The 70897-nt window shown below is 44.3% G+C and overlaps 4 protein-coding genes across 4 annotated transcripts; all 4 read right to left on the bottom strand.

Moving 5' to 3' along the window:
- Window positions 1-22512: 22512 nt before the first annotated feature.
- Window positions 22513-28684, bottom strand: LOC116318351. Its single transcript, XM_039600016.1, has 10 exons — window positions 28663-28684; window positions 28286-28577; window positions 28043-28179; window positions 27499-27793; window positions 26242-26393; window positions 25860-25968; window positions 25352-25497; window positions 24825-25080; window positions 22799-22977; window positions 22513-22718 (listed from the first exon to the last, which is right to left on the bottom strand). Exons 1-10 carry the CDS (start codon window positions 28682-28684, stop codon window positions 22657-22659), a joined length of 1650 nt encoding a protein of 549 aa, XP_039455950.1. The 3' UTR covers window positions 22513-22656.
- A 2222-nt stretch (window positions 28685-30906) lies between these two features.
- LOC116328724 (putative ferric-chelate reductase 1) lies at window positions 30907-37033 on the bottom strand. Its single transcript, XM_039609956.1, has 8 exons — window positions 36870-37033; window positions 36624-36720; window positions 36497-36581; window positions 36121-36309; window positions 35896-35991; window positions 34284-34437; window positions 31929-32090; window positions 30907-31797 (listed from the first exon to the last, which is right to left on the bottom strand). The coding sequence occupies exons 1-8, from the start codon at window positions 36898-36900 to the stop codon at window positions 31754-31756; spliced, it is 858 nt and encodes a 285-aa protein (XP_039465890.1). The 5' UTR covers window positions 36901-37033; the 3' UTR covers window positions 30907-31753.
- Window positions 37034-37428: 395 nt separating this feature from the next.
- LOC120433583 (serine-rich adhesin for platelets-like) lies at window positions 37429-57121 on the bottom strand. The gene is made up of 21 exons (XM_039600010.1): window positions 57116-57121; window positions 56842-56995; window positions 53388-53566; window positions 53034-53223; window positions 52813-52904; window positions 52227-52380; window positions 48764-48942; window positions 48415-48600; window positions 48189-48284; window positions 47601-47754; window positions 44143-44321; window positions 43856-43978; window positions 42988-43141; window positions 42376-42531; window positions 39530-39708; window positions 39191-39365; window positions 38955-39049; window positions 38369-38522; window positions 38020-38219; window positions 37670-37855; window positions 37429-37539 (listed from the first exon to the last, which is right to left on the bottom strand). The coding sequence occupies exons 1-21, from the start codon at window positions 57119-57121 to the stop codon at window positions 37429-37431; spliced, it is 3102 nt and encodes a 1033-aa protein (XP_039455944.1).
- Window positions 57122-57244: 123 nt separating this feature from the next.
- Window positions 57245-64469, bottom strand: LOC120433579 (uncharacterized protein YMR317W-like). Its single transcript, XM_039599997.1, has 12 exons — window positions 64416-64469; window positions 63760-63945; window positions 63534-63629; window positions 62955-63108; window positions 62627-62805; window positions 62277-62462; window positions 62048-62146; window positions 61462-61615; window positions 58003-58181; window positions 57653-57838; window positions 57428-57522; window positions 57245-57287 (listed from the first exon to the last, which is right to left on the bottom strand). The coding sequence occupies exons 2-12, from the start codon at window positions 63820-63822 to the stop codon at window positions 57245-57247; spliced, it is 1434 nt and encodes a 477-aa protein (XP_039455931.1). The 5' UTR covers window positions 63823-63945; window positions 64416-64469.
- Window positions 64470-70897: the final 6428 nt, after the last annotated feature.

Here is a 70897-nt window from a genome sequence, read left to right as displayed (position 1 = left end):
AATGTCTCCATCTTGGGAGGGGGTGAAGCTGCAGATCACCCCCAGCCCCGGATGGATACATAATAAAATATTGTAATATACTACTGCTGTTATAAAAAAACAAACAATAATAACATTAATAATGACATAATATTAATAATAAGAGGCACCTCAGTCAGTTATGATGTGAGGTGGATAATTGTTAAAAGTAGTCTGATTCAAGCTTAAGGTTTGCTCAAACTCAAGCTGAATTAAATATGTGGACACTACCAAGCTGATGAGCAAGTTACACATTTTTTATTTTATTTGTCTTTTAGAGCAGAAGCTGCATATTAAAGCTCACACATGCAGCTGTCTGTGAACTCAGTTTTTTCCTCACACTTCTGCTTTGTTTCTGGCAGCAGCTTTTTCTTTTTCTTTTTGTGTCCTGACTCATGTGTGTAAAGCCTTCATGCCATCGGCAATTTGTTTTTTGTTTTTGTTTGTTTGTTTTGTAAGTTTGAAAAACAAATTTGTGATCATACTTGTGGATCACAATGACACATAATGATTAGGCATATGATTTACTAATGCCTAGTTTTAGAGCTGTGAGCTATGAGCTGTAAGCAATGCAAAGTTTTTAATCCTAACTTAAAAGTTTGAAATATGTAAGATGTGTGACACGTATGAATTCTTTGAAAAAATAGGAATAGCCTAAAATGCCTTAAGTAAAAATGTAGTGTTGCATCTACAAAGAAAAAGCAGAAGAAGCATTCAGTCAGTTGAAACTAGCTTTTCTACTTATATGTGGATGGAGGAGCAGGTTACATTAAAGCAGTTTTAATACGGGCATTTGGAGACAAAACAAACGCCCATTTGCATCTTACTCTGTTACAAATTAGACTCTGTTGTGTCAGGCCTGGCTACGTGTGTGCAAGCCTGTGCAGCTGCAGTAGAGGCAATAAAAAGTCAGCCGACATTGAGGCACACTCTGATTATCAGATTACCCCACAGTGACTTCAATTTTAAATCTAAGCCAATTTGTCTTACCTCACACATGTGAGACAACTCTCAAATGTTGGAAACTTGTTGTCGCAATCACACATTAGAATCGAGAAGTGTGGTCAGTTGAACCCGAGCACACTCTTGGCCTCACCCGAAGAAGGTCATCCACACTGCTGTATGGAAAGTTCGACAAAGAGTTCGATTAGTCTGCAGAAACAGGAAATATGTGTGCCTGTGCTGTGTCTGTGACAGGAAATCGTGTGTGTAACAGGAACTACATGCCCATAAAAGGAGCTGACTGTGTCAAGGAAGCAGACAGAGAGACACACAGACAGTCAGTATGTTTTTTCAGCAGTGCACCACTTTGCAAAAATTTGGCAGAACAGAGGAATGATTAAATCTACTGGAAACCCAGTACAACATGGAAATCTTCTGAAAACACTGTTGGAAGTGATAACATTGCCAAAACAGTTACCATTATGTAAATGTGCTGCACATCAGAAAGACAAATCAGAAATAACTAAAGGCAATAACTTTGCAGATCAAGCAGCTAAGTTAGCCGCACAGCAAACTGTAGATACATTAATGTCTGCATCCTCTATGCAAATACCACTTGATGTACTTAAAGATGAACAAAAAGCCGCACCAACTACAGAACAGAAGAAATGGTTAAAGGGTGGAGCACAACTAGAAAATTAGCTTATGACTAACCGATACTCCCCAAGTCCCTACACAGAACAGCAGCATTGGTGACCCATGGGGTGACCCATGTTTCAACGGGAGGGATGGTCCAAGTCGTAAACACACACTTCTGTACTCTGAATTTTGAAACTTCAGCAAAAGAATTTGTGAGGACATGCATGATCTGTCAAAAACACAATTCACAAGGCAATTTGAGGACAAAAAGAGGACATTTCCCCACACCACCTCATCCATTTCACACCATTCACATGGATTTTATTGAATTAAGTGAAAGTCAAGGCTCAAAATACGCTCTAGTGATTATAGACGTATTCTCAAAATGGCCAGAGATTTATCCAGTGAAAAAAGCAGATGCAATCTCAGTTGCAAAATGTTTATGCAATCATTTCATTCCAACATATGGTATTTCTGCTCTGATAAGATCAGATAATGGGACACATTTTGTCAATGATGTGATTAGTAAAGTCTCTGAAGCACTAGGATTCAGCATAAGCTTATCACCCATAAAGTGCAGGGTTAGTAGAGAGAACTAACGGCACCATTAACCTCTTAAGCCCCACGCCCCCGGTACCGGGGGCAAAAGGGAGGAGATCACGTTTAATCGGTTATAACGCCGGTTGAGAAATATAACTCCAGACATGTGTGGTATCCACAGAAACCTCAGAATCTCAGCTACAATGTCATATAAACCATTTCTACAACCACCAAACACACCGCAAACAAGCCGCGATTAAACGAGCAGTTACGTAAATGCGCAGAAGTCCGCTAACACGCAAACGAGAACCAGACATTCTTCAGACTTCATGTAACCGGTTATAAATAGGCTGGCTAGCTTCCAGGGCTATCACTGCGTAAACACACAAAGTTTGACCACGATCGGACTAAAATTCACCGAATTAGCTGCAAAAGAAGAAAAAAATTAGGCGAGAATAAAATCTACTTCCTTTTTCTGTGTTCCAGTCTCAGTAACTTTGACACAGTAATATCCGCTTTAATATTTACACCTCTGATTAAATGTCCCAAGTGTTAGCTTCATTTTGATACCAAGATTGTAAGGACGGAGTTTGTAATTGCAGAGAAATAATCAATTTAATTGAGGCATTGCATTTTCGAGCAGGAAGCTCAGAAAACCCCTTGGGGCTCAAGAGGTTAAACAGAGACTCAGAAAATGCATGGAAGAAACAGGAAGACCATGGCCTGAATGCATAGGCCTAGTAAAAATGTGGATGAGATTAACACAAGGCTCCCAAAAACTTATACCTTTTGAGGTTGTTCATGGGAGACCTTTTCCAGTGCCAGTGACAAGTGAACCTTTAGAAAAATCCATCAGAGAAACAACTCTGGCAGAATGGATGGCAAAACTACGAGAAAATAAGGATATTGTTTTGAACAATAAACTGCCGTATGAATCTTCTCCAGTCTGTTGTAGGTTGAAACCAGGTGACTGGGTCCTGTTACGTGTGCTCCAGAGGAAAAATTGGAGCTTGCCCCGCTGGGAGGGCCAATACCAAGTGTTACTGACAACACCCACAGCCTGTAAAATTGCAGAGAGACCCTCCTGGATATATCAGAGCCACTGCAAAAAGGTTGAGGTCCCGGGAAGCCCCGACACCAAGGAGTAAGCGCATTAGGAAAGCCTCACCTACGCTTGGTTGCTTCGGGGGTGAGGGGGGGCAGTGCGATTGGGCCCCCGTCGGGTAAGCCCGCACTCTAATCTCCATCCGATCAACTTTAGGGCAGCCAGGTGCAGGTGTGATGGACCTATGTGCAACAATGGGAAGGGGAACCCTACTGGTTACCTTGACTACAAAAGCACACCCTTACAGGACCCTAGCTGATGCCAACAGCAGCTGAGCTACGTGGCAGACAGAGAAGATGGACGTACGACAACCTCCACCTAATGGACATGACACAAGATCACATCCATCCTTGGATGAAAAATGCCTGATACAGATATGTGTTTAACAGAACCACAGAGAAAGACTGTTACGTCTGCTCACACATGTCAAGCATATTAACACAACCATATATGGGAAACACCCTGGAACAAGTGCACTAATTCTGATCTCCGATCACACCTTGAGAATGACTTTTGTAAAGTGCACAACAACAACAACAACAACAACATCCTCATCCAGGAAGAAACGCTCAACTTCAACAGTCAGACCATGACTCAATCTGGGGAACCGACGTACCTGAAGAATTCAAACTCTGGACAACTGGACAAAAGGTACTCAACTCACTTTTCCTGTGGGCAGGAGTTGGGAAAACGTGTTCTCAGAAGTGAGATACTGGACTATAGATTCGGCTTGTTTCTCAAAGCATCCTGGAAGGTCAGCGAGGGACAAAACCAAGAAATAGACGCTCTCAGAATTGCTGTAATGCAACATCGTGTACCACTGCACATGATCCTGGCTGAGAAAGGAGGATTGTGTGTCTTATTCAACACCACATGCTGCACTTACATACCAGATAATGTACATTCTTTAAACATGACTTCAGATGCTATAGAGACTGTTGATTGTCGTTGGACTTTTCCTGGTTTTATTTTGTTTTCTTTATTTGAGTTATTCCTTGTTTAAAAGCTGTAATTTCACAGATGATAAGTTTGTCATTTACAGCATACGCAGATGCATCACAAACTGATGAAGATCATGAATACTTCTTTTCTTATTTATTTCATGAAGATGAAGTGCAACTAATGATGTAGTAACTGAAAATGTGAAAGATAAGTAGTTACTCACTGATGAATTGTACATTTCATTTCGTGATTGACAGGGGATTTCTTTAAATCACCCTGCCGTTCTTCAGCTGAGACATCTGAGTCAGAAAACACAACACTGCAGAAGTTTTTCACTCGCGAGGGGCAGTCATGGAACGCACGAATCTGCGTCTCATGACTGTCTGCGTCCTTTATTTATACAAGATGTTTCTGTGTGTGTGTGTGTGTGTGTGTGTGTGTGTGTGTGTGTGTGTGTACAAAGGTAACAACGTCACTCAGAGCAGCGGGTTTTTTCCCCTTTTCTACATCTGTATGTTCTTGTAAAAGAGCTGAGGTTTCACTTCTCTACATCTAAATGTTCTTTAAAACAGGAAGCGGTTAGTACCTGCACAAGTTCATCACACAAGTTACTAGGTGAAAAGTCACATAGACATGTGCTTAATAATGAATTAAGGAATACATTTCATGGAGCTGATCACATATATGTTCAATAATCTTTTAACATTCCGCCCTGTTTATCAGAGAAATGAAATGTACAGTATAATAGGTAACTACTTGTCTTTCAAATTCTCAGTTACCACATCATTAGTTACACTTCATCTTTATCTAACAAATAGGAAAAGAAGTCTTCATGATCTTCATCAGTTTGTGATGCATCTGCATATGCTGTGAGTGACAAACTTATCATCTGTGAAATTACAGCTTTTAAACAAGGAATAACTCAAATAAAGAAAACAAAATAAAATCAGGAAAAGTCCAACGACAATCAACAGTCTCTTTAAAATCTGAAGTCATGTCTGAAGAATGTACATTATCTGGTATGTAAGTGCAGCATGTGGTGTTGAATAAGACACACAATCCTCCTTTCTCAGCCAGGATCATGTGCAGTGCTACACGATGTTGCATTACAGCAATTCTGAGAGCGTCTATTTCTTGGTTTTGTCCCTCGTTGACCTTCCAGGATGCTTTGAGAAACAAGCCGAATCTATAGTCCAGTATCTCACTTCTGAGAACACGTTTTTCCAACTCCTTCCCACAGGAAGAGTGAGTTGAGTACCTTTTGTCCTGTTGTCCAGAGTATGAATTCTTCCTTCTTCCTGGGTGGATAGTGTGATGAGCAGAGCCGTTGCCAGTAGTGAGATGCCAGTTACCACCTGAGAACACTACATTTTTACTTAAGGCATTTAGGTCATTTCTATTTTTTCAAAGAACTCACACATCTTACATATTTCAAACTTTTAAGTTAGGAAAAAAACTTTGCATTGCTTACAGCTCATAGCTCACAGCTCTAAAACTAGACATTAGTAAATCATATGCCTAATCATTATGTGTCATTGTGATCCACAAGTATGATCACAAATTTGTTTTTCAAGGCAACAAAACAAACAAACTTAAACAAAAACAAATTGCCTATGGCATCAAGGCTTTACACACATGAGTCAGGACACAAAAAGAAAAACTGCTGCCAGAAACAAAGCAGAAGTGTGAGGAAAAAAACTGAGCTCACAGACAGCTGCATGTGGAAAATTGGTCCAGGTCTGCTTTGCGCCTAAAAATAACACAACTGAGACATTTTCATTATTATTTGGTGCTTAAACGACCCGTTTCTCTCTCTCTGGTCAGAAATACCCATTATGTCATGTGTACAAGTGTATAAATGTAAGCGTGTTCCTTGCGTTCATGTTAATTGAGTGTAAGCTGCTTTCTTCATTGCAAGTGTTTGTTACAATAAGGTTTAATTCATGCATCTTATCACTGAGTTCTAAATTCAGACTATCTCACTTCTGACTCTTTCCAAAAATAATTTCACATATAACAATCTGTGTGTGTGTTGTCTATTCACTAATATAGTTGTCAGTTATTTCTGTCATTATTTTTACCTTCTTTTTGTTTGTCATGTGGTGGACATCTCTAAACAATCATGAGTTCACCCTTCAATTTCAATCCAATTATCTCCTGTATTCTCACACTCGAACTTGTCCTGCTTCACCTCCCACCGGTCCTTGTCCCTTTTGCACAGTGTCCTTGTGTGGCCTTCAAAGCTCCAACAAACACAGTCTGTTTCTTCTCTGTTTTGATCTTTCAATATTCTTCTTTTAAGTTAGGTTCCAGCCCGGCAAAATATCACGTTCAGTGCCTTCGAACAGTCATGTCACACTGTTCTTTACCAGCCTGCAGTTTCCCCGTGCATGTTTTATCACGTGGTTTCTTTCATTCTGCTTCTGGAGTCGTCAGTCAGTCTTATTTTTTATTTGCACTGTCTTTTGCCTGCTGTTAATTCTTTAAGTCCACGATGTTCTGTCGGTCTTCATCATGAGATTAACTGTCCTTTGAGCTTCTTCTCAGGGTCGAGGACAAAGTGGGAGGTCAAGCTATAAAATTTTAGCCAAAAAGTGGCTTATTTTCCCAATTAATCTATGCTTTTGCCGCTGTACTCAAGGTTCCAGGTTGAGAGAAATCCACCTGTATTGACACACTAAAGCATACAATTAATATAATTTTCATTACTTTTCTTAAAACATTCATTCGCTTCATCTTCTTAGAGTTTAACTCGTCTGTTTCTCTCTGTGAGCTGTCTTGACACAGTCAGCTCCTTTTATGGGCATGTAGTTCCTGTTACTCACACGATTTCCTGTCACAGACACACCACAGGCACACATTTCCTGTTTCTGCAGACTAATCGAACTCTTTGTTTTTTTCTTTGTATTTATAGTCTCCACACCCTCTTTATTTCTACTAAATCTTGATCTAAAACAATACACCTTTATGTCACGCACACACTTTTGAATAGAGCTCTTTCAAACATCAGGAATCATCACACACACTGCACTTTTTCACTCACCCTACTACGAACCTCCCTAGTCTTATCATTACTTATTTATTATTTAGTACAAATCACACAGAGTCACTCAAATCAAATACTTACAGCATTCACACAGTTAAAATCACTCAAAATATGCTTTCATACGAGTATTTTAGACATGCTTTTCATAATCAGAAAGAGCAAGTCAAAGAAAAACAACTGAAACCTCTAATCATTCTCACAGCTTCTCACAGCACACACATAAACTCGAGAAAAAAACTAAAACACACCAGCATTTATTGCTCAAGAGAGGTTACTACTGAAAGATATATAGTGGTCAATTACTATACATCCACAGTAATGAATTCAAACTCTATTTATACAATTGTAGTGAGCAAAACCAGCATCTCACTCACAGGCATTTAGCAACATTTGCAAACAATAGTTATAAAGCTCAATAACACTCTAAACCAAAAGCAACAATCTCCATGTGCGTCACCGCTCCTGATTTGCATTCACACACACGCCATCTAAAAATAGAAGTCAACAGGCAGTGCACTGCTGACATAGAGACTCCTTTCACACAAAGATCTCTTATTTTATATTACACAGACGTCTTTTATTTACAATCACTCTCAGGCCTGACAGCTTCTCAAACCTGTAGCTTTAGCTGTTGTATACAGGGTTTGGCTTAGTAGTTGTTAATATAGGAGTGCTCTATATCTCAACAATGTCTCGTCTAGGATGACAGGTTTTCAGTCAGGTCAAGTGTCTCTATGCACCTGATTAGTTTAGTTATTTTCCTTATTTTCTTTATCTCATATATCATTATACTGAATTTGAGCAAACCTTAAGCTTGAATCAGACTACTTTTAACAATTATCCACCTCACATCATAACTGACTGAGGTGCCTCTTCTTATTAATAGTATGTCATTATTAATGTTATTATTGTTTTGTTTTTCCTTTTTTTTTAATAACAGCAATAGTATGTTACAATATTTATTAGTATATTACAATATACTACTTAATATACAATAGTTTATTATTTTATATTTTATTATGTATCCATCCGGGGCTGGGGGTGATCTGCAGTTTCACCCCCTCCCAAGCTGGACTCATTTACCTTTTCCTTGGCTGAACAATGACACAGCCTTAATATACCTTATGCATCTCTCTATTTTATTTAATATGTTTTCGTGTGAATTATCTGCTTTCATTCATTCTATTCATTCTGGGCATGGTTATCTACCCAATTTTGTTTCATTTGGTAATACCAATTTACAGGTTGTTATCCTTCCTATTATTAGTTTGAATACATAAGCTCTAATTTAATTTAACCTTTTGTTTATTCCACTATGCATTCCTCTGTCTTTCTTTTGGATTAGTCCTGCTCTGGTTTGTTGTTTTTCTGAACATTTCTCATCAGGTGTTAATTTTGCTTGTTTATTCTCCATTCTCAAAGATTTTGCTGGGCCGTCACTGGCACACTAGACTTCAGGGTGGTGGCTGACACGCCCTTCTACTCTGCGCACGGAGCGGTGTCAGTTTTATGAGGCAGAACTCAACCTTTCCCTTTTGTCGCCAGTACGTGAGCCTCAGCAAAGAAAACAATAAAAACAAAAAACAATGGAAGTAGTTCAGCAGCGTAGTGTGCTGTAAAATCAACTTACTCCCAAAGACATACACAAAACACATATACATACACACAGATAGACATTTGTGCGCTAATTTGTCACGAAGTGTTTCACGGTCACTTCTAAAACCACTCTAAACACAGTTCCTTGTGGCGAACGTAAACCTAATTTCACGCGTTTATTTCTTCAAACCCTTCCGGCGGGTTAAAACCAACAGTGTTTTCTCACCCTCAGTCGTCTTTTGCTGGTCGTTCAGGTCTTCTGGATCCCAGCGTCGTGGACCAGGACCGGCCTGGATGCAAATTTACGCCCAGGGCTTTCGCCTCTACCTGGAGAGGGCTGTTGACAGACTTCGGTTCTGGCTTTCCCACGACGTCAGGATGCAGCAATCAGACCTTATTGGAGTCACAGAAACGTGTCTGTTGTTTCCATCGCTAGGCTCGAAGGACCATTTTAAATGTCAGGGGATTTCTTTAAATCACCCTGCCGTTCTTCAGCTGAGACATCTGAGTCAGAAAACACAACACTGCAGAAGTTTTTCACTCGCGAGGGGCAGTCATGGAACGCACGAATCTGCGTCTCATGACTGTCTGCGTCCTTTATTCATACAAGATGTTTCTGTGTGTGTGTGTGTGTGTGTGTGTGTGTGTGTGTGTGTACAAAGGTAACAACGTCACTCAGAGCAGCGGTTTTTTCCCTTTCTACATCTGTATGTTCTTGTAAAAGAGCTGAGGTTTCACTTCTCTACATCTAAATGTTCTTTAAAACAGGAAGCGGTTAGTAGCTGCACAAGTTCATCACACAAGTTACTAGGTGAAAAGTCACGTAGACATGTGCTTAATAATGAATTAAGGAATACATTTCATGGAGCTGATCACATATATGTTCAATAATCTTTTAACAGTGATCAACAGGAGGGAATATCAAAGGAAAATCATGTATTTTGTGATCAGCTAACATGAAATGTATTCTTTTATTGATCACTAAGCAAACCACATGTCTACGTGACTTTTCACCTAATAACTTTTGACATGAACTCTTTTGTGATAAACAACTTACAGCTTCCTCTTTTTGTTCTGGAGCATACAGACTTAGAAAAGGGGAACCTCAGCTCAGAGTTCTGAGAATAACTCTGTTATCTTTGTACACACACACACACACACACACACACACACACACACACACACACACACACACACAGACAAAGACACAGAACTGTATAAATAAAGAATGCAGACAGTGATGAGACGCAGACCTTGCGTTCCATGGCTGCCCTCGCGAGTGAAAAAACTTCTGCAGTGTTTGTGTTTTCTAACTCAGATGTCTCAGCTGAAGAATGGCAAGGTGATTTAAAGAAATCCCCTGTCACATTTGTACACACCAAACAATACACACAACAATTTGTGCTTCTCCCTGTGCATAGCACATTCATTAAACCCAACAGCCCCTGAGCATGAAAAGCATGCCACTGCTAAACAGTTACATGCTCAAGTACGTCTATGCGACACACAGACAGTGTCATTCTCTGATGTTAAGCTGGCTGTGACTGCCAGACCCAGACTGAACAATGGGCCCGACTGCTGCAGCACCTGTTTGTGAATGGTTAACACTTAAGGAATTTCCATTGTTTGAGGGGCTGTGTGGTGATGCGTCAGTTGATGTTGACTAAGTTTAGCATCAATCAAAGATAATATATCATTTTTTGAAGCATAATGGCTCTGTTCAAAAGTAGAGGGGTTTGCAGCATTTAAGTATGCGTCATATGCCTGTGATATTTGTGAGTCTGTTATGCAACCTTCTTCAAAACCTATGTCTGAATCACTGTTGTTGTTTCTGAGACATTCTGGCGTGGTGGGTATGTCATTTATATTGAAATCTGATAGACTGTACTCGAAAACATCGCTGAAATCACTAGGCAGACACTCACTCGCTGGTATGTGTGGTCCGGTGGTGAAGAATTCTTCCGAGTCTCCCATGTTGCCCAAAGGTTGTGGTTTTTCTTGTTGTTGTTCTGGGAGTTCAATATCGCGTAAATATTCCAAAAACATCAAGGGGTCTTCATGGGGCGCATAGTGATAAGGGGTTGTATGATCGCTGTGGAGATAGACGGTGTTAGAAACATTATAAATGTATATATATATATATATATATATATATATACGGTGTATCATTTCAAAAGCAGGATGTGTTTGGCTCTTTGATTTATTTATGCCTATACTCACACTTTGTTCTGCGTTATTCCGGATGGCCCCGGTTCTTGACACGCTGCGTACTCTGTCTCAGGCCTGGTGTATTAGAACATTTGTAAATATTTAAAACCTTTTTTCCTTTAAATTGAGTGTCATGTATAGAGACTTGTATACATACCTAACGAAGGCTTGGTCTTATTGCCCCCGCTTCTGTAGGTTTTTCTGGACAACTTATTGAACCTGTACCCGGGGGGTAAGCACAGTTAATACAAGGTTTAAACAAAACACACACACATATTTAAAACATGTGTAACACTGTATTTGCCTTGTGTTTTTTAGAGGTGTTGTTTGCCCAATATAGCTTTGTGATCCTGTAGAAAGAAAGAGAAATACACATTTTAATGTTACTATGTGTGAAACAGGTAAGATTGCTTCTAAAACAATGAGGCACAAACTGTTTTGTGTGAGATGATGACTGTTTTTAAAAAAGAAGAAGAAACACAAACCTTGTGTAAGTGGAACGTGGGGTGTCCCGTTGTGCTGAGTTCCTAAAAATCAGGCTTTTGTTTAGAAAACAGTTTGAATATTTTATGATATACTGGTGTATAAATTTAAGAATCCATTAATAGTCTTGTTTTACTTACCATATATGTTGTCCATGTTAACAAGAACGCTGTTAGGTTTGCTGCCCGTGCTGATGAACGAAGTGTTATGCTCTCAAGGGTCGATGTAAAGGGTTAGGGTGTCTGATTAGGGTGTTTTTATATAGGAGGGGCTTGTTTCAGTTGACCTCTGACATGATAAGATAAGATAAAAAGGGTAGGATGTAAAGAAGAAAGGTGGAAACTATAGAGGTACAGGTAGGAAGTGTAATTGTCTGCCTGTAGAGATAAAGGTGTGGGGGTGTAAGCTAAAGGAAAAACCTTTGGAGGTTCAGTTGGACACGGTTTCAATTGGCCTCTGACATGATAAGATAAGATAAAAGGGGGGGGCAAAAAAGCTGTAGGTATATTACTACTCCCAAGAACACAACCACCGAGACTGTCGGAGCCGGGGCTCAAACCGGCAACCTTCCGATTACAAGACGAACTGCCAACTCTTGAGCCTTGATCGCCCCACTTTTTAAAATCAAAGCATCGTATGATCTGGGTCTTAAACAAACGGCGACAGGAGATGATTATGGGCCTCCTCCACCACTTTTTGAGCCCCGTATTCCGGCCTATCTGTGCCGACACTCCTACACCACTTCCTGGAAGAAGCGCCCGAGGAAACGATGAAAGTGGGGTGGTACACTCATCAAAGTCAGAGCTCTTCTCCGTGTTTCCTGTGGAACTACTGGACCAGCAGAGTTCATCTTTAGATGGATCCTGCCTGTTGTCCCTAGAGCTCCCACAACACTTGATCCCCTGCACTGAGCATTTTATTTCCCTAAGCGGCCTCAGCCTCGTACCCGTGGATGCGGTGTGGACCACAGAAATCTTTGCACGCTTAACCGAGCCGGAGCATCAGATGTTAGGATCTACACCCTTCAAATGGTTCTACTAAATTTACGATCTTTAACAAACAAGACGTTTTGTATTAAACGACTTCCTAAAGTCACAACAGCTGGACTTTCTGTTTCTGACAGAAACATGGCTTCAACCCGGTGAGTCTGCAGCTTTTTCGGAACTGGTTCCTCCTGATTGCTCATCCTTCAGCCTCCCTCGGTCCTCTGGTTGGGGGGAGGCTTAGCCACCCTGTTCAACACATGATTTCATTGCCATCAAAAACTACAGCACGATTCATTTTCTAGTTTTGAACTCCAGCTGTTTGAGTTACACCTGAGCTCTGCTGCGCCTTTGCTGTGTGCCCTTATATACTGTCCTCCCAAGTTTAATAAGGATTTTATCAAAGAGTTTTCAGATTTTATGGCTGGAATTGTTCTTAAATTCGACAGTTTTTTAAACCTTGGTGATTTTAACATCCATGTCTGCTGTGATTCTAAACTTCTGGTCAAGGACTTTTTAAATATTATTGACTCTTTTAACTTGACCCAGTGGGTTACCGGTCCCACACATGAAAAATGTCACACACTAGACTTGGTGCTTTCCCACGGGCTGGATGTGTGCATCACGGAAATGAGTTGCGCATCTCCGATCATTTTCCTGTGTTGTTCACTCTAACGCTGCCCTGCTCGGTAGATAAGCTGTGCTCCCCAGCGTACAAAAAGCGAGCGCTTAATGCTCTAACAGTGCCCGCTTTTTCTGCTGCCTTTATGGACTCTGGAACAATGAACTCCAACTGTAAAAGTGTCAAGGACCGTTCGGACATTCTTCATTCTACCTGCACTGATATTTTGGACTTGATTGCTTCGTTTAGGACTGTGCACGCCAAAAGGAGATGGAAAAAGGACAGATTGCACGTTACCAAGAAGCTGTAAAAACTGCAAAGACACAGTTTGTCTCAAACTTAGTGTCAGTAAGCAGTCACAGGCCGCAGGTACATTTTAATGTCCTTAACCATTTTCTTAGTTCACGTGATTATGCCGGAGTCATTTGTTCACCAAGTATTTGTGATGATTTTTTAGCATTTTTTAACAACAAGGTTCTATCCATTAGGGCCCGTGTCTCGTCGACTGTTGCCTCAGATCCTAGTCTTTCTCCTATGTGCTCAGCTGTCTTAGAACAGTTTGATCCTGTCTCCCTGAATGACTTGACTGCGGTAGTTTGTAACTTAAGATCATCACACTGCCCCTCTGATTGTCTCCCCCCAAGTTTGCTTAAAAACACTTTTAATACTGTTGGGCCTTTTATCCTGAGATTAATTAATACGTCCCTAGCTACAGGCTGTGTCTATCATGCTTTAAACAAGCTATAGTTCAGCCTCTTCTTAAAAAACATAACTTGGACCCAACTGTTCTGTCCAATTACAGGCCAATCTCAAAGCTTCCTTTTCTGTCTAAAGTTTTGGAGAAAGTGGTCTATTTACAGTTGCAGGCCCACCTTGATTTTAACATGATTTCTGAAAAATGTCAATCTGGTTTTTAATCATTACATAGGACTGAGACAGCACTTTTAAGGATTTTTAATGATATTCTTTTAACTCTAGCAGCCCCGCTGCCCTTTTATTGTTGGACCTGTCAGCAGCTTTTGACACGGTTGACCATGACATCCTGTTATCACAGCTAGAATTTCATGCTGCCCTAAAGGGATCTGCCCTATAGTGGTTTCGGTCCTACTTGTGAGGAAGGTCTTTTTACGTTAATATGGGCCCCCATAGCTCCAAAATAGCCCCTCTTAAATACGGTGTACCTACCTTGCGTCCTGCCCTGTTCGCACTGTATTTGTTGCCATTGGGTTCCATCTTCTTGCGGTACAACATTTCATTCCACTGTTTCGCTGATGATTTGCAGATTTATCTGCCTTTAAAAGCAGGGTCAGACTGTCCCCAGCTCTTATTACGCTGCCTTGACGACATCAAACAGTGGATGTCATTAAACTTTCTAAAGCTAACTGAAAATAAAACTGAAGTTGTCATTTTCGGCAACTTTGTCAATAATCACATCGATAGCACTCTGGGCCCCTTTTCCTCCTATTGTAAAACACATGTAAAAAACCTCAGTGTCTACCTTGATGGTTCTTTTAAATTGAATAAGCAGGTGAGTGCAGTAATCCAGTCCTGCTTCTTTCAGTTAAGACAGCTAGCCAAGGTAAAGCCATACCTCCCGGCTAACGTCTCTGAACGTGTTATTCACCTCTTCCTTACTTGCAGGTTGGACTACTGCAATTCATTGTATGTTGGTCTCGACCAGGCCTCCATTCATCGTCTTCAGATGGTCCAAAATGCAGCTGCTTGCCTGCTAACTGGTACCAAACGGAGAGAGCACATACAGTGGCTTGCAAAAGTATTCGGCCCCCTTGAACTTACACATTACACATTACAGCCACAAACATGAATCAATTTTATTGGAATTCTGTGTTAAAGACTAATACAAAGTTGTGTACACTTGAGAAGTGGAATCAAAATCATACATGATTCCAAACATTTTTTACAAATAAATAACTAAAAAGTGGGGTGTGCGTAATTATTCAGCCCCCTTTGGTCTGAGTGCAGTCAGTTGCCCATAGACATTGCCTGATGAGTGCTAATGACTAAATCGAGTGCACCTGTGTGTAATCTAATGTCAGTACAAATACAGCTGCTCTGTGACGGCCTCAGAGGTTGTCTAAGAGAATATTGGGAGCAACAACACCATGAAGTCCAAAGAACACACCAGGCAGGTCAGGGATAAAGTTATTGAGAAATTTAAAGCAGGCTTAGACTACAAAAAGATTTCCCAAGTCTTGAACATCCCACGGAGCACTATTCAAGCGATCATTCAGAAATGGAAGGAGTATGGGACAACTGTAAACCTACCAAGACAAGGCCGTCCACCTAAACTCAAAGGCCAAACAAGGAGAGCGCTGATCAGAAATGCAGCCAAGAGGCCCATGGTGACTCTGGACGAGCTGCAGAGATCTACAGCTCAGGTTGGGGAATCTGTCCATAGGACAACTATTAGTCGTGCAATGCACAAAGTTGGCCTTTATGGAAGAGTGGCAAGAAGAAAGCCATTGTTAACAGAAAACCATAAGAGGTCCCGTTTGCAGTTTGCCACAAGACATGTGGGGGACACAGCAAACATGTGGAAGAAGGTGCTCTGGTCAGATGAGACCAAAATGGAACTTTTTGGCCAAAATGCAAAACGCTATGTGTGGCGGAAAACTAACACTGCACATCACTCTGAACACACCATCCCCACTGTCAAATATGGTGGTGGCAGCATCATGCTCTGGGGGTGCTTCTCTTCAGCAGGGACAGGGAAGCTGGTCAGAGTTGATGGGAAGATGGATGGAGCCAAATACAGGGCAATCTTGGAAGAAAACCTCTTGGAGTATGCAAAAGACTTGAGACTGGGGCGGAGGTTCACCTTCCAGCAGGACAACGACCCTAAACATAAAGCCAGGGCAACAATGGAATGGTTTAAAACAAAACATATCCATGTGTTAGAATGGCCCAGTCAAAGTCCAGATCTAAATCCAATCGAGAATCTGTGGCAAGATCTGAAAACTGCTGTTCACAAACGCTGTCCATCTAATCTGACTGAGCTGGAGCTGTTTTGCAAAGAAGAATGGGCAAGAATTTCAGTCTCTAGATGTGCAAAGCTGGTAGAGACATACCCTAAAAGACTGGCAGCTGTAATTGCAGCAGAAGGTGGTTCTACAAAGTATTGACTCAGGGGGCTGAATAATTATGCACACCTCACTTTTCAGTTATTTATTTGTAAAAAATGTTTGGAATCATGTATGATTTCCGTTCCACTTTTCACGTGCACACCACTTTGTATTGGTCTTTCACGTGGAATTCCAATAAAATTGGTTCATGTTTGTGGCTGTAATGTGACAAAATGTGGGAAAGTTCAAGGGTACTTTACAAGCCACTGTAACCCCAGTTTTAGCTTCTCTACACTGGCTTCCTGTCTCCTACAGGATCCAATTTAAACTTTTACTTTTTGTTTTTAAGTCGCTTAACGCCCGAGCCCCTTCTTACCTGTCTGAGCTGCTTTCTGTTTATGCTCCAGGAAAAACCATGAGCTCTAGCACAAAATTAATGCTATCCATTCCACAGACTAGTCTCAAATCTCGTGGCGATAGAGCCTTCTCTGTGGCAGGTCCCAGACTTTGGAATAGTCTCCCCCTAAATTTATATTAGTTCTGCACAAACACTTGATCAATTTAAATCACTACTAAAGACACATTTTTATGCCCTGGCTTTTAACACACTATGACCCAAGCATTTTGGTCTTATTTTAATAGTCTTAGTTATTGTTTTAATTTTTTTATTGTCCTATCATTGTTTTATATTGTTATTATTGTTTTACATTGTCTCTTTTTAATGGCATTTTTATATTGTTAAGCACTTTGTGCAGCATCGTCTGTCTGGAAATGTGCTATATAAATAAATTTGACCTTGACCTTGACCTTAAAGAAGTTGACCTTAATGGCAAATAAATACATAAATAAATAGATTAAATTATTAGTCCAAATCTCAGAGTGTCAGATTTAATAGTTGCTTGCACTAGCACAAAAGTTTCTGTTCGCATTAACACTCCAAGGGTTAAATTACTTCTCCAAGTCCACAAAACACATGTAGACTGGTTGGGCAAACTCCCACACCCACCCATGGACTCTCTACTACTCTGAACTACCGTTCGATACAAACATGCAGACGTCAGGACTCATTCTCTGACCTGAAGGCACAGAGAACAAAGCCTCTTGTTTACTGGGAAAAACTCCAGTGTACAGATAGCAAGCCGGAGGGATACCAAGATACCCATCCCAGCCTACCGCCTCTCACCAAGGGCAACTCCAGACTGGGGCAGACTCCAGCCCCTCTGCAGTAGACTGGTTCCAGAGCTCAAGCCATGTGTTGAGGTGAGCTGGATTATATCTAGCCATTACCTCTCAACCTCACACACTAGCCAGGCTCCTACCTCACCAGAGAGGTGATGTTCCATGTCCCAGTCGCCAGCTTTGGTAGCTAGAGATAGGTCTGCCAGGGTCTCCACCCTTGCCTGTTGTGTACACATGAGGGTCTTTTGAATTGCTCTTTGTGTAGACCCTCACCCAGGACAAATTTGCCATGGTAAACCCTACCAGGCAGCAACAACCCCCTGACAACATAGCTGCTGGAATCCCTGGGACACGCAGATCGCTGCACCATGATAAGGTAGCGATTCACTGTAAAAAAAAATGTATATTGTATTTTATATGGAAATTTAGTTGACTTCACATTAATATATTTTAAATAAAGGATAAGTTATATATAATTAAAATTTAAAATTTATTTAGAAACATTGTTGTTGTTAATAATTTAGCATTAAAAACACATAACACAAAGTTATATATTGCCACTAAAAGAGTTATAAAAAATTGGACTGTATATCTGTGGTTTCTGCAAAAAATTATTAGTTAGGTTCTAAGGAAAAAATCTGTGAATCTGAAATCTGTGAAAGAGTTTTATTTTCTCAGAAATTACATAGACATTAGTGATGTGAACATTAAGTAGTATCCATTTTAATTTTTTTCTTGAACTACATTGAATATGTGGAAAAGGCTTGATTTAAAGCATGGTCTTTACTGCTCACAGGAGCTGCTCTCACCACCTCTGTCTTCAAGAGGTATTCTAAAGAAATGATCCAAGTAGTTAAAAGGAAATCTTGCACTGATTTTTTTTTCGTTGCAGCTGTTGGATATGACTGATTTTGAATGTAAAAAAATGGCAAATCATTTTTGTTAGATGAATTCAGTAATTTGACTTACCAATGAAGCTCCAAATATGACTTAAACTCATGGCTCTCAAAAGAATCCACGTCTAAATTAGTATGAAATTAAATGAAGAACACTATTTACTGGTACTCTCCAACTGGCAAGCAGACTTACTTATGCCTTCTGTAATTTTCTTTCAAGCTTTGCCAATCACATACTATACTCCTTTACTTGTTCTGATACAGGAGAGTATGTAAATTTTTTGTGCCTTGTCTTTCATGTTTGTATGAAAGACAAGGCACGCGTACTAAAATCACCCTTATCCCAGCAAAACGTTCCTTTGCAAGTTTGCACAGTTTAATGTTTAACCATTTTCATTTTATTTCTGGTATTTTATATTTCCTTTATTAAGCATTTGAATTCTTCCCAAACAGCAGTTTCATGACACATAAGCTTACAAAATTATTACCATACTATGAATCTGTTCATCTCAAAGTGGTATAAAAATACATTCCTCTTACCTTTACCACTACGACCTGAATCATGCTGTGATGGCATATACACTGAACAAAAATATAAACGCAGCACTTTTGTTTTTGCTCCCATTTTTCATGAGCTGAACTTAAAGATCTGAAACATTTTCTACAGGCACAAAGGACCCGTTACTACCAAATACTATTCACAAATCTGTCTAAATCTGTGTTAGTGAGAACTTCTCCTTTGCCGAGATAATCCATCCCACCTCACAGGTGTGGCATGTCAAGGTGCTGATTAGACAGCATGACTATTGAACATGTGTGCCTTAGACTGCCCAGAATAAAAGGCCACTCTGAAATATGCAGTTTGATCACACAGCACAATGCTACAGATGTCGCAGCTTTTGAGGGAGCGTGCAATTGGCATGCTGACTGCAGGAATGTCTACCAGAACTGTTGCCTGTAAAATGAATGTTCATTTCTCTGCCATAAGCCATCTTCAAATGCGTTTCAGAGAATTTGGCAGTACATCCAATCGGCCTTACAATCACAGACCACATGTAACCACACCAGCCCAGGACCTCCACATCAGCATGTTCACCTCCAGGAAGGTCGACCAGGTGGAGACCAGCCACCCAGACAGCTGCAGCAACAATCGGTTTGCATAATCAAAGAATTTCTCCAAAAACTGTCAGAAACCGTCTCAGGGAAGCTCATCTGCATGCTCGTCATCCTCATCGGGGTCTGGACCTGACTGCAGTTCATCACTGAAACCAACTTGAGTGGGCAAATGCTCACATTCGATGGCGTCTGGCATGTTGGAGAGGTGTTCTGTTGATAGATGTTTTTACTGTTTAGGGCAGATGGCAGACAGCTTGTGTGGCGTTGTGTAGGTGAGCGGTTTGCTGACATCAACGTTGTGGATTGAGTGGCCCGTGGTGGCGGTGGCGTCATGGACAATGAACACAAGTGCATTTTGTTGTTGCCATTTTGAATGCACAGAGATACCATGTTGAGATCCTGAGGACCATTGTTGTGCCATTTATCCATGACCATAACCTCACGTTACAGCATGATAATGCACGGCCCCATATTGCAAGGATCTGTACACAATTCCTTGGAAGCTGAAAACATCCCAGTTCTTGCATTCCAGCATACTCACCAGACATGTCACCCATTGAGCATGTTTGGGATGCTCGGCTCAGCGTATATGACAGTGTCTTCCAGTTCCTGCCAATATTCAGTAACTTTGCACAAGTATTGAAGAGGAGTGGACCAACATTCCACAGCCCACAATCAACAACCTGATCAGCTCTATGCCCACTTCACACCATTTGCCTCTAATGGAGATGTGTTGCACTGTGTGAGGCAAATGGTGGCCACACCAGATACTGACTGTAGCATTGTGCTGTGTGATCAAACTGCATATTTCAGAGTGGCCTTTTACTGTGGGCAGTCTAAGGCTACGTTCACACTGCAGGCGAAAGCGGATCAAATCCGACTTTTTTGACCCTATGCGACCCATATCCGATCATGGTACGACAGTGTGAACAACACAAATCCGATATTTTCAAATCCGATCTGGGTCAGTTTCGTATGTGGTACTGAATCCGATACATATCTGATGTTTTAGAAAGCGACTGCTGTTTGAACGGTCATGTCACATGAAATCCATCTTTTACTTCACTGACACAAGACAGACGCCAATTATCAGCGCCCGAGAAGTGCCTGAGAAGACATCGCGAATGCTTCCTGGCCATCCAGTGTAGATGTTAGTGAAACTGTTGGGAAGACAACGTTGGAGAAACGTGAACATTTTATTTGTACTGTACAATCTGCAGATTCTGTCAGAAATCTGCAACTATCCTTTGAAGCACCGCTCCTCTCTAAAACAGCAATAAGGATCATTATTAGGCCATATGTAAATAACAAAATAACTTTATAACTTAAAGCAAAATTGGGAAACATAAAGTCCGAAACAGTCAAACAATACTGTTTGCTCTGGGTCTAAACAGAGCGCGTTGTGTGTGACGTCTTCTTTTGAGCATGCGGGCCGCTTTGAGCGTTCACACTAGAGAACGTTTGCTGTCACATTTTATTTGTAGTGTGAACAAGCAGACAAAAAAATCGGATTTGATCAAAAAATCGGAATTGAGCATTAAGACCTGCAGTGTGAACGCAGCCTAAGGCACACCTGTGCAATATTCATGCTGTGTAATCAGGACCTTGACATGTCACACCTGTGAGGTGGGATGGATTATCTCGGCAAAGGAGAAGTTCTCACTAACACAGATTTAGACAGATTTGTGAACAGTATTTGATAGTAATGGGTCCTTTGTGTCTGTAGAAAATGTTTCAGATCTTTAAGTTCAGCTCATGAAAAATGGGAGCAAAAACAAAAGTGTTGCGTTTATATTTTTGATCAGTGTGATATATTGATAGCATGTTGTGTGCTATATCCACAATTGAAAACTAAGATTTTGATGTATATACATCATTGTATTTGTAATGTTGAGAACTTACAAATGTGTGTTCACACTAATACACAAACAATTTGAAAACATGTTTTTTGTTTGTTTTTTCTATCCCTTTTTAAATAAACTTTATCCCCAGATCATTTTTAGCTTGTGAATCGGATAATTCCCCCCTTAAAAGAAGTAGCACAAATATTTTGTGTTAACAAGTATATGTCTTGATCCAAGTACAATCACCCGGGTTATTAAATCCCAAAAGGTTGATTCTGTTCATCTGGACGTTGCGTTTTGTGGGAGAAATGTTTCGTCACTCATCCAAGTGACTTCTTCAGTCTCAGCTGACTGCAGGTTTCCCCAAACCTTATAAACAGTACATTTGCATAATGACTGAAACCAGCCCACTGAAGGAACAATGGGCTGGGAGGTCACTTCCTTGATCATTAATATGCCAATTCTCCTGACTAATCATCAACAACCACTGATGGCTGATCATTGACCATTGATCAATGGTCATGAGTACCATTCACAGAGAGTTGGGGAATGGCTTCAATCGCAGCATTGTATGATGGTGAAAGATGTACCCTTAGGTCCCCTCCTCGATTCAGAGATGGTCTTTCCCTTTTTTACATAAACGGCCTCCTTGCATCGCTTCTCAAACCAGCCTCCTCCCTGTTTGGGATACATCCTCATCATTGGAAGAGTGTTCACTGGCCTGTAGGTGCGGAGTCCTAGCCTGTCGAGTTAGCTCTTCTGTCATATGCCATCCACACAACACAGAAGAACTGAGACTGAGACTGAAGAAGTTACCTGGATGAGTGATGAAATGTTTCCTACTGGAAACACTACGTCCAAATGAACAGAATGAACTTTTGGTTTAGCAAGTATAATTAGAATTAAATAAAACAGTAAGGATGGTGGAACAGAGACTATCTGCATATTTTGGAAATGTTTCTATCAGACAATTTCATAACATACAACTGTATTTGTTGCTTTAATGAATTTTTATTACTTTGATGACATTTGTAGTTTTACATTTCTCAGGTGTCATCTGCATTTCATCACCACGGCTTTCACAAAAGTGTAGAGTTACTTATGTGGCTGAATTCACAACCCCTGCAAATCCGGAGGAGTACATTACAGGGTAATAAGCTCACACATTTTCCATAGGTACAATTGCTACGAGCATGAGTTATGAAATTGCCAGCAGCATTTTAAATAGAAATCAGTGCTATAGTAGCTACACGCAGTGCATCATAAAGTCAAAAAAAGGGGCAAACATGGTATTGTGTGCAGAAACGTCTTATAGTTTTTCTGTAGTATAATTTCGAGAACTAAAGGAGTGCAAAAAGGTTTCAGATATATGTATTTGTATCCATTCCATCAGATAGTACATTGTTCTCCTTTACTAAGGACTTATAGGATCCTTGGTGCTGGAGAAATAAACTCTCTGCACAGCATCATCAGCACCTGAAAGAACAAGAGTTACAGTTAAATTTAAGGCAATGCACGATAACTGCACACAAGCTTTAACGTGGTGTAAGTAAAACCTGATTGGCAGATGAAGTTGAGGTTCTCCTCACAGGGCTGGTCCTGCCAGAGGAAGTGATCCTTGCTGGCCACGCCTCCACAGGTGCTGGAGTAGCTGTCAGGAACAAAATCTTGTGGCCAATTTAAGAAATTCATGGAATATCCAGACATCCAGAACCACTCGTCTCCTCTGAGGGATCTGATGAATCAGAAATGAGCAGCTTTATCGTTTTTTTTTAATCCAAACAAATACAAGGACGCACAGCCCGATCTTCATCTTCATGATCTCATCTTTTGAAATTGTCTGAATTTGCAAAATTCAAATTGTCACCGTGTATGAAAAGAGAACAGGTTACAGCATCTCCAGCTATTCTGCATGAGCTTAAACATGAATCATGACCCTGACTCTGAAACAAATCATTGGAAAATACATTAGCATATTAATAATGGATTGCATTTATATAGCGCTTTTCGAGACCCTCAAAGCGCTTTACAATTCCACTATTCATTCACTCTCACATTTACACACTGGTGGATGCAAGCTACAGTTGTAGCCACAGCTGCCCTGGGGCAGACTGACAGAAGCAAGGCTGCCATATCGCGCCATCGGCCCCTCTGGCCATCACCAGTAGGCGGTAGGTGAAGTGTCATGCCCAAGGACACAACGACCGAGACTGTCCGAGCCGGGGCTCGAACCGGCAACCTTCCGATTACAAGAAAAAACTGCCAACTCTTGAGCCACGATCGCCCCCATTATTGCCAGTGTTACACAAAATAGGTGAAGCGCATTTCACAGAAAACGTAAAATACATACACAAACATTTAATAGGAGTACCGAACACTATTTAAATTTAAAGCTTTAAAAACTGGTTTATATTGAAGGCTTTGCTGAAAGAAACAGAATAACAAACAGAGTTTGTTATAAATAGATTGCATTTATATAGGACTTCTCAACAAAAAACAAAACAAAACAATACACACAAATCAGTCTCACACCTCCTAATCATATATTTATGATTATTGAATATATAGTAGAAAAGATGGCGGCGCACAGTAGAGCGCAAAGTATTATTTACTGTATTGTTTTATTACTTGTCATTCCTGTTTGTTAAAAACAAAAAACAAAAAAACAAACAAAAAAACCCCAAAGTATTTATTTATTACTTAAAAAAAACCCAGTTTCTTCATTATTTTGTTTCTTTTCACTCCGGGACCATGTGTACATAATTTCATTCCGAGTCATGTTAACATGTGATGCGAATGACAATAAAGCTCCTTGAATCCTTGAAATATTTACAGCCAGCTTAGATCTGAGCAATAGAGGAGTTTGGATCGATGCATTCTGTGTTTCTGAGAGTGAGCTTGCAGTTGTTTGTGTTTTCAATTCCTGTTTGGATATCACTGTCATTTTATATTGAGATCTGGTTCTTATGGTAGTATCTTGGTTCTGGTTCTGGTTAAATTTTAAAGTTTTGGTGGCTGTTGGATTACTTCACTGAAGGTTTGTTGTGGTATCTAACACTTAGATGCTAGCACACAAGAAAATATATATATATATATATATATATATATATATATATATATATATATATATATCTAAAACTATATTTAAAAAGTATCCTACCCACTAACAGGTGCCATGATGAAGAGAGAATCAGTGTAATTCGCTTCACCTGTCAGTGTTCCTAATGTTATGCCTGATTGGAGTATGGTTTTGCCTACTATTTCTTCATCTTCTTAATTTCATGTTCTTCTGGTTGCTTCTCATTTTTGTTGATTTTCTGTTCATTTTGAGTAATTCTGTTTTATGTTTTGGTGGTCTTCAATAATTTCTGTTTGTTTGTTTTTTTAGAGGTGGCTCTTTTGTGGTCATTTTGCTCTGAGCTGAGAATCCTACATAAGGTGTGGATTACTTATTACTTAACATTAAGACAGTTGTCAGCAAAGGTGCACTATATAACTGGAAAACAGAATCAGCTAATTTATATTATTTCTTGATAATTAATTTGGTTGTTAAAAGCACTATTTTTCTCATTTTATTGGTACCTGCGCAGTCCCAGCCAGACGTGGTCTGTGAGGGAGAAAGGAATGAGGCCCAGCAGCTGCTCCAACTCGCTTTGCTCCTGTTGGCTGTGAAGGCTGAGCAGGTCCCAGTAATAACGTCTACAGTACATCAGAGCATCAGACCAGCAGAGCCTCTCTCCCACCACCGTCACGTTCCTGCCACCAAGCTGCAGGCTCACAGTGGGAGGAGGGCTAGGAGGAGGTGGAGGAGTCAGTGAAGGAATGATGGCTTCTGGTGCTGGAGAGAAATAGTTTTGTTCTATGTTTGACTCTTTTTAATTTTTTTTAACAGGTTAAACTGTATCGTTGCATTATGCACCCAATTAAAAAGGGAAGACTGAAAACCGGAAACAAGTTCAATTTGTCCAGTGTGTAGTGGAAAATGAAAAAACACTAAACTAAACACTAAAAGGTTTAAGCTGTTTCTAAGTTTGGAAGTAATTTTCCAACAGTCTTATATGCAAACATGGCCACAACAGATGTGCTAGAAAGAAATCTTATGGCCTTACCAGGCAGAGAAGCAAACACCTCCACTTCACACAGCGTCAGAAGTTTTGAAGATCCTGGTATGATCACATTGATGTAGCGACCTTCCATTCCATTACACTGGAATGTGTATGTTGGTGTACCCGCTAATGATTCCATAACGCCACACCTGATGGTGTTACACAAACATCAAAGTGAAATCATCATCATCATCTTTTCCCTCTAGACCCTTTTCACTAGGATTTTGGGTGCTGCTGATCCAGCAGTTACATTTACAGCCTTTTCACTCAGTTCCATATCTTTCTTTGGTTTTGTATATTGAATAGTTGGTGCTTTTGGGGGTTTTCTATTTTACAGTCATATGCATGACATCTATATTTCAGGTGGAAATAACAGAAGTCGCACATTGGGAGTGTTTTAGTTTATATCCTGTAGTTGTTTATTTAAGATCTCCAAGCTCTGGTTAACGTCACCCTCTACATGTGTGTTTGGAGCCTTTGGATCCTTTCTACTATCGGTCTCGTGGCTCACCTGGAATTTGTGTTGCCATTCTGCTCCAGTGAGTCTCCAATCAGGATCTGTGCCCCAAGAAGTCTTTCAGAACAACAGTCTTGTCTGTTGATGATGGTGACAGCAGTGACTTTATAGACAGCCAATAAGTCTACTCTCCACCACGGATTCTGCTGTGTCGATGTGTGGGTACAACATGAATAACCCCAGAATTCAGTTCTGCACCCATCGACACCTTTAAAGGGTATCCCAACTGCATTCCATGTTGATGACTGCACTGTTTGTTTGTTTAAGGCCACATTTGGAAGCGGTTCGACTAAATTGTTGAAAGGAAAAAACAGACATGAATCAGTATCAGGCAGATGTCTTTCAGTAGATCAGATCCAGTCACTTAAAGCTCTACCTGCTGGGGCAGCATACACCTCCACTTCACACAGGGTGAGAGTCTTCTTCTGTCCAGGAAGAAACACATTCACAAAGCGACCCTCCATGCTGCCTCCGTCACACCGGTATGTGTAGGTTTTACCCACGTTGATATGTGAGATGGAAGCACACCTGATACCAATGGATGGGGGCAATATTAAGTTGACATAGTTACTTTCTCAAGAAGAGAGTGTAACTGAGAACATAGGAAAAGAGTACATTTTCAAGCCTTTTAAAGTTTTCATAGGTTTTCCCAAAAAATCACAGAAGCTTTTGTTGGTTCTGACTTATTGACAAACTGATATTAATGACCGATGTAAGCTATTCACATCTCTATGGTATTTATAAGAAACAATACATGAAAATTTAAAGAGTAAAGAACAGATGGGAGAAATACCCTTTAACCTTATTGCAAATGTTGCACATTGCATAATTACTGATTAATTAATCCAAACGATTTGCTGTTCTCTAATGTGTCTCCTATTTTTTTATATAGGTCTCTTGTTTTGTACATATCCCTCTTGGATGTATATATTTCTCCTGATTGCTATTTAATTCTGCTCTCTACTATTTATATTTTATTCTGCTGTACATGTACAATGACAATAAAGGGCTATTGTATTCCATCTATTATAGTCTATTGTAGGGCAAGGTTTCAACACAATCGCAACAGTGCAAACATAACAACAGAGCACAAATAACTACACATAAGGCATGTTAGGGAATGTGTGTTGTGTTTTTTAAAGGAAATTAAAATATCATCTGATTTTTTTTAGAATATCAGATTTTTAAATCAGCAAGTATACACATTTCATTTCATTCAGCACCCTATAGTATTTGGGCAATCACCCTAACAATCAAATAACCTCTTTGCAATGGTGAGAGGGGAAAACTTTCTTTTAGTGTGGCGTAAACTTCAGCAGAATCAGGCCCAGGGATGGGCCAGGCCAGTTTAGGGGTGAGGAAAGAGGAAAGAAGGAAGGGAAGACATAAGACAAAATACCAACAATTGGAGAGAAAAGACAACAATTTAAAGACATTGCAGCTCACTGTATTTCGATGTTTATATTGATCTTAAAAATCCAAAATTTATTGCACTGCAGTTATAAGGTTGGGAAATCGCTCATTATACGTTAGTTCACCATGTGGTGGACAAAATGAATCTTGTAAACTTTTGACTTATCACTGTTCCAGTTATACTTAAAACCTAATTTTATATCCAAACACTTATAGCTACCTGGGATTATTGTTTCCATTGTTCTCCAGTGAGTTTCCTATTCTGATCTCAGCTCCATCCAGTCTTTCAGCACAGCAGTCTCCTCTGTTGGTGACTTTTACAGCAGTGATTGTAAAGCTTCGCTGCAGGTCCACCCTCCACCAGGGGTTGGTCTCGTCTTCAGCCGTGTGGCTACAGAACCCATTGCTGTAGAACGAGTTCCGTCTGCCATCGATGGCTTTGGATGCAGTGGCAAAAGAGAGTGTAGATGACTGGGTAGCTTCTCCTTTGAGTGCCACATTGGGTAATGGGTATCCTTGAAGAAAAACCACAAAGAGACATTAGATCATTGTCAATAGTTAATTATATTTGTTGCAGAAGGTGCAGAGTGCAGTAATTTTGAAGACCACACTTGGCTGTCATTCTGGCTCAAAGACCTTTAACCATACAAAACAACATGAATGATTAATTTGTGTTGGGAGGTAGGCCATTTGGAAAACTAACAACAACTTGAACAATCAAGGCCTCAGACTTGTGTATCGGGATCAGGCTGAAATGTGATTACCATAGTACACTTCAACCTCGCAGATGCTAAGGACATTTTCACTTCCTGGTAGAAACACAGTGACGTAGCGTCCCTCCATGGAGCTACATGGAAAGTAGTATGTCTGTCCACTGGGAATATGAGAGATGACTGCACATCTGTGTATGAGAAAGCCAAAAAGAAGAAAAAAATAAGAAGGGACAATATGCTACTCAAATAATGATTGTTTATGTATTTTTATCTGTCTGCATCAACCTGTTTCACCTCATGCTTTCAATGTCATTGATCGCTGCTGACTTTCCAATCCAGATTTCAGCACCATCCAGTCCGTTTTCCACTTCTGCTCTATTGGTTATTATTACAGCACCAATTGTATACACATTTACCAGGTCTACTCTCCACCAGGGATCAGATTCTGACTTGGTGAGTGTGCAGGACCCTAACTGATATCTTGATTCTCTTCTCCCATCAACTGCCTTGCCAGCAATACCCACGCTGTCACCAACCGAGGACTGGATAGCATTTTGGTTCAGTGCCAGGTTATGGAAAAGATAACCTTAATATAAAAAACCCAGTTAGTATTATGAATTATTCTTTATTTTTTAAAAGATTGTTTTGAGAGAAGTAAGGAAAAAGCTTACCTGTCAGTGCTCTAGATATCATCATGAAGGAAATCCCTGTTAATTTAAAGAGTTTGACTTTGATCTTTTTTGTGCAAATAATAAATAAAATTTATATCATATTCATGTTTAACTGTTTGAAATTGTGTAAACATGGGAATTTTAAAGGGAATAGCATACTCAACAACATCTCTGCTGAGTGATTGTTGCTATAACAAGCAATAAAACTTTAATTAATGGAGCGAATATAAAAATAAGGAATCATAAAACCAGAAACATGTTGTGTCTAAATGTGTCTGAGAGACACCTGAAGCTACACTGATTGATAATTCCAATTAATCCTCGCTTGAATAGCTATTATTCCATATCTGACAACAAGTTCTGAAGTATCTCACTGTTGTTTTTAAGACTTGTATATATTTTTATATTAGAGCTGCTCCAATCACCTCTGTCCAAAATGTTGCCTTAAGACTTTGCGTAGACCAAGATTTAAGTAAAAGAACACTATGCTACTACTCAAAGTATTATCATTATTTTTGTATATGATAATAATGATTTTGAGGGTTTTTCCCAAGGTTTAAAATTAATTATATAAGTGTAACTGAAGATACTGTAAATTGACTTACCAATAAAGATGCAAATATAATTTCTCCCACTCATGGCTTTGGAAAATAATCACAGCTATTGTCACTTTACTGCCACTGTGGTTTTCTTCAGAGCATAACAAAACTTTCTACCTCATTTATTCTGGTGCAAACAAACATGTAAATTTTTACTCAGTGTTGTTTGCATGAAGGATAACACACCCACATATTACATTTGCTTCTTCTAAACAAATCTTGCTTCAGAAGTTTTCATAAGTTTTCTTATGTCTTGTCCACGTCATTGTTATAGACTTTTCTCTGTCTCTTTCCCCTTTTCTCGTTACACATTTATGTTCCACGCACCAAGTTTTCTTTGTATCCAAAACTCTTGGTCAAATAGCTCATTATGGACTCTAAATATACTCAGTAATAAGAAGTGTGTTGAGAAATATTACCCAAAACAATTTACAAGGTTATTAATAGCAAGAAATATAAAATTCCAGACTGACATGTGTAACACCTGAACAGACCCCACAGGTCTCGCACGGGGTTTTTGTTTTTTGGTTTGTTTGTTTTTTGCTATTCTTTTCATTTTCTAGTCAATTTGCTCCTAATGATGTCACATCATTGTTTTCTGTGTGTGCTTTCATTAGTGCTTTACAAATGTTGTGTGGTTTCAGCAAACAGCAGGCAAAAGCATCCAGTCCCACCCAGTTTTAATAAATAGAATTTTTTATTTAGTAAATGTTTGACATGGGTCTTAAATTGAAAAATCACATAGGATTCAAGGTGGAAATAAGCGCTCTTTAGGTCACATTGAAGAAGAATGACTCCATTGCTGTAATAATCATCTGGATGAAGTTTCCAGGCTGAAAGTAATAAAATTTTTGAGATGCTAGATCAGTTGACATGTCATACATGAAAAAGAGAACTTATTATGCTACAGTAAAATCTTTGCTCTTGAATCACAGACAGAGAAGTGGTATTATTTGTTACTTTCATGGCATACTAGCAGGTCTTGAACACTGCATAGGGTGAATTGTGAGCTATAGCTGCTGGTTTTATGTGTTTCGTTGTTAGCTTGTTTGCTGTTGGACTACACAGCTGCCCTTTGTCACAGATTTTGTTTATTATATTTATGGACAGAATTTTTAGTTGCATTCAAGGTGGTGGTCTCAGGATCTCGATTCTGCACTTTGCAGATGATGTTTTTCTCCTGGCTTCATCAGACCGTGATCTCTAACTCGCACTGGGGGTTTTCCTGGGTGAGTGTTGGGATAAGAATTAACATCTTCAAGTTCAAAGTCATGGTTTTCACCTGCTCCAGGTTGGGAGCAAGTTTCTAGAATATGTTGAGGATCTCAGGCTCTTGACAGTGATGTGGATGCTGTGCTGCTCTGTTTTAGTAAAGAGAGATCTGAGCTTGATAGTGAAGGTGTCACTTCACATTTTGATAAGCATTCGTATCCTTATGGTCACAAGCTCTGGGCAGTGATTAATCTGGCTGACTCTTTAATATACAGCAAGAAACAACTGCACTGTAACATCCTATAATGGAAAGTGCATGTAGTGAAAATATTGTAGTTTTAAGTAATTTCATTTGAGAACACCCATAACTGAAATTGACTAAACGTTAAAGGTTCCAATTCAAATCTAGTAAGATTCATCAGAAAACACAAAATAATTTATTGATAAATATTTAATTATAAACATGTAATACAAAATCATTACACAAGCATCTTCAGTAGTACCAAATATAGCATTATTTGTGAACAGCTGCTAAAAAGCAAGCAACACATGTGAACATCAGCCACTGAAGGCATCATCGTAAAGGCACTGCTGAACAACCAACATTCATATCAACAACATATAATAGAAATATACTATCAGAACATAATTTTCTTTAAATGCACCTCTGCCATTTGCTGGCATCATTGTCATCATCAGCAAATGAATTTTGCTTTTGGTGTTCTAAGGGTAGACAAAGGCAAACAATGGTTAACAAAAGTCTCTTGGTTCTTCAGCTCTTTGGCAAAATGTCTTGATAAATTTACCAGCAGTTTGTTTGTACACAGTTTATCAGTTTAATAATCAAAGTAACCATAAACTCACCAAATCTTTTTGCTTAACAATAAAAATGTGGGTTTAAAGGGTACCAGACTCTTGACCCAAAATTTGCATAAATTACACACACTGGTAAAAGCCGTGATTGTGGTTCACTTAATTCAAACTATGTGTTCGTTTACTCTTAATAATTCAGTTGTGCCCCATCTTACCACACCGTTTTAAAGAGTTCTACAAAAGATTCCAACAAAATCTCTAACTGCTTGTAAAAGCAGTCAAAAAAAAGCTTCATGAAAGTGATTGCCCTCCACCAGTCCTTCTGATTTGTAATGTGACCCTTTCACACAAAATTAATCATAGCAGTCTGGGACATACTGTTGATAGTAAACCTGTGAGTTTAAACATAGTAGCATGATTGGATAGGGAAGTTTTAATCTGTTAATGTAGGGCAGGTTTCAGTTTCCTTATAGCCAGCTCAGACTCAGGATGGCCACAGTGATCAGCAAAGCTACAGGTGAGGAAGGAAGAACAGAACAACAAGCATTAAGTACTCTACGTGTTTCATGTCTGAAGCACATGTTCTAGTCTCAGGTAAGTATTAAACCAAAAGAAAGAAGAAAACTTATCTGGTACTCTTACCTTGCATCAGTGATTGCTGGATTGTAATTGCATTAGCCGCAGAGGTGGTGGTGGTGTTGGTGGAGTTGGAACTAATCAAATTGGTGATGGTGGCAGTAACATTACTCAGGTCTACCACATTAGTTCTTATTTGGAAAACAGGGCTCCCCAGATCATCGGAAGCTGAAAGAACAAGCAGAGGAAAAAAGATCACTGATGTGTTTAAAGTAGAGATGGACCTATACGATATTACGTATCGGTATCGGTCAGATACTGACCTAAATTACTGGATCGGATATCGGAGAGAAATAAAAAATGTAATCCGATCCGAAGTATCACAAAATCACCTCACAAAACGCGCTACTTGGCGTAACCCAGCTCGGCTCATCGGAGCAGTATGTGTCACGTGATAGAGCGGCTGTTGTCTGCCAGACCTGTTGGCGGTCTGTTGGAGCATTTGGAGCCTCGCTACATGCTTCCTAACCATGGCATTTCATCTCGGCGAAAACTATCCCAGAGAAGTAAAGCAAGTGTGTAAGTTCATCCCTGAATGTTTGCATAGTATTTCCACGTTAAGCTTAACAACTGATATATTGAGCCACAGCTGAACTGGCCTTCGGAGTTCCATATTGAGGTGAAAAGGAAGCAATTTGTCCCGTACTTCAGCTAGAATTAAAAAATAGACACAAAGCTGAAGTTATTCTGTCTTTGCTGCGCAGTTGCATCTACTTCTCTCATTCACTCCCCCTGCCTCTCCTGTTATTACTTCAAACATGAAACTGATCAACGATCAGCTGATCGGCTTTTCTGCCGCAAGTCCCGTGTCTCTTGTTTGTTTTTGGCCCACTTTGCACTAGAAAGAGGAGACCAGCGGATAAACAACAGCAATACGTTTAAGCGTGATAAGCTGTTGTTAGAATTTATTTAATATTACTTTCTACACCAGGATCCTTTTCTACGTAGCTGACTCTGGTAACTGTGCAGGGGCGGATCTAGCAAACTTTAGCCAGGGGGGCCAATAGGGCATGAACAGGGAAAAGCGGGGGTACAAAGACATACTTTTCTTTCTTATTCTCATTTAAAATATCTAGCTTTTAATAAATAATTATCTGAATCTTACACCCAGAATTTTAATCAGATGTAAAATGTATAGAAGTCCATTACTGTATATAGTAACTATTAAGTCTAATATACCCTAGTAAGGTATAGTACTTTTTCCTTTGGGAATGTACAATCTGTGCAGTCTGCAGTTCTGTTAAAGAAAGATGTTGAATCTATTTAATTATTCTTGAAAAATAATTGATTTCTGTGCATTTTTTTTCACACTGCATCAAATTAAAGTTGATTACGTCGATTAAGCATCATGAGGTGGAGGGTGGGGGGTGGTTCCCTATATTTTTTAATTTTTTTTTGCTGGGAGTTTTCAACCCTATTAGTTAGGTTGCTTACTCTTTAAAATACCAGAATAGGGAGGATGGAGTAGGTTCAAGTTTATTAGATATTGTATTGCTTATACAGTATTGCTGAACTATGAAAAATTTTGGGTGTAGTGTATTTTTTGCACACAGGTATAACAGAATAGTGTCAGAGTGAATTGTTAAATGTTTGTCATTTTTATGCTTACCATCCATTTCTATATTGTTTAACTGTGGGATGAAAGGAATTTCACAGTCCCCCTCCCCAGATTCTCGAGGTTCTGGGTGAGGGGCTATAGTGTTTTATTGCAGATACATCCTATCTGGAAGATCTGCTTCTTTTGATGTAAGCTTCCTGCGTTTACGACCCTTTGGTCAGCAGGAGGTAACACACGCACACACACACACACACACACACACACACACACTTACAAAACCACAGGCAAGGTAATCTTTGTGTGTATGTATACATCATATGTTAATGACCCTATGCATATTCAAGTAACCTCAATAAAAGGAGTGCTATGGGGAACCTGGCTGAGAGTCTGACGGAGGTCAAGTGGGTGGAACGACACTTGGCTCCAGGCAGGCCTCCCTCATGCATGAGTAACACAAAGAACTTTGCCTACTTCGTGTCTTGCTTGCTGTGTAATTACATTGCCTTTAACATTCCAGCGAATAGGTTTAAGCTACAAACCTATCAAATAGCTTTAGTGTTTTGTTTTGTTTTTTAACTTGAGTTTGAACTTATACAAAATGCAGCAAGATATTTAAAAAAAAAAAAAAAACACACTACATCGGATTCATATCGGTATCGGCCGATATCCAAATCGGACATAAAAAAGTGGTATCGTGCCATCTCTAGTTTAAAGTGCATAACAACATATTAGTGTCAGTGACAGTCTGTGTAAACATCAGTAAATCAACAATGTGCAATTGATGTGATGTTGTGTTAGCTTACCGGCATTGTAAGTTCCATTGGAGACTGCCATTGCGAAATTTGTAGTGCTTGTATCTGCTCTAGTTGTGGTGCTAGTAGAGTCTGGTACTGTGGCATCAAATTGACACTGGATGTTCTTTCCACTGACTTTGCCCTTCACATTGTTGACTTTAAGCTGCAGAAGAAAACAGATCACAAAGAGAAGACCTTAGTTGTGATTAGGATAATAATTTCTTCATTTTTAAACTTCAATGCAAGTGAAGGCAACACAAGCACATAAGGAGTGATAGGCAGTAGTGCTGGGCAATATGACGATATATATCGTGTGGACGATAGAAAAGTGTCTATTGTGCCATTTGTCTTCTATCGTTTCTAACCCTAATTTTATAAATTATTACATAAAATATATCATTAACCCTTTACAACCGGTTGGAGCAGGCACACTCCGTTTTGCCTAACTATTTTTAAATCCCTGTAGAACTGGAACCACGTAAGGTAGCGCAATAATTTTTTTTGCATATGAAACCGTAGGAGTTGTACTTACATCTTATTCCATTAGCTTGCCCTAGGTCACGGTTTCCTTCCACATATGGCTTTGCAAAAATTGCATAAAAAGCACTTCCAGCAACAAAAACATAATATTCCAGAAACACACTTTGCCGATCCGATCAGCTGTTCATAACACTTCCTACGTTGGAATATAAGTCAGCGCGAACTATCGCATATCTGCCATTACCTGTCCGAAACCGGAAGTGACGTCATTTTCGCGCAAAATGTAGTTTTTTACCTTCAAAGCCTATGTTGGTGTTTTTAAAAGTCATGTTTGACTTTATGCTTTTCTGTATCGTTTCTGGGATGCTTAGAAGTCAAATTACACTGTTGGAAATAGTTTATTTTGATGCATATGCTGTTTTTTTGCAAATTTGCATTATAATATTTATTTTCATTTTTCCTGTAGTATATAAAAATTAGTGTATCTCAAAAATAAAACTATGAAGACACTCAAAATAAATTTCTCGTGGTTGGAAAAATTTACAGTTTTGAGGGATAGGCTTCTTAAATTTCTCTAACTAGAAATGTATGTAAAAAAAAAACAATAACGTTTTTCAATTTTTTTGTAGTTTATTGCACTTTTTTGCAATTTATGTAGTTACTATAGAGTTAATGCATAGATATTATTAAAATTTGGGCTATAACGGTTGTATTGATGTATAGCAACTTGAAATGCTCCCACAAATGGCACTACAGCATGTAAAATGTAAAGATAAGCTCTGGCTCTATTTTCTCTTGCATAAAGTTAAAAGTATAAAAAAATTATATTTTTCGCAAAGAAACTCCGTCTTGTGGTTTTGCGACATGGTGCTGCTTTACGTACACCCGGATTTGCGACATGCTTTACGGTAACTCAAAACAAAGACTGCACCCTCTCCACTCGCTGTTTACAGACTGCATACTTTCCAGATGACCACAGGTCAGGTGGTATATCGTGATATAAATTAATTCATATCGTGATAAATATTTTTTCCATATCGCCCAGCACTAATAGGCAGAATGAGCATTTGTCAAACACTCCAACCCTAAAACAAAAAAGTATTGCTAAAGTGTTTTTCAAAAGTGTGCTAGTGGAACTCACCGTTGTGGGAGTCAGCTTGCCGTTGTTCAGAAGAGCACTTATGTATTTGACTACATTGTTGTTATTTGCACAGATGTAGGTTGTGTCATTGGTTCCCTGTGGTGAACAACCAGAAATTGTAAATGTTACCTCTCCATAAAGACGATGACTGAAAAATACTAGACTGTCTCATTGTTAAACTTCACTGCATTTTCATTTGTGCTGAAATGATAAAATTTGACATACCTGTGTAGTGTTACGTGACAGGGTGAGAGCAACGTAGCCGTCTGATTGTCCTGCGAGTGAAAACCTAAAATTTTGACCTCCCAGCTGTTGAGCACCAAGGAAGAAACATGTCCCACTGGAGGGGTCGCAGCCAGAGGGCTGAGAAACACACAGCTGTGTCTTGCTACAATTATCTTTAGTAATAGAGGCCTGCAAGGATAAATAAGATTCATGTTAGAAAGTGGGGCAGTGTATATGTTAATAGCTACTGATCAATGCTATTTTATTGTCCCCTGATACTGATTTCTTCAGTCTTCTGCGTCAGTAATTAACTAGTTATTTTATTAATTTTTGTAAATGAGTTTTATTTATTTTAATTTTTCTCTACATTACTCACATTAAGAATTGTCACATTAGTGTCAGCCACTAGTGGGGCAGGTGTTGTTGGAGCTGCAGTCGTGTTGGATGGTGCTGTGGTGGTGTTGGATGGTGCCGTGGTTGTGTTGGATGGTGCTGTGGTGGTGGTGGAATTAATCTGGTTGTCGGTGGTGGCATTAACATTTGCCAGGTCTACCACACCAGTTGTTATCTTGGCAGTAGGGCTCCCCAGATCATCAGAACCTGAAAGAACAACCATAGACAAAAAGATCACTGATGTGTTTAAAGTTCATGACAACATATTGATATATCGTCTGCGATAGTGTCTGTAATGTTGGGTGTGAGTGGTCTGTTGAAAGGGCAATTGATGTGATGTTGATGTGTTAGCTTACTGGCATTGTAAGTTCCAGTGGAGACTGACATTGAGAAACTTGTAGTGCTTGTGTCTGCTCTAGTTGTGGTGCTAGTAGAGTCTGGTACTGTGGCAGCAAACTGACACTGGATTTTCTTTCCACTGACTTTGCCCCTCACAGTGTTGACTTTAAGCTGCAGAAGAAAACAGATCACAACAAAAAGAGTTTTCATTCGCATTATTCTAACTGATGTTCATGGTCATAGTTTAATTAACATTTGCCTTGATATTGAGCAGAAGACTCAGAAGGTGTAAGTACTTAAACTTAAATACAACCACAGAACGCACTCACAGAATTTACAGTGTTTGGTTGTAATTAGGATAAAAAGTGTTTCATTGTTACAGTTAAACACAGGTTAAGGCAACACAAGATCATTACGCAGATAGGCAGAATGATCATTTTTTAAACTAATGATAGTAAAAAAAGAATATTTGGGAAGTTTATTGTTTAGTCCTTAATGTAAACCAAATCGGACTAATGTTAATGTTGTAAATATTTCTTTTTAAAAGATGCCAATCAAATAACAAAAGGTTAACTTCTAGTAGAACTCACCGGTGTGCGTAGTCAGCTTGCCGTTGTTCAGAAGAGCACTGAAGAATTTGACTACACCATTGTTATTTGCACAGATGTAGGTTGTGTCATTGACTCCCTGTGGTGAAAAACCAGACATTGTAAATGTTACCTCTCTATAAAGATGACGACTAACAAAATACTAGACTGTCTCATTGTTAAACTTCACTGCATTTTCATTTGTGCTGAAATGATCAAATTTGACATACCTGTGTGTTACGTGACAGCGTGGCAGCAATGTAGCCGTCTGATTCTCCTGCAAGGTCAAACATAAAATTTTGACCTCCAAGCGCTTGGGCACCAAGGAAGAAACATGTCCCGTTTGAGGGGTCACAGCCAGAGGGCTGAGCTGCACAGAGCTGTTTCCTGCCACATTCAGTTCTAGTAATAGAGGCCTGCAAGAACAAATAAGATCCATGTTAGTGAATGGGGCAGTGTATATGTTAATAGGTACTGATCAATGCCACTTTATTATCCCCTGATATTGATTTCCTCAGTCTTTTGCTTTAGTAATTAAATAATTATTTTGTTTATTTTTATTTTTTTCTACATTACTCACATTAAGAATTGTCACATTAGTGTCAGGCACCAGTGGGGCAGGTGTTGTTGGAGCTGCAGTCGTGTTGGGTGGTGCTGCAGTCGTGTTGGGTGGTGCTGTGGTGTTGGAATTAATCTGATTATTGATAGTGGCATTAACATTTGCCAGGTCTACCACACCAGTTGTTATCTTGGCAGTAGGGCTTCCCAGACCATCAGAACCTGAAAGAACAACCATAGACAAAAAGATCACTGATGTGTTTAAAGTGCATGACAACATATTGATATATCGTCTGTGATAGTGTCTGTAATGTTGGGTGTCAGTGGTCTGTTGAAAGGGCAATTGATGTGATGTTGATGTGTTAGCTTACTGGCATTGTAAGTTCCAGTGGAGACTGACATTGAGAAACTTGTAGTGCTTGTGTCTGCTCTAGTTGTGGTGCTAGTAGAGTCTGGTACTGTGGCAGCAAACTGACACTGGATGTTCTTTCCACTGACTTTGCCCCTCACATTGTTGACTTTAAGCTGCAGAAGAAAACAGATCACAACAAAAAGAGTTTTCATTCGCATCATTCTAACTGATGTTCATGGTCATAGTTTAATTAACATTTGCCTTGATATTGAGTAGAAGACTCAGAAGGCAGACCTGCATCTATGTATGTACTTTAATTACAACCACAGAACGCACTCACAGAATTTACAGTGTTTGGTTGTAATTAGGATAATCAGTATTTTATTGTTACAGTTAAATACAGGTGAAGGCAACACAAGATCTTTAGGTAGAATAAGGCAGATAGGCAGAATGATCATTTATCAAACTAATGACACAAAGAAAAGAAAATTGGGGAAGTTTATTGTTTAGTCCTTAATGTAAACCAAATAGGACAAATGTTGTAAATATTTCTTTTTAAAAGATGCCAATCAAATAACAAAAGGTTAACTTCTAGTAGAACTCACCGGTGTGCGAGTCAGCTTGCCGTTGTTCAGAAGAGCACTGAAGAATTTGACTACACCATTGTTATTTGCACAGATGTAGGTTGTGTCATTGACTCCTGTGGTGAAAAACCAGACATTGTAAATGTTACCTCTCTATAAAGATGACGACTAACAAAATACTAGACTGTCTCATTGTTAAACTTCACTGCATTTTCATTTGTGCTGAAATGATCAAATTTGACATACCTGTGTGTTACGTGACAGGGTGGCAGCAATGTAGCCGTCTGATTCTCCTGCAAGGTCAAACATAAAATTTTGACCTCCAAGCGCTTGGGCACCAAGGAAGAAACATGTCCCGTTTGAGGGGTCACAGCCAGAGGGCTGAGCTGCACAGAGCTGTTTCCTGCCACATTCAGTTCTAGTAATAGAGGCCTGCAAGAACAAATAAGATCCATGTTAGTGAATGGGGCAGTGTATATGTTAATAGGTACTGATCAATGCTATTTTATTATCCCCTGATACGGATTTCCTCAGTCTTTTGCTTTAGTAATTAAATAATTATTTTATTTATTTTTAAGTTTTTCTACATTACTCACATTAAGAATTGTCACATTAGTGTCAGGCACCAGTGGGGCAGGTGTTGTTGGAGCTGCAGTCGTGTTGGGTGGTGCTGTGGTGTTGGAATTAATCTGATTATTGATAGTGGCATTAACATTTGCCAGGTCTACCACACCAGTTGTTATCTTGGCAGTAGGGCTTCCCAGACCATCAGAACCTGAAAGAACAACCATAGACAAAAAGATCACTGATGTGTTTAAAGTGCATGACAACATATTGTAGTGGGCCAGGGCTGTTCGGGGTTTTGTTATTGACATTTATGTTCTGTTGCCATGGTTACGGGTGACGCTCTCTCTGCAACTGTGTGTTTCCGGGTGAGAGAGCGCCATTTTGTGTTGTTGTTGTTGTGGTTGCAGCGCGGAGCAGTTTGCTAGCGGCAGTGCTCCTGCGCAGATTTAAATAAATGGCTGTGCTCCCTGACTAGCTCGTGGGAAGCAAGACCAAACAATACCTCTGTCTCCTCCTTGTCTGAGCTCGCCACATTGGTGTCAGAAGTGGGATAGCTCACCCTCGCCGGAATGGAGAGAGAGATTCAGAGGCTGGAGCAAGCGAGCGGCCATGTAAGTCCCCCGACGGGTCCCGATGGCGCGAGCGCACCGCGGCAGCGGCCCGTGGCGACCGACGCTAGGACAATGCTTCATGGGCTGCCTCTGTCGACCGACATGCCGGGCCCCTGACAGCGAGCAGTGATGCCTGCAACGGCAGCTAAGGTACCGAAATACAACGGGCTAACCCGCTAGAGCCCCTACCTCTCTCACAAGCACGGCTAGCCGCGAGGCATAATGGCTGGAGCGATGAAGAGGCTGCTACCAACTTAGCGCTAGCATTGGAAGGAGATGCACTGCAGGTACTCCTTGACCTAGCCCCGTCAGAGCAGCATGAGCTCCAGACCCTCACCATAGCACTCGAGAGGCGATTTGGGCAGCGGCACTCCACTGATCAGAGCAGGGAGCAGCTGACCAACCGGAGCCGTAGGCCGGGGGAGAGCCTGGGCACCTTTGCAGCGGATGTGTTGCTGTATGCTCATCGTGGCTATCCAGAGTTCCCAGCAGCAGCCCGTGAGGAGCTTAGCCTGCATGCTTTCCTGCGAGGACTTTTCCCAGAGCGACTACGCCAACACGTCCGCCTGGCCATGCCTCAGACTCTCCGTGAGGCGCTCCTTGAGGCTGAAAGGGCCGAGCTTGTGCTTACATCGCGACCTGACCAGCAGTTGCGCCCCCCAAACTACCCTCAAATCAGAGCCACAGACTGCGACAGTGAGAGGGAGGTCGCGGGGATATGCCAGCCGCAGCCCTCGGTGCCCTGGAGGCGTCCCCGTCGACCGACCGACCGCTGCTACCGGTGCGATGAGCCTGGCCACGTGGCGCGCGACTGTGGCGCCCGCCCCAAAGGCCAGAACTATGTGGCCTCAGGGGATGAGAGGGGAGGCGGTACAGCGAGGGACCACCGCTCCAGCTTCCTGCCCCTCCAAGAACGATGCACGGTGGTGGGCCTAGTCGGGCACCTCAAGGGACTCTACCTGAGCTGCTGTGTTGAGGACCAGCCCTGCCAGGCCCTGGTGGACACGGGTCCACCATTTCCCTAATACGACCTGGTGTGTATCCTGGAACATCCGGGCCGCTTGTGATGGGTTGGTCACCCACCGACACCCAGCTGATGACAGTGACGGGGGAGAGAACTGACATGCGGGGTAAGAAACCGTTGCAGATCCGAGTGAAGGATCTGGAGCTAGTGCACGACTTCTGGCTTGCTGACATCCAAGACCAGTGCATCATCGGCCTTGATCTGGTGACCCGCTGGGGGGCCTGCGTTTACACCGCGAAGCTGGCTATCACTCTTGGTACAGAGACTCTGGCTCTCCAGTGCGGTCAAAAGCAGGGAACCGGAGACTGCAGGCAGACGCAGCTGGTTCAGCACGCCATTGACACCGGCTCTGCTCAACCCATCTGTCTGCGCCCACGCCAGCTGCCCTCTCGAAGCGGCAGGGAGAGCGGGCTCAGGAGGCATGGGGCGTGGCTACTGCTCGGGCCAAAGCCAGCGGAGGGGATGGCTCGTTGACCATGCAGCAGCTGAAGCAGGAGCAGGAGGCTGATGCGACGTTGGTTCAGGTGGGGGCCTGGCTGGAGGCAGCACGACGCTCAGGCTGGACAGGGGTGTCAGGACAGAGGCCGAAGTGAAGGCCTACTACTCCCAGTACAACAATCTGGAGACCCACGACGGCCTCCTGTACCGGAGATGGCGGGCCCCGAACAGGGCAAGGATCTCCCGCAGCTGTTGGTGCCTCGGTCGCTGCGGTCGCAGGTGCTCGAGCTTGTCCACGGCTCGGTGGGGCCAGCCACTATGGGAATGCTAAAACTCTCCGCCGTCTCAGGGGCAGTTCTACTGGCCTGGTTGTCGACGGGATGTGGAACTTCATGTGCACTGCTGTGACACCTGTACGGCACAGAAAGGCCCCACTCAACGCCCCACTGCTCCCCTGCAGCCGCATTGGGTGGGGGCCCCGATGGAGAGAGTGGGAGGAGACGTCCTAGGGCCTTTCCCCGTCCCCGAGGCAGGGTACCGGCGCGTGTTGGTGGGCAGGGACTGCTACAGGAGGCTAAGGGAGCGGCCGCGAGTGGTTCATGACTACACCCGCCAGGCCCAGTTCAGCGCCGGAGTACGACAGAAAAGAGCCTGCGACACCAGGTGCCGAGGGGGAGCTTTCGTGCCTGGCGACAAGGTTTGGGTGTACTGCCCGGTTCGCAAGAGAGGGGTGTCCCCCAGGCTGTGCGGTCACTGGCGAGGGCCGGCGGAAGTCGTGGGGCGGCTAACAGAAGTGGTGTACCGGATCCGCATGCCGGGCCCAGGGCGCGTGGCGGTGTTGCACCAGGAGAGGCTCTCACCGTACCGCCCGCCCGCTCCAGCAGCCGCTGGGGCAGGGGATGCTGGCGGCACCCCAGGTTCTCATCCAAGTGACTCTTCCCTGCTGGTCGAGATCGGCCTGCGCGCGAAGGAAGACACATGGACATTTGCAGGACTTTGTGTTGGGAAATGGGGTTGTCGGGGACGACTGACCCCTTAGGTGGGGGGCTATGTAGCGGGCCAGGGCTGTTCGGGGTTTTGTTATTGACATTTATGTTCTGTTGCCATGGTTACAGGTGACGCTCTCTCTGCAACTGTGTGTTTCCGGGTAAGAGAGCGCCATTTTGTGTTGGTGTTGGTGTTGTTGTGGTTGCGGCGCGGAGCAGTTTGCTAGCGGCAGTGCTCCTGCGCAGATTTAAATAAATGGCTGTGCTCCCTGGTTAGCTCGCGGGAAGCAAGACCAAACAATACCTCTGTCTCCTCCTTGTCTGAGCTCGCCACAATATTGATATATCGTCTGTGATAGTGTCTGTAATGCTGGGTGTCAGTGGTCTGTTGAAAGGGCAATTGATGTGATGTTGATGTGTTAGCTTACTGGCATTGTAAGTTCCAGTGGAGACTGACATTGAGAAACTTGTAGTGCTTGTGTCTGCTCTAGTTGTGGTGCTAGTAGAGTCTGGTACTGTGGCAGCAAACTGACACTGGATGTTCTTTCCACTGACTTTGCCCCTCACATTGTTGACTTTAAGCTAGAAGAAAACAGATCACAACAAAAGAGTTTTCATTCGCATTATTCTAACTGATGTTCATGGTCATAGTTTAATTAACATTTGCCTTGATATTGAGTAGAAGACTCAGAAGGCAGACCTGCATCTATGTATGTACTTTAATTACAACCACAGAACGCACTCACAGAATTTACAGTGTTTGGTTGTAATTAGGATAATCAGTATTTTATTGTTACAGTTAAATACAGGTGAAGGCAACACAAGATCTTTAGGTAGAATAAGGCAGATAGGCAGAATGATCATTTATCAAACTAATGACACAAAGAAAAGAAAATTGGGGAAGTTTATTGTTTAGTCCTTAATGTAAACCAAATAGGACAAATGTTGTAAATATTTCTTTTTTAAAAGATGCCAATCAAATAACAAAAGGTTAACTTCTAGTAGAACTCACCGTGTGTAGTCAGCTTGCCGTTGTTCAGAAGAGCACTGAAGAATTTGACTACACCATTGTTATTTGCACAGATGTAGGTTGTGTCATTGACTCCTGTGGTGAAAAACCAGACATTGTAAATGTTACCTCTCTATAAAGATGACGACTAACAAAATACTAGACTGTCTCATTGTTAAACTTCACTGCATTTTCATTTATGCTGAAATGATCAAATTTGACATACCTGTGTGTTACGTGACAGGGTGGCAGCAATGTAGCCGTCTGATTCTCCTGCAAGGTCAAACATAAAATTTTGACCTCCAAGCGCTTGGGCACCAAGGAAGAAACATGTCCGTTTGAGGGTCACAGCCAGAGGGCTGAGCTGCACACAGCTGTTTCCTGCCACATTCAGTTCTAGTAATAGAGGCCTGCAAGAACAAATAAGATCCATGTTAGTGAATGGGGCAGTGTATGTGTTAATAGGTACTGATCAATGCTATTTTATTATCCCCTGATATTGATTTCCTCAGTCTTTTGCTTTAGTAATTAAATAATTATTTTATTTATTTTTAAGTTTTTCTACATTACTCACATTAAGAATTGTCACATTAGTGTCAGGCACCAGTGGGGCAGGTGTTGTTGGAGCTGCAGTCGTGTTGGGTGGTGCTGTGGTGTTGGAATTAATCTGATTATTGATAGTGGCATTAACATTTGCCAGGTCTACCACACCAGTTGTTATCTTGGCAGTAGGGCTTCCCAGACCATCAGAACCTGAAAGAACAACCATAGACAAAAGATCACTGATGTGTTTAAAGTGCATGACAACATATTGTAGTGGGCCAGGGCTGTTCGGGGTTTTGTTATTGACATTTATGTTCTGTTGCCATGGTTATGGGTGACGCTCTGTCTGCAACTGTGTGTTTCCGGGTGAGAGAGCGCCATTTTGTGTTGTTGTTGTTGTGGTTGCGGCGCGGAGCAGTTTGCTAGCGACAGTGCTCCTGCGCAGATTTAAATAAATGGCTGTGCTCCCTGGCTAGCTCGCGGGAAGCAAGACCAAACAATACCTCTGTCTCCTCCTTGTTTGAGCTCGCCACATTGGTGTCAGAAGTGGGATAGCTCACCCTCGCCGGAATGGAGAGAGAGACTCAGAGGCTGGAGCAAGCGAGCGGCCATGTAAGTCCCCCGACGGGTCCCGACGGCGCGAGCGCACCGCGGTAGCGGCCCGTGGCGACCGACGCTAGGACAATGCTTCATGGGCTGCCTCTGTCGACCGACACGCCGGGCTCCCGACAGCGAGCAGTGATGCCTGCAACGGCAGCTAAGGTACCGAAATACAACGGGCTAACCCGCTAGAGCCCTACCTCTCACAAATGCACGGCTAGCCGCGAGGCATAATGGCTGGAGCGATGAAGAGGCTGCTACCAACTTAGCGCTAGCATTGGAAGGAGATGCACTGCAGGTATTCCTTGACCTAGCCCGTCAGAGCAGCATGAGCTCCAGACCCTCACCATAGCACTCGAGAGGCGATTTGGGCAGCGGCACTCCACTGATCAGAGCAGAGAGCAGCTGACCAACCGGAGCCGTCGGCCGGGGAGAGCCTGGGCACCTTTGCAGCGGACGTGTTGCTGCATGCTCGTCGTGGCTACCGGAGTTCCCAGCAGCAGCCCGTGAGGAGCTTAGCCTGCATGCTTTCCTGCGAGGACTTTTCCCAGAGCGACTACGCCAACACGTCCGCCTGGCCATGCCTCAGACTCTCCGTGAGGCGCTCCTTGAGGCTGAAAGGGCCGAGCTTGTGCTCACATCGTGACCTGACCAGCACTTGCGCCCCACAAACTACCCTCAAATCAGAGTCGCAGACTGCGACAGTGAGAGGGAGGTTGCGGGGATATGCCAGCCGCAGCCCTCGGTGCCCTGGAGGCGTCCCCGTCGACCGACCGACCGCTGCTACCGGTGCGATGAGCCTGGCCACGTGGCGCGCGACTGCTTGGCGCCCGCCCCAAAGGCCAGAACTATGTGGCCTCAGGGGGATGAGAGGGGGAGCGGTACAGCGAGGGGACCACCGCTCCAGCTTCCTGCCCCCCTCCAAGAACGATGCACGGTGGTGGGCCTAGTCGGGCACCTCAAGGGACTCTACCTGAGCTGCTGTGTTGAGGACCAGCCCTGCCAGGCCCTGGTGGACACGGGGTCCACCATTTCCCTAATACGACCTGGTGTGTATCCTGGAACATCCGGGCCGCTTGTGATGGGTTGGTCACCCACCGACACCCAGCTGATGACAGTGACGGGGGAGAGAACTGACATGCGGGTAAGAAACCGTTGCAGATCCGAGTGAAGGATCTGGAGCTGGTGCACGACTTCTGGCTTGCTGACGCCCAAGACCAGTGCATCATCGGCCTTGATCTGGTGACCCGCTGGGGGCCTGCGTTTACACCGCGAAGCTGGCTATCACTCTTGGTACAGAGACTCTGGCTCTCCAGTGCGGTCAAAAGCAGGGAACCGGAGACTGCAGGCAGACGCAGCTGGTTCAGCACGCCATCGACACCGGCTCTGCTCAACCCATCTGTCTGCGCCCACGCCAGCTGCCCCTCTCGAAACGGCAGGGAGAGCGGGCTCAGGAGGCATGGGGCGTGGCTACTGCTCGGGCCAAAGCCGACGGAGGGGGATGGCTCTCGTTGACCATGCAGCAGCTGAAGCAGGAGCAGGAGGCTGATGCGACGTTGGTTCAGGTGGGGGCCTGGCTGGAGGCAGCACGACGCTCAGGCTGGACAGGGGTGTCAGGACAGAGGCCCGAAGTGAAGGCCTACTACTCCCAGTACAACAATCTGGAGACCCACGACGGCCTCCTGTACGGAGATGGCGGGCCCCGAACAGGGCAAGGATCTCCCGCAGCTGTTGGTGCCTCGGTCGCTGCGGTCGCAGGTGCTCGAGCTTGTCCACGGCTCGGTGGGGGCCAGCCACTATGGGAATGCTAAAACTCTCCGCCGTCTCAGGGGGCAGTTCTACTGGCCTGGTTGTCGACGGGATGTGGAACTTCATGTGCACTGCTGTGACACCTGTACGGCACAGAAAGGCCCCACTCAACGCCCCACTGCTCCCCTGCAGCCGCATTGGGTGGGGGCCCGATGGAGAGAGTGGGAGGAGACGTCCTAGGGCCTTTCCCGTCCCGAGGCAGGGTACCGCGCGCGTGTTGGTGGGCAGGGACTGCTACAGGAGGCTAAGGGAGCGGCCGCGAGTGGTTCATGACTACACCCGCCAGGCCCAGTTCAGCGCCGGAGTACGACAGAAAAGAGCCTGCGACACCAGGTGCCGAGGGGAGCTTCGTGCCTGGCGACAAGGTTTGGGTGTACTGCCGGTTCGCAAGAGAGGGTGTCCCCAGGCTGTGCGGTCACTGGCGAGGGCGGCGGAAGTCGTGGGGGCGGCTAACAGAAGTGGTGTACCAGATCCGCATGCCGGGCCCAGGGCGCGTGGCGGTGTTGCACCAGGAGAGGCTCTCACCGTACCGCCCGCCCGCTCCAGCAGCCGCTGGGGCAGGGGATGCTGGCGGCACCCCAGGTTCTCATCCAAGTGACTCTTCCCCTGCTGGTCGAGATCGGCCTGCGCGCCGAAGGAAGACACATGGACATTTGCAGGACTTTGTGTTGGGAAATGGGGTTGTCGGGGACGACTGACCCCTTAGGTGGGGGCTATGTAGCGGGCCAGGGCTGTTCGGGGTTTTGTTATTGACATTTATGTTCTGTTGCCATGGTTACAGGTGACGCTCTCTCTGCAACTGTGTGTTTCCGGGTAAGAGAGCGCCATTTTGTGTTGGTGTTGGTGTTGTTGTGGTTGCGGCGCGGAGCAGTTTGCTAGCGGCAGTGCTCCTGCGCAGATTTAAATAAATGGCTGTGCTCCCTGGTTAGCTCGCGGGAAGCAAGACCAAACAATACCTCTGTCTCCTCCTTGTCTGAGCTCGCCACAATATTGATATATCATCTGTGATAGTGTCTGTAATGCTGGGTGTCAGTGGTCTGTTGAAAGGGCAATTGATGTGATGTTGATGTGTTAGCTTACTGGCATTGTAAGTTCCAGTGGAGACTGACATTGAGAAACTTGTAGTGCTTGTGTCTGCTCTAGTTGTGGTGCTAGTAGAGTCTGGTACTGTGGCAGCAAACTGACACTGGATGTTCTTTCCACTGACTTTGCCCCTCACATTGTTGACTTTAAGCTGCAGAAGAAAACAGATCACAACAAAAAGAGTTTTCATTCGCATTATTCTAACTGATGTTCATGGTCATAGTTTAATTAACATTTGCCTTGATATTGAGTAGAAGACTCAGAAGGCAGACCTGCATCTATGTATGTACTTTAATTACAACCACAGAACGCACTCACAGAATTTACAGTGTTTGGTTGTAATTAGGATAATCAGTATTTTATTGTTACAGTTAAATACAGGTGAAGGCAACACAAGATCTTTAGGTAGAATAAGGCAGATAGGCAGAATGATCATTTATCAAACTAATGACACAAAGAAAAGAAAATTGGGGAAGTTTATTGTTTAGTCCTTAATGTAAACCAAATAGGACAAATGTTGTAAATATTTCTTTTTTAAAAGATGCCAATCAAATAACAAAAAGGTTAACTTCTAGTAGAACTCACCGGTGTGCGAGTCAGCTTGCCGTTGTTCAGAAGAGCACTGAAGAATTTGACTACACCATTGTTATTTGCACAGATGTAGGTTGTGTCATTGACTCCCTGTGGTGAAAAACCAGACATTGTAAATGTTACCTCTCTATAAAGATGACGACTAACAAAATACTAGACTGTCTCATTGTTAAACTTCACTGCATTTTCATTTATGCTGAAATGATCAAATTTGACATACCTGTGTGTTACGTGACAGGGTGGCAGCAATGTAGCCGTCTGATTCTCCTGCAAGGTCAAACATAAAATTTTGACCTCCAAGCGCTTGGGCACCAAGGAAGAAACATGTCCCGTTTGAGGGGTCACAGCCAGAGGGCTGAGCTGCACACAGCTGTTTCCTGCCACATTCAGTTCTAGTAATAGAGGCCTGCAAGAACAAATAAGATCCATGTTAGTGAATGGGGCAGTGTATGTGTTAATAGGTACTGATCAATGCTATTTTATTATCCCTGATATTGATTTCCTCAGTCTTTTGCTTTAGTAATTAAATAATTATTTTATTTATTTTTAAGTTTTTCTACATTACTCACATTAAGAATTGTCACATTAGTGTCAGGCACCAGTGGGGCAGGTGTTGTTGGAGCTGCAGTCGTGTTGGGTGGTGCTGTGGTGTTGGAATTAATCTGATTATTGATAGTGGCATTAACATTTGCCAGGTCTACCACACCAGTTGTTATCTTGGCAGTAGGGCTTCCCAGACCATCAGAACCTGAAAGAACAACCATAGACAAAAAGATCACTGATGTGTTTAAAGTGCATGACAACATATTGTAGTGGGCCAGGGCTGTTCGGGGTTTTGTTATTGACATTTATGTTCTGTTGCCATGGTTATGGGTGACGCTCTGTCTGCAACTGTGTGTTTCGGGTGAGAGCGCCATTTTGTGTTGTTGTTGTTGTGGTTGCGGCGCGGAGCAGTTTGCTAGCGACAGTGCTCCTCGCAGATTTAAATAAATGGCTGTGCTCCCTGGCTAGCTCGCGGGAAGCAAGACCAAACAATACCTCTGTCTCCTCCTTGTTTGAGCTCGCCACATTGGTGTCAGAAGTGGGATAGCTCACCCTCGCCGGAATGGAGAGAGAGACTCAGAGGCTGGAGCAAGCGAGCGGCCATGTAAGTCCCCCGACGGGTCCCCACGGCGCGAGCGCACCGCGGTAGCGGCCCGTGGCGACCGACGCTAGGACAATGCTTCATGGGCTGCCTCTGTCGACCGACACGCCGGGCTCCCGACAGCGAGCAGTGATGCCTGCAACGGCAGCTAAGGTACCGAAATACAACGGGCTAACCCCGCTAGAGCCCTACCTCTCACAAGTACGGCTAGCCGCGAGGCATAATGGCTGGAGCGATGAAGAGGCTGCTACCAACTTAGCGCTAGCATTGGAAGGAGATGCACTGCAGGTATTCCTTGACCTAGCCCCGTCAGAGCAGCATGAGCTCCAGACCCTCACCATAGCACTCGAGAGGCGATTTGGGCAGCGGCACTCCACTGATCAGAGCAGAGAGCAGCTGACCAACCGGAGCCGTCGGCCGGGGGAGAGCCTGGGCACCTTTGCAGCGGACGTGTTGCTGCATGCTCGTCGTGGCTACCCGGAGTTCCCAGCAGCAGCCCGTGAGGAGCTTAGCCTGCATGCTTTCCTGCGAGGACTTTTCCCAGAGCGACTACGCCAACACGTCCGCCTGGCCATGCCTCAGACTCTCCGTGAGGCGCTCCTTGAGGCTGAAAGGGCCGAGCTTGTGCTCACATCGTGACCTGACCAGCACTTGCGCCCCACAAACTACCCTCAAATCAGAGTCGCAGACTGCGACAGTGAGAGGGAGGTTGCGGGATATGCCAGCCGCAGCCCTCGGTGCCCTGAGGCGCCCCCGTCGACCGACCGACCGCTGCTACCGGTGCGATGAGCCTGGCCACGTGGCGCGACTGCTTGGCGCCCGCCCCAAAGGCCAGAACTATGTGGCCTCAGGGGGATGAGAGGGGGAGCGGTACAGCGAGGGGACCACCGCTCCAGCTTCCTGCCCCCCTCCAAGAACGATGCACGGTGGTGGGCCTAGTCGGGCACCTCAAGGGACTCTACCTGAGCTGCTGTGTTGAGGACCAGCCTGCCAGGCCCTGGTGGACACGGGGTCCACCATTTCCCTAATACGACCTGGTGTGTATCCTGGAACATCCGGGCCGCTTGTGATGGGTTGGTCACCCACCGACACCCAGCTGATGACAGTGACGGGGAGAGAACTGACATGCGGGGTAAGAAACCGTTGCAGATCCGAGTGAAGGATCTGGAGCTGGTGCACGACTTCTGGCTTGCTGACGTCCAAGACCAGTGCATCATCGGCCTTGATCTGGTGACCCGCTGGGGGGCCTGCGTTTACACCGCGAAGCTGGCTATCACTCTTGGTACAGAGACTCTGGCTCTCCAGTGCGGTCAAAAGCAGGGAACCGGAGACTGCAGGCAGACGCAGCTGGTTCAGCACGCCATCGACACCGGCTCTGCTCAACCCATCTGTCTGCGCCCACGCCAGCTGCCCCTCTCGAAACGGCAGGGAGAGCGGGCTCAGGAGGCATGGGGCGTGGCTACTGCTCGGGCCAAAGCCGACGGAGGGGGATGGCTCTCGTTGACCATGCAGCAGCTGAAGCAGGAGCAGGAGGCTGATGCGACGTTGGTTCAGGTGGGGGCCTGGCTGGAGGCAGCACGACGCTCAGGCTGGACAGGGGTGTCAGGACAGAGGCCCGAAGTGAAGGCCTACTACTCCCAGTACAACAATCTGGAGACCCACGACGGCCTCCTGTACCGGAGATGGCGGGCCCCCGAACAGGGCAAGGATCTCCCGCAGCTGTTGGTGCCTCGGTCGCTGCGGTCGCAGGTGCTCGAGCTTGTCCCACGGCTCGGTGGGGCCAGCCACTATGGGAATGCTAAAACTCTCCGCCGTCTCAGGGGGCAGTTCTACTGGCCTGGTTGTCGACGGGATGTGGAACTTCATGTGCACTGCTGTGACACCTGTACGGCACAGAAAGGCCCCACTCAACGCCCCACTGCTCCCCTGCAGCCGCATTGGGTGGGGGCCCCGATGGAGAGAGTGGGAGGAGACGTCCTAGGGCCTTTCCCGTCCCGAGGCAGGGTACCCGGCGCGTGTTGGTGGGCAGGGACTGCTACAGGAGGCTAAGGGAGCGGCCGCGAGTGGTTCATGACTACACCCGCCAGGCCCAGTTCAGCGCCGGAGTACGACAGAAAAGAGCCTGCGACACCAGGTGCCGAGGGGGAGCTTTCGTGCCTGGCGACAAGGTTTGGGTGTACTGCCCGGTTCGCAAGAGAGGGGTGTCCCCCAGGCTGTGCGGTCACTGGCGAGGGCCGGCGGAAGTCGTGGGGCGGCTAACAGAAGTGGTGTACCGGATCCGCATGCCGGGCCCAGGGCGCGTGGCGGTGTTGCACCAGGAGAGGCTCTCACCGTACCGCCCGCCCGCTCCAGCAGCCGCTGGGGCAGGGGATGCTGGCGGCACCCCAGGTTCTCATCCAAGTGACTCTTCCCCTGCTGGTCGAGATCGGCCTGCGCGCCGAAGGAAGACACATGGACATTTGCAGGACTTTGTGTTGGGAAATGGGGTTGTCGGGGACGACTGACCCCTTAGGTGGGGGCTATGTAGCGGGCCAGGGCTGTTCGGGGTTTTGTTATTGACATTTATGTTCTGTTGCCATGGTTACAGGTGACGCTCTCTCTGCAACTGTGTGTTTCCGGGTAAGAGAGCGCCATTTTGTGTTGGTGTTGGTGTTGTTGTGGTTGCGGCGCGGAGCAGTTTGCTAGCGGCAGTGCTCCCGCGCAGATTTAAATAAATGGCTGTGCTCCCTGGTTAGCTCGCGAAGGAAGCAAGACCAAACAATACCTCTGTCTCCTCCTTGTCTGAGCTCGCCACAATATTGATATATCATCTGTGATAGTGTCTGTAATGCTGGGTGTCAGTGGTCTGTTGAAAGGGCAATTGATGTGATGTTGATGTGTTAGCTTACTGGCATTGTAAGTTCCAGTGGAGACTGACATTGAGAAACTTGTAGTGCTTGTGTCTGCTCTAGTTGTGGTGCTAGTAGAGTCTGGTACTGTGGCAGCAAACTGACACTGGATGTTCTTTCCACTGACTTTGCCCCTCACATTGTTGACTTTAAGCTGCAGAAGAAAACAGATCACAACAAAAAGAGTTTTCATTCGCATTATTCTAACTGATGTTCATGGTCATAGTTTAATTAACATTTGCCTTGATATTGAGTAGAAGACTCAGAAGGCAGACCTGCATCTATGTATGTACTTTAATTACAACCACAGAACGCACTCACAGAATTTACAGTGTTTGGTTGTAATTAGGATAATCAGTATTTTATTGTTACAGTTAAATACAGGTGAAGGCAACACAAGATCTTTAGGTAGAATAAGGCAGATAGGCAGAATGATCATTTATCAAACTAATGACACAAAGAAAAGAAAATTGGGGAAGTTTATTGTTTAGTCCTTAATGTAAACCAAATAGGACAAATGTTGTAAATATTTCTTTTTAAAAGATGCCAATCAAATAACAAAAGGTTAACTTCTAGTAGAACTCACCGGTGTGCGAGTCAGCTTGCCGTTGTTCAGAAGAGCACTGAAGAATTTGACTACACCATTGTTATTTGCACAGATGTAGGTTGTGTCATTGACTCCTGTGGTGAAAAACCAGACATTGTAAATGTTACCTCTCTATAAAGATGACGACTAACAAAATACTAGACTGTCTCATTGTTAAACTTCACTGCATTTTCATTTATGCTGAAATGATCAAATTTGACATACCTGTGTGTTACGTGACAGGGTGGCAGCAATGTAGCCGTCTGATTCTCCTGCAAGGTCAAACATAAAATTTTGACCTCCAAGCGCTTGGGCACCAAGGAAGAAACATGTCCCGTTTGAGGGGTCACAGCCAGAGGGCTGAGCTGCACACAGCTGTTTCCTGCCACATTCAGTTCTAGTAATAGAGGCCTGCAAGAACAAATAAGATCCATGTTAGTGAATGGGGCAGTGTATGTGTTAATAGGTACTGATCAATGCTATTTTATTATCCCCTGATATTGATTTCCTCAGTCTTTTGCTTTAGTAATTAAATAATTATTTTATTTATTTTTAAGTTTTTCTACATTACTCACATTAAGAATTGTCACATTAGTGTCAGGCACCAGTGGGGCAGGTGTTGTTGGAGCTGCAGTCGTGTTGGGTGGTGCTGTGGTGTTGGAATTAATCTGATTATTGATAGTGGCATTAACATTTGCCAGGTCTACCACACCAGTTGTTATCTTGGCAGTAGGGCTTCCCAGACCATCAGAACCTGAAAGAACAACCATAGACAAAAAGATCACTGATGTGTTTAAAGTGCATGACAACATATTGTAGTGGGCCAGGGCTGTTCGGGGTTTTGTTATTGACATTTATGTTCTGTTGCCATGGTTATGGGTGACGCTCTGTCTGCAACTGTGTGTTTCGGGTGAGAGCGCCATTTTGTGTTGTTGTTGTTGTGGTTGCGGCGCGGAGCAGTTTGCTAGCGACAGTGCTCCTGCGCAGATTTAAATAAATGGCTGTGCTCCCTGGCTAGCTCGCGGGAAGCAAGACCAAACAATACCTCTGTCTCCTCCTTGTTTGAGCTCGCCACATTGGTGTCAGAAGTGGGATAGCTCACCCTCGCCGGAATGGAGAGAGAGACTCAGAGGCTGGAGCAAGCGAGCGGCCATGTAAGTCCCCCGACGGGTCCCCACGGCGCGAGCGCACCGCTGTAGCGCCCGTGGCGACCGACGCTAGGACAATGCTTCATGGGCTGCCTCTGTCGACCGACACGCCGGGCTCCCGACAGCGAGCAGTGATGCCTGCAACGGCAGCTAAGGTACCGAAATACAACGGGCTAACCCCGCCAGAGCCCTACCTCTCACAAGCACGGCTAGTCAGCGAGGCATAATGGCTGGAGCGATGAAGAGGCTGCTACCAACTTAGCGCTAGCATTGGAAGGAGATGCACTGCAGGTATTCCTTGACCTAGCCCCGTCAGAGCAGCATGAGCTCCAGACCCTCACCATAGCACTCGAGAGGCGATTTGGGCAGCGGCACTCCACTGATCAGAGCAGAGAGCAGCTGACCAACCGGAGCCGTCGGCCGGGGGAGAGCCTGGGCACCTTTGCAGCGGACGTGTTGCTGCATGCTCGTCGTGGCTACCCGGAGTTCCCAGCAGCAGCCCGTGAGGAGCTTAGCCTGCATGCTTTCCTGCGAGGACTTTTCCCAGAGCGACTACGCCAACACGTCCGCCTGGCCATGCCTCAGACTCTCCGTGAGGCGCCTTGAGGCTGAAAGGGCCGAGCTTGTGCTCACATCGTGACCTGACCAGCACTTGCGCCCCACAAACTACCCTCAAATCAGAGCCGCAGACTGCGACAGTGAGAGGGAGGTTGCGGGATATGCCAGCCGCAGCCCTCGGTGCCCTGAGGCGTCCCGTCGACCGACCGACCGCTGCTACCGGTGCGATGAGCCTGGCCACGTGGCGCGCGACTGCTTGGCGCCCGCCCCAAAGGCCAGAACTATGTGGCCTCAGGGGGATGAGAGGGGGAGCGGTACAGCGAGGGGACCACCGCTCCAGCTTCCTGCCCCCCTCCAAGAACGATGCACGGTGGTGGGCCTAGTCGGGCACCTCAAGGGACTCTACCTGAGCTGCTGTGTTGAGGACCAGCCCTGCCAGGCCCTGGTGGACACGGGGTCCACCATTTCCCTAATACGACCTGGTGTGTATCCTGGAACATCCGGGCCGCTTGTGATGGGTTGGTCACCCACCGACACCCAGCTGATGACAGTGACGGGGGAGAGAACTGACATGCGGGGTAAGAAACCGTTGCAGATCCGAGTGAAGGATCTGGAGCTGGTGCACGACTTCTGGCTTGCTGACGTCCAAGACCAGTGCATCATCGGCCTTGATCTGGTGACCCGCTGGGGGGCCTGCGTTTACACCGCGAAGCTGGCTATCACTCTTGGTACAGAGACTCTGGCTCTCCAGTGCGGTCAAAAGCAGGGAACCGGAGACTGCAGGCAGACGCAGCTGGTTCAGCACGCCATCGACACCGGCTCTGCTCAACCCATCTGTCTGCGCCCACGCCAGCTGCCCCTCTCGAAACGGCAGGGAGAGCGGGCTCAGGAGGCATGGGGCGTGGCTACTGCTCGGGCCAAAGCCGACGGAGGGGGATGGCTCTCGTTGACCATGCAGCAGCTGAAGCAGGAGCAGGAGGCTGATGCGACGTTGGTTCAGGTGGGGGCCTGGCTGGAGGCAGCACGACGCTCAGGCTGGACAGGGGTGTCAGGACAGAGGCCCGAAGTGAAGGCCTACTACTCCCAGTACAACAATCTGGAGACCCACGACGGCCTCCTGTACCGGAGATGGCGGGCCCCCGAACAGGGCAAGGATCTCCCGCAGCTGTTGGTGCCTCGGTCGCTGCGGTCGCAGGTGCTCGAGCTTGTCCACGGCTCGGTGGGGGCCAGCCACTATGGGAATGCTAAAACTCTCCGCCGTCTCAGGGGGCAGTTCTACTGGCCTGGTTGTCGACGGGATGTGGAACTTCATGTGCACTGCTGTGACACCTGTACGGCACAGAAAGGCCCCACTCAACGCCCCACTGCTCCCCTGCAGCCGCATTGGGTGGGGGCCCCGATGGAGAGAGTGGGAGGAGACGTCCTAGGGCCTTTCCCCGTCCCCGAGGCAGGGTACCGGCGCGTGTTGGTGGGCAGGGACTGCTACAGGAGGCTAAGGGAGCGGCCGCGAGTGGTTCATGACTACACCCGCCAGGCCCAGTTCAGCGCCGAGTACGACAGAAAGAGCCTGCGACACCAGGTGCCGGGGAGCTTTCGTGCCTGGCGACAAGGTTTGGGTGTACTGCCGGTTCGCAAGAGAGGGTGTCCCCAGGCTGTGCGGTCACTGGCGAGGGCCGGCGGAAGTCGTGGGGCGGCTAACAGAAGTGGTGTACCAGATCCGCATGCCGGGCCCAGGGCGCGTGGCGGTGTTGCACCAGGAGAGGCTCTCACCGTACCGCCCGCCCGCTCCAGCAGCCGCTGGGGCAGGGGATGCTGGCGGCACCCCAGGTTCTCATCCAAGTGACTCTTCCCCTGCTGGTCGAGATCGGCCTGCGCGCCGAAGGAAGACACATGGACATTTGCAGGACTTTGTGTTGGGAAATGGGGTTGTCGGGGACGACTGACCCCTTAGGTGGGGGCTATGTAGCGGGCCAGGGCTGTTCGGGGTTTTGTTATTGACATTTATGTTCTGTTGCCATGGTTACAGGTGACGCTCTCTGCAACTGTGTGTTTCGGGCAAGAGAGCGCCATTTTGTGTTGGTGTTGGTGTTGTTGTGGTTGTTGCGCTGGAGCAGTTTGCTAGCGGCAGTGCTCCTGCGCAGATTTAAATAAATGGCTGTGCTCCCTGGTTAGCTCATGGGAAGCAAGACCAAACAATACCTCTGTCTCCTCCTTGTCTGAGCTCGCCACAATATTGATATATCGTCTGTGATAGTGTCTGTAATGCTGGGTGTCAGTGGTCTGTTGAAAGGGCAATTGATGTGATGTTGATGTGTTAGCTTACTGGCATTGTAAGTTCCAGTGGAGACTGACATTGAGAAACTTGTAGTGCTTGTGTCTGCTCTAGTTGTGGTGCTAGTAGAGTCTGGTACTGTGGCAGCAAACTGACACTGGATGTTCTTTCCACTGACTTTGCCCCTCACATTGTTGACTTTAAGCTGCAGAAGAAAACAGATCACAAAAAAAGAGTTTTCATTCGCATTATTCTAACTGATGTTCATGGTCATAGTTTAATTAACATTTGCCTTGATATTGAGTAGAAGACTCAGAAGGCAGACCTGCATCTATGTATGTACTTTAATTACAACCACAGAACGCACTCACAGAATTTACAGTGTTTGGTTGTAATTAGGATAATCAGTATTTTATTGTTACAGTTAAATACAGGTGAAGGCAACACAAGATCTTTAGGTAGAATAAGGCAGATAGGCAGAATGATCATTTATCAAACTAATGACACAAAGAAAAAGAAAATTGGGGAAGTTTATTGTTTAGTCCTTAATGTAAACCAAATAGGACAAATGTTGTAAATATTTCTTTTTAAAAGATGCCAATCAAATAACAAAAGGTTAACTTCTAGTAGAACTCACCGTGTGCGAGTCAGCTTGCCGTTGTTCAGAAGAGCACTGAAGAATTTGACTACACCATTGTTATTTGCACAGATGTAGGTTGTGTCATTGACTCCCTGTGGTGAAAAACCAGACATTGTAAATGTTACCTCTCTATAAAGATGACGACTAACAAAATACTAGACTGTCTCATTGTTAAACTTCACTGCATTTTCATTTATGCTGAAATGATCAAATTTGACATACCTGTGTGTTACGTGACAGGGTGGCAGCAATGTAGCCGTCTGATTCTCCTGCAAGGTCAAACATAAAATTTTGACCTCCAAGCGCTTGGGCACCAAGGAAGAAACATGTCCCGTTTGAGGGGTCACAGCCAGAGGGCTGAGCTGCACACAGCTGTTTCCTGCCACATTCAGTTCTAGTAATAGAGGCCTGCAAGAACAAATAAGATCCATGTTAGTGAATGGGGCAGTGTATGTGTTAATAGGTACTGATCAATGCTATTTTATTATCCCCTGATATTGATTTCCTCAGTCTTTTGCTTTAGTAATTAAATAATTATTTTATTTATTTTTAAGTTTTTCTACATTACTCACATTAAGAATTGTCACATTAGTGTCAGGCACCAGTGGGGCAGGTGTTGTTGGAGCTGCAGTCGTGTTGGGTGGTGCTGTGGTGTTGGAATTAATCTGATTATTGATAGTGGCATTAACATTTGCCAGGTCTACCACACCAGTTGTTATCTTGGCAGTAGGGCTTCCCAGACCATCAGAACCTGAAAGAACAACCATAGACAAAAAGATCACTGATGTGTTTAAAGTGCATGACAACATATTGTAGTGGGCCAGGGCTGTTCGGGGTTTTGTTATTGACATTTATGTTCTGTTGCCATGGTTATGGGTGACGCTCTGTCTGCAACTGTGTGTTTCCGGGTGAGAGAGCGCCATTTTGTGTTGTTGTTGTTGTGGTTGCGGCGCGGAGCAGTTTGCTAGCGACAGTGCTCCTGCGCAGATTTAAATAAATGGCTGTGCTCCCTGGCTAGCTCGCGGGAAGCAAGACCAAACAATACCTCTGTCTCCTCCTTGTTTGAGCTCGCCACATTGGTGTCAGAAGTGGGATAGCTCACCGCCGGAATGGATGGAGAGAGACTCAGAGGCTGGAGCAAGCGAGCGGCCATGTAAGTCCCCGGCCGGGTCCCGGACGGCGCGAAGCGCACCCGGTAGCGGCCCGTGGCGACCGACGCTAGGACAATGCTTCATGGGCTGCCTCTGTCGACCGACACGCCGGGCTCCCGACAGCGAGCAGTGATGCCTGCAACGGCAGCTAAGGTACCGAAATACAACGGGCTAACCCCGCTAGAGCCCTACCTCTCACAAGTACGGCTAGCCGCGAGGCATAATGGCTGGAGCGATGAAGAGGCTGCTACCAACTTAGCGCTAGCATTGGAAGGAGATGCACTGCAGGTATTCCTTGACCTAGCCCGTCAGAGCAGCATGAGCTCCAGACCCTCACCATAGCACTCGAGAGGCAATTTGGGCAGCGGCACTCCACTGATCAGAGCAGAGAGCAGCTGACCAACCGGAGCCGTCGGCCGGGGGAGAGCCTGGGCACCTTTGCAGCGGACGTGTTGCTGCATGCTCGTCGTGGCTACCCGGAGTTCCCAGCAGCAGCCCGTGAGGAGCTTAGCCTGCATGCTTTCCTGCGAGGACTTTTCCCAGAGCGACTACGCCAACACGTCCGCCTGGCCATGCCTCAGACTCTCCGTGAGGCGCTCCTTGAGGCTGAAAGGGCCGAGCTTGTGCTCACATCGTGACCTGACCAGCACTTGCGCCCCACAAACTACCCTCAAATCAGAGCCGCAGACTGCGACAGTGAGAGGGAGGTTGCGGGGATATGCCAGCCGCAGCCCTCGGTGCCCTGGAGGCGTCCCCGTCGACCGACCGACCGCTGCTACCGGTGCGATGAGCCTGGCCACGTGGCGCGCGACTGCTTGGCGCCCGCCCCAAAGGCCAGAACTATGTGGCCTCAGGGGGATGAGAGGGGGAGCGGTACAGCGAGGGGACCACCGCTCCAGCTTCCTGCCCCCCTCCAAGAACGATGCACGGTGGTGGGCCTAGTCGGGCACCTCAAGGGACTCTACCTGAGCTGCTGTGTTGAGGACCAGCCCTGCCAGGCCCTGGTGGACACGGGGTCCACCATTTCCCTAATACGACCTGGTGTGTATCCTGGAACATCCGGGCCGCTTGTGATGGGTTGGTCACCCACCGACACCCAGCTGATGACAGTGACGGGGGAGAGAACTGACATGCGGGTAAGAAACCGTTGCAGATCCGAGTGAAGGATCTGGAGCTGGTGCACGACTTCTGGCTTGCTGACGCCCAAGACCAGTGCATCATCGGCCTTGATCTGGTGACCCGCTGGGGGCCTGCGTTTACACCGCGAAGCTGGCTATCACTCTTGGTACAGAGACTCTGGCTCTCCAGTGCGGTCAAAAGCAGGGAACCGGAGACTGCAGGCAGACGCAGCTGGTTCAGCACGCCATCGACACCGGCTCTGCTCAACCCATCTGTCTGCGCCCACGCCAGCTGCCCCTCTCGAAACGGCAGGGAGAGCGGGCTCAGGAGGCATGGGCGTGGCTACTGCTCGGGCCAAAGCCGACGGAGGGGATGGCTCGTTGACCATGCAGCAGCTGAAGCAGGAGCAGGAGGCTGATGCGACGTTGGTTCAGGTGGGGGCCTGGCTGGAGGCAGCACGACGCTCAGGCTGGACAGGGGTGTCAGGACAGAGGCCCGAAGTGAAGGCCTACTACTCCCAGTACAACAATCTGGAGACCCACGACGGCCTCCTGTACCGGAGATGGCGGGCCCCGAACAGGGCAAGGATCTCCGCAGCTGTTGGTGCCTCGGTCGCTGCGGTCGCAGGTGCTCGAGCTTGTCCACGGCTCGGTGGGGGCCAGCCACTATGGGAATGCTAAAACTCTCCGCCGTCTCAGGGGCAGTTCTACTGGCCTGGTTGTCGACGGGATGTGGAACTTCATGTGCACTGCTGTGACACCTGTACGGCACAGAAAGGCCCCACTCAACGCCCCACTGCTCCCCTGCAGCCGCATTGGGTGGGGGCCCGATGGAGAGAGTGGGAGGAGACGTCCTAGGGCCTTTCCCGTCCCCCGAGGCAGGGTACCGGCGCGTGTTGGTGGGCAGGGACTGCTACAGGAGGCTAAGGGAGCGCCGCGAGTGGTTCATGACTACACCCGCCAGGCCCAGTTCAGCGCCGGAGTACGACAGAAAAGAGCCTGCGACACCAGGTGCCGAGGGGGAGCTTTCGTGCCTGGCGACAAGGTTTGGGTGTACTGCCCGGTTCGCAAGAGAGGGGTGTCCCCCAGGCTGTGCGGTCACTGGCGAGGGCCGGCGGAAGTCGTGGGGCGGCTAACAGAAGTGGTGTACCAGATCCGCATGCCGGGCCCAGGGCGCGTGGCGGTGTTGCACCAGGAGAGGCTCTCACCGTACCGCCCGCCCGCTCCAGCAGCCGCTGGGGCAGGGGATGCTGGCGGCACCCCAGGTTCTCATCAAGTGACTCTTCCCCTGCTGGTCGAGATCGGCCTGCTACCGCGAAGGAAGACACATGGACATTTGCAGGACTTTGTGTTGGGAAATGGGGTTGTCGGGGACGACTGACCCCTTAGGTGGGGGCTATGTAGCGGGCCAGGGCTGTTCGGGGTTTTGTTATTGACATTTATGTTCTGTTGCCATGGTTACAGGTGACGCTCTCTCTGCAACTGTGTGTTTCCGGGTAAGAGAGCGCCATTTTGTGTTGGTGTTGGTGTTGTTGTGGTTGCGGCGGAGCAGTTTGCTAGCGGCAGTGCTCCCTGCGCAGATTTAAATAAATGGCTGTGCTCCCTGGTTAGCTCGCGGGAAGCAAGACCAAACAATACCTCTGTCTCCTCCTTGTCTGAGCTCGCCACAATATTGATATATCGTCTGTGATAGTGTCTGTAATGCTGGGTGTCAGTGGTCTGTTGAAAGGGCAATTGATGTGATGTTGATGTGTTAGCTTACTGGCATTGTAAGTTCCAGTGGAGACTGACATTGAGAAACTTGTAGTGCTTGTGTCTGCTCTAGTTGTGGTGCTAGTAGAGTCTGGTACTGTGGCAGCAAACTGACACTGGATGTTCTTTCCACTGACTTTGCCCCTCACATTGTTGACTTTAAGCTGCAGAAGAAAACAGATCACAACAAAAAGAGTTTTCATTCGCATTATTCTAACTGATGTTCATGGTCATAGTTTAATTAACATTTGCCTTGATATTGAGTAGAAGACTCAGAAGGCAGACCTGCATCTATGTATGTACTTTAATTACAACCACAGAACGCACTCACAGAATTTACAGTGTTTGGTTGTAATTAGGATAATCAGTATTTTATTGTTACAGTTAAATACAGGTGAAGGCAACACAAGATCTTTAGGTAGAATAAGGCAGATAGGCAGAATGATCATTTATCAAACTAATGACACAAAGAAAAGAAAATTGGGGAAGTTTATTGTTTAGTCCTTAATGTAAACCAAATAGGACAAATGTTGTAAATATTTCTTTTTAAAAGATGCCAATCAAATAACAAAAGGTTAACTTCTAGTAGAACTCACGGGTGTAAAAGTAGTCAGCTTGCCGTTGTTCAGAAGAGCACTGAAGAATTTGACTACACCATTGTTATTTGCACAGATGTAGGTTGTGTCATTGACTCCCTGTGGTGAAAAACCAGACATTGTAAATGTTACCTCTCTATAAAGATGAGTTCTAACAAAATACTAGACTGTCTCATTGTTAAACTTCACTGCATTTTCATTTGTGCTGAAATGATCAAATTTGACATACCTGTGTGTTACGTGACAGGGTGGCAGCAATGTAGCCGTCTGATTCTCCTGCAAGGTCAAACATAAAATTTTGACCTCCAAGCGCTTGGGCACCAAGGAAGAAACATGTCCCGTTTGAGGGGTCACAGCCAGAGGGCTGAGCTGCACAGAGCTGTTTCCTGCCACATTCAGTTCTAGTAATAGAGGCCTGCGAGAACAAATAAGATCCATGTTAGTGAATGGGGCAGTGTATGTGTTCATAGGTACTGATCAATGCTATTTTATTATCCCCTGATATTGATTTCCTCAGTCTTTTGCTTTAGTAATTAAATAATTATTTTATTTATTTTTAAGTTTTTCTACATTACTCACATTAAGAATTGTCACATTAGTGTCAGGCACCAGTGGGGCAGGTGTTGTTGGAGCTGCAGTCGTGTTGGGTGGTGCTGTGGTGTTGGAATTAATCTGATTATTGATAGTGGCATTAACATTTGCCAGGTCTACCACACCAGTTGTTATCTTGGCAGTAGGGCTTCCCAGACCATCAGAACCTGAAAGAACAACCATAGACAAAAAGATCACTGATGTGTTTAAAGTTCATGACAACATATTGATATATCGTCTGTGATAGTGTCTGTAATGTTGGGTGTCAGTGGTCTGTTGAAAGGGCAATTGATGTGATGTTGATGTGTTAGCTTACTGGCATTGTAAGTTCCAGTGGAGACTGACATTGAGAAACTTGTAGTGCTTGTGTCTGCTCTAGTTGTGGTGCTATTAGAGTCTGGTACTGTGGCAGCAAACTGACACTGGATGTTCTTTCCACTGACTTTGCCCCTCACAGTGTTGACTTTAAGCTGCAGAAGAAAACAGATCACAACAAAAAGAGTTTTCATTCGCATTATTCTAACTGATGTTCATGGTCATAGTTTAATTAACATTTGCCTTCATATTGAGCTGAAGACTCAGAAGGTGTAAGTACTTAAATAAACTTAAATACAACCACAGAACGCACTTACAGAATTTACAGTGTTTGGTTGTAATTAGGATAATAAGTGTTTCATTGTTACAGTTAAATACAGGTTAAGGCAACACAAGATCATTAGGGAGATAGGCAGAATGATCATTTTTTAAACTAATGATAGTAAAAAAAGAATATTTGGGAAGTTTATTGTTTAGTCCTTAATGTAAACCAAATCGGACTAATGTTAATGTTGTAAATATTTCTTTTGTAAAAGATGCCAATCAAATAACAAAAAGGTTAACTTCTAGTAGAACTCACCGGTGTGCGAGTCAGCTTGCCGTTGTTCAGAAGAGCACTGAAGAATTTGACTACACCATTGTTATTTGCACAGATGTAGGTTGTGTCATTGACTCCCTGTGGTGAAAAACCAGACATTGTAAATGTTACCTCTCTATAAAGATGAGTTCTAACAAAATACTAGACTGTCTCATTGTTAAACTTCACTGCATTTTCATTTGTGCTGAAATGATCAAATTTGACATACCTGTGTGTTACGTGACAGCGTGGCAGCAATGTAGCCGTCTGATTCTCCTGCAAGGTCAAACATAAAATTTTGACCTCCAAGCGCTTGGGCACCAAGGAAGAAACATGTCCCGTTTGAGGGGTCACAGCCAGAGGGCTGAGCTGCACACAGCTGTTTCCTGCCACATTCAGTTCTAGTAATAGAGGCCTGCGAGAACAAATAAGATCCATGTTAGTGAAAGGGGCAGTGTATATGTTAATAGGTACTGATCAATGCCACTTTATTGTCCCCTAATATCGTTTTCTTCAGTCTTCTGCTTCAGTAATTGTGGCGGAGGTGTGGTCCCGGGCTCGGCTGCAGGGCAGGAGTGGCGCAGTGAGCTCAACGGGACGGTGCTGAAGAGGCAGGTGAGAACAGCTGATGACGGTTTCCTTCCCCTTTTTTAGTGAGACGGGAGAGGAGCGGAGGGGAGGAAGCTGGGATCAGCTGAGAGCGGAGCTGTACAGACTACGGACTGTCACAACAAATGAAAACTAAAAATAAACGTGGCATCTGGCAATAAAGAACTGCGTGTGTGTGTACGTTTGTGAAGTGCATCTCACAGTAATTAACTAATTATTTTATTTATATTTTTTAATGATTTTATTTATTTTTAATGTTTTTTCTACATTACTCACATTAAGAATTGTCACATTACTGTTAGGCACTAGTGGGGCAGGTGTTGTTGGAGCTGCAGTCGTGTTGGATCGTGGTGGGGTGGTGGTGTTGGTGCCAGTGTTGCTGCTTGCATTGGTGATGGTGTTGGAGGTGGTATTGTTGCTGGTAGTGTTTGTGCTGGTTGCTGGAGTCACACTGGTTGTGTTATTTTGAGCATAAGTGCCCATGAAACACCCAGTCAGCATCACAAACAGGAGAGTGAGGACTAGTCTGCTGTCCATGCCTGAAAAGGAGGGAATGATACAGATTGAGTAACCTCTAACTATTAACTGTAAGTGCAGTGAAGTTTATTACAGCACTGTATTTAACAACATTTACTCTCACTACAGCTACGCACACTCTCTCTCTCTCTCTCTCTCTCTCTCTCTCCCTCTCTCTCGGTGGGTGGGTGGTTTTTTTCATTACATAATTTGTTCACCAGAGTATAATATCTGGTGAACAATATCTTTAGCACTGAGGTCAGTGCAAGGTTAACACTTACAGTACAGGCTCTAGAATCAAGTGCAGCAAGAAAACATAATATGTTTTTACAGATAATATAAGTATGGAGTTAAATAACAAAAAGACATAACATTAAATCACAAAGTACTAACTAATAAATCCCACCACCAAATATCACAAGTAAAGTTGCTCAAATAAATAAGAAAAACAATCAAAGCAAACTGGCAACTGACATAAGAGTGCCATAAATGCAATGAAACATTAAGATTTAACCCAATAATTAAAGCAATAAATTCGTTTTTGTTTTTAAATGATTAATATATTTTCATTGGAAAGTAAGCCTAATATTCTTTCAGTTTATAATAGAATCTAAAAAAGTTATTTAGGTTATACTGTTTTCATATATATATAATGAAATACTATTGAAAACTAACTGCAATCCTAATTTATTTATTGTTAAAATTATAAATTAATACTCTTCACAAGACACTGTTAGACAGTGAATAGCAAAATTAAACAGATTTTGAAAAAAAAACTAATTTAAAAACTGATATGATGTTGCATATGTATTGTTTTTGCCTACCTGTAAGTTTTCTTATCTCCAGTGCAAATAATGGTACAAATTGAATTAAAGATATATCATTCCTCAGATTTTGTCAACGTAGTTTTAGTCTCAGGTCGGGCTTGGACCGCTTCTGATGTACCCAGTGGCTTCCAGATGAACAACTGACACCTGTTCACTTTCTGTCACTGTTAAATAAGCAGAGAGGAGCGGAGAAAATGACCAGCATTACAAAAGCATTACATGTGAAACTCTGCCATCACTCTAGTAATCAGGGTGGGGCGAGGAATAAGGCTTAAGGGTGTGTCGCATGGAAACAAACCTGAATTTTTTCTTAATCTGATTATTGATAGTGGCATTAACATTTGCCAGGTCTACCACACCAGTTGTTATCTTGGCAGTAGGGCTTCCCAGACCATCAGAACCTGAAAGAACAACCATAGACAAAAAGATCACTGATGTGTTTAAAGTGCATGACAACATATTGATATATCGTCTGTGATAGTGTCTGTAATGTTGGGTGTCAGTGGTCTGTTGAAAGGGCAATTGATGTGATGTTGATGTGTTAGCTTACTGGCATTGTAAGTTCCAGTGGAGACTGACACTGAGAAACTTGTAGTGCTTGTGTCTGCTCTAGTTGTGGTGCTAGTAGAGTCAGGGTGGGGCAAGGAATAAGGCTTAAGGGTGTGTCGCATGGAAACAAACCTGAATTTTTTCTTTCCACTTCTTTGTTTTAGAGTTTTGTTTCTAAATGCACCACTTCCTTGACAATGCATGCAACCTACATGGATATTGTGGTAAAAACAGGGGATCTACTTCAATCTTTAATGTGTACTCCCATCCAACAGCAATGAGACTAATTACCAAATCTTTTTATTAACTCTGAAAATGTGCAAGAAAGAAAGAATGATTGAACAGCTCACAGAGGCATTCAGGTTTATACATACTTGGAGAAATTTGACTGAACTGACTGGGCTTTTTTTTTTTTCAAATATCAAAATAATACTACTGACTGATTCAGAAACGTTAAAGAAAATTGATCTGCCTCAAAGGCACAAGGCACCTCTCAACAAATGGCCACAAGGCACAAAGCTCGGTTTGTTCCTCGTAGCCATTTGTGTAAACGTAATATGTTCCATTGTCTGAAGTGGGTTATAAGTGTCCTCCTGAGTAGAAGGCCACTTTAAAGATTTGACTGAAGATCAAGGTCCAGATCTGGGAGGAGATCCATCAGGACACCATCGTCCATATGATCTGTGTGTTTTCAAAGTGTTCCTTTCATTTTTTTTTTTTTAGCAGGGTAGTTTCTTCCTGTGGATATGATCTTTATGTTATTCTGTTTATTGTGTAGTGTATTGACTGTAAAAGTACACAGTACATTAAAGTTCTGATATCTGTGTTCACCTAAGTTTTATTCGGTGCTTCAAGGTTTTTGCAATTGCAGATCAAATCTTCATTGCTGCTTCTTAACTTCCACGTCAGAATGTCCGAGAAAGAATGAGGGTGGAACTCTTACCTGTCAGTCAGGGTGTATTGTTGGCATTAATCAGGGTCAGTGGCGTGAAGTTATTTCTTCGTCAGCCTTTAATATGGAAAACTGGCCGTGCTGGTTGGTTTACTGCACATGAAACTGGTCATATGCTTCCCTGGGTTTTTTGGGGTCAGGTGGGTGCAGATGCAGTGAATATGGGGCTGCACTACATCCTGCAACACCTCGACGGCCCGGGAACTTATGCCAGGGTCCTGTTTGTGGACTTTAGTTCGGCTTTTAACACCATCGTGCCTGAACTTCTCTCTTCCAAACTCTCCCAGCTCAGCGCGTCTCCAGCTACCTGTCAGTGGATCACCACATTCCTGACAGACAGAAAGCAACAAGTGAGGCTGGGGGAGATCACCTCTGAAACTCGGTCCCTCAGTATTGGTGCCCCTCAAGGATGTGTCCCCTCACCACTACTGTTCTCCCGCTACACTATTGACTGCACCTCCAAGAACTCGGCTGTTAAACTCCTAAAGTTTGCAGATGACACCACCGTAATTGGCCTCATTCAGGATGGTGATGAGTCTGCATACCGGCAGGAAATTGAGTGGCTGGTACTCTGGTGCAGTCAGCACAATCTGGAGCTGAACACTCTTAAAACTGTAGAGATGAGAGTGGACTTCAGGAGACATCCCTCAACTCTGCCCCCCCTCATCATGTCAGACAGCCCTGTGTCGACTGTGAAGATCTTCAAGTTCCTGGGTACTGTTAAGGGTTCAATGTTGAGAGAGGAATCCATAAATAACCACAGATCCAGGCGTGTGCAATTTAGACGGCATTTTAATGAACACATGTGTGAGTTCAACAACCCAATCAGTATTGAACTGTCTTTACCATATTCAGACAACGGTTTTATAGGGTTAAGATAGTACAGCCCCCTTTTCTGTTGCTAGGCAGATTTAATACAGCATACGTCAGCTCCAAAACCACAATGACTCTTAACATAGTCTAAAACAGAACATCTTCTTCGGGTCAACGCCAGGTGCTTCCTGTCAGCTGTCTTCGCTGTCTCTTATCTCCTGGGACATCTGGTGCACTTCCTCTAAGTACTTCGGCACAATTCTGCATTTGCAGCAAAAACACATCTTCACTTCTGCCCTACCAAAATAGATCTATTATGGTGTGCATGTGTGTGTGTGTGTCTGCAGTGTATGCTATATATGTGTCATGACCTCTCCTGCACTCCGGCTCACCTCACCCCTCGCCCCTAGCCAGACATAAGGCCTGTGCTCGTGCACAGCTGAACTATGTGTGACTTCTAAATGTCACACTCAAATGATGCTACTCAAACCATGAAGGAAACTTACTCAAACTGAACATAAATGAAACTTAAGACTTACTCAAAAGGATATAAGTGATAAATGATACAAACTTAACTCTTAACTCTAAAGAATATAAGGATATAACTCCAGGCATATGTCATGTAAGCAGGTGTGTTGCAATTCCTTTCAGAGCTCCTGTCCTCCTCACCGTGTATTGGCAGATCATAACGCCCGCCAAGAGTTTCTGACCTTCACTTGACCAGGAGCCACAGCTCTTTAATAAGCTCAAATGCAATCATGTATAAAAGATTAAAATCATTTTCATAACACAGGTTTTCCTTCTCAGATCTGCCAATATGTTTGCTCCTCCTAATATAGTCTAACAGCAACCCCAAGCAAAACAATTTGAACTTTCCCCTATCAGTGATCCCTCTAACTAAGTGTGTGTATGTCTCGTCTGTCTGTGGGTGCACAGAGTGTGCATCTGCTCTCTGAACAGTTTCACTTCTGCAAAAGCATGGCTTGCAGACGCATTTCCTGTCAGCCTGCAGTCAGCTTCTCACCCACTGAAGACTTCAGTATAAGAATACAAAACATTCAAAAACCTTTAAATTATAGATTCAACTCAACAATTTAAAGTGGTTCTTACTGGACCTATAATAAAGACTTATATAATACCAATATATTTGAACATCTGAATGCATCTGAATGCAACATCACTCTCAATCATGAAATATTAATGATGATTATACTAATAGCAGCAAATAATAGCAGGAAAATATTCCTACTCCTCTCAATTCCCTCTCGACCTCTGGCCCACCAGAGGTCGCCATACATTATGTTGGGTCACTCCTTGGCCCATTCAGCTGCTCCCCTGTCCACCCCTGGCGTCATGGACATTAGGATCACTTTTCCCACTCTGACCCTCTCTCGGCATTCTGTGATTTAGCGAACCAGACAAACTCATGTCATTTAGGTGGTCTTAATAATAAAAGGCCCGCTCCCACTTGAGAACACTCATGCTTGAGGTTAATCACACCAAAGTATCAGCGAGCCTAAAGTTGATCGGGGGCAGGAGAGAATAAGAGTGCGAGCAGAGCTCAATCAGCACTCCTCCCTCACCCCAGAAACCACTCATACCCGGTGAGAGACCCCTTACACTTGTGAATCTCCAGTGGTCTGTCCCTGTTCTGGGTCCCTCTCTTGTTCTCTCTATTCGAACCTGATTCAACCTAATATTACTCAAAACATGAACCTAATTTCGTATTTGGTTTTTGACTTTTATTCCTATATAATCTTAAACATCACTCATCTCAATCTACAGCTTTTAACAGTCTTACTACACTGCTGTCATATGTTTCCTGTTGTTCCTTATCGGATCACCCACATCCTGTACACAAAACTGTCACTGCTGCAAGGGCCTACCTCTCATCTAAAGTCACCTATCACAAGAAAATATATCAAGAAAATCATTATATCAGCTTATTCTACTAAAGCATCAAAGAAAAAACAACCACTTTACTCACTAAGTGTAAGCACCTAGTTAATTGCTCCTAGATAAATTTCATCCTAGCTAAAAGCTCCCTAAAAACAGCTTCTGTGTGTTGACACTAACTTCATTTTAAAACTCACATTTCCTGTGTTATAACCTGTTTTGGTATACCATTTTATTTCATTTTTGCTGCTCTTAATGTAATGATACATTCTAATTTATACTTTCTCAGACTTAAGCAAAATATATAAGCTTTCTCCCTTTGCTTCTGTTTTTAAACAAAAACTTGGTCACTTCAACAAGCATTTGTTATTCTGTAACTGCATTTTATATAAGAGGACTAATTTAGAGCTGCATGTGTTATCTCAATATTTTACATGTCACCCAATTTAGTTACCACCAAACTCCTATTCAGTTCCTCTTGTCTGTCACTTGTTACAGGGCCAGCTCAAATTCAGTTAAAAGCTAAATGAATTTCAGGCCCTAGGCCTCAAATCCATACTGTCCTGTGTGTTGATGAACTCTATATGTCTGTAAGCGTGTGCAATCCTTCAATAACTCAGGTCATTCTCACAGTAGATTGGCTAATCATAACGTTAACCAAAAGTTTGTGACCCTCAAGAGACGAATTGAGCCACAACTCTTTCAAAGACACAAAATGCAATGTGTATGAAATCATCCTCATAAAAAGCTCTCCTCTACCCTAGAAATAAATCTATTTAATCTCTGTTTCTAAAGCCTACATTATAACAACATTCTAACATTATGTCACTGTGACAACTTATCCTAAAAATCAAAAAGAAATCCCACATTTTCTACTCATAAAATGTTCACTATTTTCCCCAAAGCATATCCTTTATTCCCACAGTTTCCCTCTAACTTTCATATACCACTTCTTATTAACACCAGCAATTTATCTTCTAAACCGAATTCAGTTCATTTTACGCCTCTCTTTAAAGAATTTAAAGAATTTTCCCATCTCTAAATTATCAAACAAAACCCCAATCGTCATAAAATCATACTAAAACCCATTTTAAATTAAATCTTAAACCCCTCTCTTTTTTGACACATCTCATGTGGCAAAAAACTCAAAATGCTTCACCCAAGCTTAGGAAATTAAAAGGAAAAAAGGTTAGTCATTTCATTTC

Source organism: Oreochromis aureus, linkage group 3 (assembly GCF_013358895.1).
Source record: "Oreochromis aureus strain Israel breed Guangdong linkage group 3, ZZ_aureus, whole genome shotgun sequence".
Lineage (NCBI taxonomy): Eukaryota > Metazoa > Chordata > Actinopteri > Cichliformes > Cichlidae > Oreochromis > Oreochromis aureus.
Note: the sequence above shows the minus strand (reverse complement) of the source record. Positions and strands in the feature narration are given on the sequence as shown.

Excerpts from the sequence above, each read along its gene's own strand:
- LOC116318351 (XM_039600016.1), bottom strand. The coding sequence starts at position 28,684 with ATGATATCTAGAGCACTGACAG. Across the intron at positions 28,578-28,662 it reads GATATCTAGAGCACTGACAG|GTTATCTTTTCCATAACCTG; the intron begins GTAAGCTTTTTC and ends TTTTATATTAAG. Across the intron at positions 28,180-28,285 it reads AATGACATTGAAAGCATGAG|ATGTGCAGTCATCTCTCATA; the intron begins GTGAAACAGGTT and ends TCTCATACACAG.
- LOC120433583 (XM_039600010.1), bottom strand. Across the intron at positions 53,567-56,841 it reads CACTGGAACTTACAATGCCA|GTTCTGATGGTCTGGGAAGC; the intron begins GTAAGCTAACAC and ends TTGTTCTTTCAG. Across the intron at positions 48,285-48,414 it reads CCCTGTCACGTAACACACAG|GGAGTCAATGACACAACCTA; the intron begins GTATGTCAAATT and ends TTTTCACCACAG.
- LOC120433579 (XM_039599997.1), bottom strand. The coding sequence starts at position 63,822 with ATGTTTGACCTTGCAGGAGAATCAGACGGCTACATTGCTGCCACGCTG. Across the intron at positions 62,806-62,954 it reads CACTGGAACTTACAATGCCA|GTTCTGATGGTCTGGGAAGC; the intron begins GTAAGCTAACAC and ends TTGTTCTTTCAG. Across the intron at positions 58,182-61,461 it reads CACTGGAACTTACAATGCCA|GTTCTGATGGTCTGGGAAGC; the intron begins GTAAGCTAACAC and ends TTGTTCTTTCAG.
- LOC116328724 (XM_039609956.1), bottom strand. The coding sequence starts at position 36,900 with ATGTCAGTCTCCACTGGAACTTACAATGCCA. Across the intron at positions 36,582-36,623 it reads GACAACCAGATTAATTCCAC|CACCACCACAGCACCATCCA; the intron begins CACCACCACAGC and ends GGCACCATCCAA. Across the intron at positions 32,091-34,283 it reads CAATGGAACTTACAATGCCG|CTTCCGATGATCTGGGGAGC; the intron begins GTAAGCTAACAC and ends TTGTTCTTTCAG.